The sequence below is a fragment of the Apostichopus japonicus genome, chromosome 12, assembly GCF_037975245.1.
Source record: "Apostichopus japonicus isolate 1M-3 chromosome 12, ASM3797524v1, whole genome shotgun sequence".
NCBI classification, from domain to species: domain Eukaryota; kingdom Metazoa; phylum Echinodermata; class Holothuroidea; order Aspidochirotida; family Stichopodidae; genus Apostichopus; species Apostichopus japonicus.
In genome coordinates, this window is record NC_092572.1 from 13,542,450 (window position 1) to 13,614,067 (window position 71,618).

The 71,618-nt window shown below is 34.2% G+C and overlaps 4 protein-coding genes and 1 long non-coding RNA gene across 8 annotated transcripts; 2 read left to right on the forward strand and 3 right to left on the reverse strand.

Moving 5' to 3' along the window:
• Nucleotides 1-426: 426 nt before the first annotated feature.
• On the reverse strand, nt 427-5,129 carry LOC139976854 (fucolectin-1-like). Its single transcript, XM_071985687.1, has 6 exons — nt 5,086-5,129; nt 3,340-3,428; nt 2,619-2,672; nt 1,735-1,851; nt 1,081-1,173; nt 427-764 (listed from the first exon to the last, which is right to left on the reverse strand). The coding sequence occupies exons 2-6, from the start codon at nt 3,407-3,409 to the stop codon at nt 553-555; spliced, it is 546 nt and encodes a 181-aa protein (XP_071841788.1). The 5' UTR covers nt 3,410-3,428; nt 5,086-5,129; the 3' UTR covers nt 427-552.
• A 14,889-nt stretch (nt 5,130-20,018) lies between these two features.
• On the reverse strand, nt 20,019-29,273 carry LOC139976847 (uncharacterized). 2 transcript variants are annotated; one of them, XM_071985678.1, is made up of 10 exons: nt 29,198-29,273; nt 27,367-27,456; nt 25,785-26,090; nt 25,099-25,410; nt 24,423-24,590; nt 23,943-23,992; nt 23,500-23,545; nt 22,426-22,481; nt 21,995-22,040; nt 20,019-21,698 (listed from the first exon to the last, which is right to left on the reverse strand). In XM_071985678.1, the coding sequence occupies exons 2-10, from the start codon at nt 27,422-27,424 to the stop codon at nt 20,287-20,289; spliced, it is 2,454 nt and encodes an 817-aa protein (XP_071841779.1). In that variant the 5' UTR covers nt 27,425-27,456; nt 29,198-29,273; the 3' UTR covers nt 20,019-20,286. The 2 variants fall into 2 exon arrangements, with proteins under 2 accessions (XP_071841779.1, XP_071841776.1); XM_071985675.1 differs by having other exon boundaries at nt 23,500-23,554.
• A 687-nt stretch (nt 29,274-29,960) lies between these two features.
• LOC139976857 (uncharacterized) lies at nt 29,961-32,925 on the forward strand. The gene is made up of 5 exons (XR_011796296.1): nt 29,961-30,511; nt 30,611-30,949; nt 31,447-31,731; nt 32,520-32,622; nt 32,758-32,925. It is a non-coding gene; the product is annotated as an uncharacterized lncRNA (long non-coding RNA).
• An 18,673-nt stretch (nt 32,926-51,598) lies between these two features.
• LOC139977904 (uncharacterized) lies at nt 51,599-55,718 on the reverse strand. The gene is made up of 4 exons (XM_071987632.1): nt 55,191-55,718; nt 53,144-53,437; nt 52,452-52,763; nt 51,599-51,950 (listed from the first exon to the last, which is right to left on the reverse strand). The coding sequence occupies exons 1-4, from the start codon at nt 55,246-55,248 to the stop codon at nt 51,748-51,750; spliced, it is 867 nt and encodes a 288-aa protein (XP_071843733.1). The 5' UTR covers nt 55,249-55,718; the 3' UTR covers nt 51,599-51,747.
• Nucleotides 55,719-65,383: 9,665 nt separating this feature from the next.
• On the forward strand, nt 65,384-71,436 carry LOC139976852 (tyrosine-protein kinase STK-like). 3 transcript variants are annotated; one of them, XM_071985682.1, is made up of 11 exons: nt 65,384-65,571; nt 65,811-65,850; nt 66,106-66,143; nt 66,582-66,749; nt 66,854-66,964; nt 67,363-67,562; nt 67,748-67,867; nt 68,285-68,395; nt 68,528-68,624; nt 68,968-69,070; nt 69,212-71,436. In XM_071985682.1, the coding sequence occupies exons 1-8, from the start codon at nt 65,469-65,471 to the stop codon at nt 68,327-68,329; spliced, it is 825 nt and encodes a 274-aa protein (XP_071841783.1). In that variant the 5' UTR covers nt 65,384-65,468; the 3' UTR covers nt 68,330-68,395; nt 68,528-68,624; nt 68,968-69,070; nt 69,212-71,436. The 3 variants fall into 3 exon arrangements, with proteins under 3 accessions (XP_071841783.1, XP_071841784.1, XP_071841786.1); XM_071985683.1 differs by having other exon boundaries at nt 68,974-69,070; XM_071985685.1 differs by having other exon boundaries at nt 66,588-66,749.
• Nucleotides 71,437-71,618: the final 182 nt, after the last annotated feature.

The following is a 71,618-nucleotide window of genomic DNA, read 5'->3' on the forward strand; positions in this document are numbered from 1 at the left end:
GTCTCCTTTAACTTTGTCGTTCGTATAATAATTGATTCATTTGGGTATAAATTGTCCATTGATACTGGAGTGGTGATGGGTGAAATCTGCTCCAGTATCATGTACATTCAAATATAACTATCGCTAGTTTTTAGGAGGGCACACACTCCTTCTTTGACACAGACAAATCATTTACAATACGGATTAATTGGTTTTACATTGATTCAACAATTGATCGACCGCAGAAGTACACTGTTGACCATTCGCATCAACCAACAACATAAAAGAAACACTTGCAAAAACATATTCCATATCATATCGAGAGAGTAAACATATACCATTGGCATCTTGTTTCATAGCGTGCTATCAATAAATATTGTTTTATTTCCTTTACACAAGAACACCATATACTATGACACAGACAAAATCAATGACAACACGACTAAATTGGTTTAAACTCAGCAATTCCTCGACAACAGAGGTACATTTGTGACCATTCCCTTCACCAATAACAGAAAAGAAACACTTGGAAAATATTCATCGCATGCTTTTAATCAATTTCGTTTAATTCGTTTAGAGAGGAACACCATATACTTCCACTCCACACAGGGTAAGGAGTTGCCTGTTTCCTGGCAGACGCACTGATACATGCGTCACAGTCTTGTCCAATGTAAACACAATGGGATTGTTAAGTAGTTCCTCGCGACCTATGGTACCTATGATTTCGTTCCTTAGCGGATCAGCTTCAGTGCCAGCTAAGACTTGAGCCCCAAGAAGTCTCTTACCTACAGATTCCGAAAATTAAATGACATCGATATTGATTCCAAATATGAGCATGATAGAAATTGCGAAACGTTTTCAAAATTCCTCTGCTTTGAGGGCAATTAAATGTTTAAAAGAGGCGGGAAAATGCATGTTTGTTGATAAAAACCGATGAACATTAGGAAGAATTGTGACATGCGCCATATACTGCAATGACGTATATTTATGTTACAAGTCAACATTTATAATAATGCGGCATTTATTGCGAACGATATTAATTGGTCATGTATCAATTAACTTTCTGTGCAACGCACCCGTTTCTGCTATTTGTGAACTTACCCAAATTTCCTTCAACACGGTTATATATGTGGATACTTCCCACTTGATAAGATGCACCAAGATCAACAGTCCACCATGGATTAGGTGCCCACACTGTCGTTTGAAAGAAAAGTGGTTATTATTGAAACCGTTCCATCAAAAATCAGACAATTTAGTGACGTAACAATGCACTAAACTTAAAATCGACAAAAAACAAAACATTTTAATAATTTGTGTTAAATTCAGTATCAAATTTGGCAGGTTATAATATTTGTTAACAAACTTAATACACATAACAAATATATTTTGTTTGCGAATACAGAGAAGCACACTCATAACAGTCACATATACCTTAACTCACCTTCCCCATGCCAACCCGTCCCTAACGTATCGCTTCTTATCAATGGGGCAAAATTAGTATTCTCCATTAACAGAGAAATGATTTATATGCCAACTGGTGCAACATTGTTGACATATTTACGGATTAGCATAAGTTCGACACACAGGAAAGGTGACATAAATCGTAAGGTACAGACAGCTCGGTATGTAATGACGACTAGAGTATATATGGAACTAGTTCGTTGATATGTAACTGGATTGACAAACATATTAGAATACTCTTAATAGGACCGACAACCGACTCCAAACTCTGCGGTGGTATATGTAACTACTAACATGTTCCTGTACAGCTTCGAGTTCTCCAATATCCGCTGGTGTTTCCGTTGACAGCATTTTCTGATTTCCCGTCTTGGTTGTATGTAGAGTGTTGTTTTGTTTTTTTTCCTTCGGCAACTGACAGATATAGTCAACAAATATAACAACGTTATTATTAAAGAGATCCTTGATATTATTCCTAACAAAATATGTTACTTTATATCTAACAAGATATGCTTCTCCTTACAAACAGTCTAACCACCCCACACAATGTGTTGTGGACTGACAAGAGGAGGTTCAGTGGTGAGGGGACGGGGTGAAACCCCCGGAGCTCGAGTTCAATCATTGAGCCCACTTAAATATGGCAGCTGTAATAATATATAATCATTTTCATAACGTATAGTACTTAACTTATTCACGAAAAGATATATGTGATATACCCGTGCCTGGGAACGACCCCATTGACCTCGACAATACATGCAGTTGGTGTATCAGTATTTCAATTGTAACATTAGTGAAAAGGTGTTGAGCTAGAAATTGGCTCTGAACGTGTCCTTGAGAACGTCTAGTTAATGTTAACCTAGTAGTCAAGTTATTTTATAGTGTCATACAATAAGAAACGGATATTTGGAAGTGAATAAAAGAGAATACACAAAACTGTTTGCCCATCAAACGGAATGTCGGATATCTTTGATGACTGTGTTAGCAGGCGTAGTAACATGAAAGACATTTCAGAGTGAAATATTTTAACGTTAGCAGCATATTCATACACATTGCGTTTGAACTTTTAAAAGTGGCCCAACAAAGAAAAAAAAAACAGAAGCAGTGGAGGAGTTAAACTATATCTTATGTACATGTTGCTTGATGACTAAAGAAACGTGAAATAGAAAATTGGTGCTACTTACCATCATGTGTACATAATGTCATTCTAGTCAATTGGCCATTGTCACACGTTTGTGCTGTAGAACCCGAACAAACAAAATATAGTGTTATATATATATATATATTTATATATTACATATATATATATATATATATATATATTACATATATATATAGCATATATATATAAAGTTTCATTAATCAAATGTCACACTTTTCGGGTGATATATTTTATACTTTCCATTCCACTGTCTATTCTTGCTGAAGAATGTCACAAGGGGATCAAAAATTCCAGCACATTTTATTTTACTGTACTCCTTATTTGTCAACTATGAATCACACCTTTTTCTCTACTGATGCTTTTTTTAGTAGGCTACACTTGGGTTTTCTTTACCATAAATATAATATGTTTTGATATTAGCATCCAAAATATACCTACAATTATCTCAATCTGTTTGAACAAAGGTCACTAATAATTTTACGACCAATATTCAACAGAAAAGTTTGCCAATATTTACCATTCAACCCAAAGCGATGGATACAGTATGTATGATTTTCTAGTTATCTATCACTACACACAATGTGTCGCTTATATATCCAACTTAACTAAATGAGACTTCATGACAATGACTTTCTTTTTCATATATTTAAACAAGCTAACCACAATAAAACTATTTATTCAACATATTCTATATATAACATCCTAATTGGACTCTTCTTTGTTACATAACATTAACAGCTTACCGGGTGTTCCGACAACCAGACAAAATAATATCACTGCCAACTTTCCGGTATTGATAAGATCCATCATCATCAGCTGCTTTTCCAAATTTCTAGGGACATAATATGTTGGTTAGAAGCAGTAATGTTGTTGCATTACTAATGCATGTCAAGAACCTCATTTTTCTAAGGAATACATAACATGATTCTAAGCAATTCTTTATACACTACACTACTACATCAAATATCTATAAAGAACAAACTATGAACCAGAAAAAAAAAATTGATACAAAAGTCTACACTATATAAACAGTAGTCTGGCAAAATTGGTTCCGATCGCCCGTGATTCCAAAGTTAGAAACGTCATTTTGGAAACTTTCCTAAGTGATACAATTTTGCTCCCATAATATTATTATAAAGGGATTTGTTTCAAAGTTGAATAACTCCAAAATGACGTGCATAGGAAGATTGCAATTTTCACGAGAAATAAAATAAAGAAAGGAATAGTGGATAACTAGGTTTAATAATGAGCAGTGTGAGATACTTAGTCGTACAAGGCTACATGTTGGAAATCAAGGAATAAGACTAACCACTAATCAACTCGAAATGCCATTGGAGTGACATGGAAGCACATGATAACGAGGAAACATGATCGAGACCAACAATACTAACATTCATGTTACGGTAATGATGATATTTCCTTATTCAAGCCTAGGTTATGGAACATTGATGACCGTGAGTTTGAAGTGAACCAAATTAAAGAGACCTTCACCGCTGTCGAAGTTGATGGAACGGGTTGACTATCGTTGTGTCAGTAGCATCATTTTCTCTCATAAATATATCATATAATATAGTGGATATAAATTAAAACATTTTTCCTAATCTTCCACTGTTACAGAATTACAGCAAATACTGGATTCTTTTTTTATGTAAACAGTGAAATAGTTGCAATGATGGGACTTGATTTTAGTATGAGGACACAAATTGGTTTGTCCTACCACCGCATGCCTCTCATAGCTCTTTGTAGTTTAAAATATGTATGATGGAGAGTAACTCAAGAATCTTCCCATGCATAATTTGTTACCAAGATGTTATATTCATAACCTACATCCCCACTCGAATAATGAATTGCAATTAACAAAGACTTGTCTGAGCTATGTCTTTGCAGTAGAATACGCGGTACTATGGCTTTGAAAGCTGTCTGGTGGGGAGTCAAATTTCTTGCCCGGGGGTCACATTCTTCCCGCATTTGCTCAAAACCATCCTTGTAAGGACTACCTTTAATTAGAATACATGTCACCCCACCCCTACCCTCGCTTCCATCCCCGAACTTGAGTAGCAAATCAACAACAAGTGTTTCAATTCAAATGACAAGCTAAACTCTCAAGATTTTCGATTACAATCGATCCTAAAGGTAGTTCTACTTTTTATTAACAATAACAAATCAAACTTAAATATACCTCAAAGTATACTTGCCCCTAATTTCAATTTTTGTTTAAACCGTTAACATAGAAAACGGGTTTCGTGTTTTAAGGTTAAGTTATAGATCCTGGAAACATAATCAATGACTATAGACAAAAAGAAAAGCAAGAATCAGTAGGAATGACGGAATGAGACATGATTATAAGGAGCAGGAAAGTCAGGGTCGTAACAAACTTAAGTCACTTAATAAATTAAAATAATACTGAGGCATATCTTACGGTGTGTGAATGTTACATAGCGTGTGCAGAATGACATACAATGCACAGAAAATAGTTGTAGATGACTTACCTTAATATGGTCAACAGGTATCTTCAAAAGCGACTGTCTGTCTGAAAAGTAACGGATGAGTGTCATTTTTATATGGTTTACGGCATCCCCTTCTTAGTCGTCTTGTCGCCACTTGTAAGAATAACACTGGTACCTTTCCTACTTGATAACAGAATTGTAGATAGTGAGGCATAAGATTATAACTTTTAATTAAATTGCCTGCGGAGGTGAAAACTAAGTTTCCACCTCCGCAGGCAATTTTCCTTGCGGTAAAACTCGATGCCAAATATGTCCCCATATTACCCCAGGCTCCGTGGTCAAGATTTCCAAAGGTGACTATAGTCTAAGACGCTATTCCCTCTCTGGTGATTCTTTTAATGTTATTTACATTTTCTAATGAGTACTTTGCAAAGAGGACAATTATGTAAGGGAAACAGGCTTCCGGTTCCGCTTACGTTTTAATAATCACAAAAAAAAATCTATTCGTGATAATTTGCAGGATTCTCAGTATTCGAACATTTCAATCTTCATAGTCAATCTCTCAAAAACCTAAAATGTATTTTAATTGCCTCGAACGTCAAATCAGCTTCTGAACGTAAACGTAAAGAAATCGATTGGATCTTTCGTATTAAGTCTCACATCACCGGCATCAGCAAAGACTTGGGACCCCTTAACAACTATCAGTTCTGCAAACATATGAAATCCGTTCTTTGCTCCTTAATCCGCTTCCTGTATATTTAGACATGGTTTATTTGGTTTTAATTCCATCAATCAACTTACACTTATCTAGCGTCATACTTTCATTGTGCTACATTTTGTACTTTTCATTCGGCTGCCAAGTATTGCTGACGAAGGTCCCAGGGGAACCGAAAGTTCCAATATATTTTCTAAACCTTTACTCCATATTTGTCAATTATGAGTCATATCTTATTTCTCTGTTTTTCTATAATAATAATAATAATAATAATGATACACACACACACACATATATATATATATTTAGAGGAAAGTCGGTTTACAGGACAGTGTGAATATTTTTATGTGGACGGTCCCAATAGCAACGTTATATACATTATACATAGAATGTTAATACGATTGTATATGCAAGGTACGAACAATGTGAACAGTTTAATACTGAAAGAAAATCCAGACCAAAAGTGTTAAAAAAAGGGCAATCCGCGGAGTTGCATAACTCATTTCCAGCACACTGAATACAGACATATACTACTGACAATACCCATGCAATTTACCCAATGTGACAAAAAAATATATGATATAAGCCTTTATAATGCACTTACTGTTTGCCCTAACAGTGTATATGTATGATACGCCAAATGGCACAATTGCACCCATGTTAGGTGTAAGAACCGGGTTTTTCACTATATCCTCATATTTTATTCAACTTGTTATGTTAGCCAAATATTAATCTCTCTTCCAGCAGTTTTCAACAAAGTTGTTCTTGTAAAAGTAATATCTTTTATTGTTTTGTTCACTTGCTTCATCTTCAGCTTAAGTAACTAATTAGTCTGATACTGGGGATACTCTATTTGAATACAGGAAAACTATTTTCGAATAGGTCAAAGAGGATTTGATGTCTATCACAAAACTTGCCACACTGTTAAGCCAGGAAACGGGGGATATGTGACATATTTGTTATCTCACATATAGTTCAAACCCTCTGTCTCACATTTTATAGATTGTGTGAATATAAGATGTACTTATTCATTGAACTTGCGTGGTATTAAGTTTTTTAGTTAAATGATATATTGGATACTTTACAAGGTCATCTTGCTTAATGTTCCAGGTTGATACTAGAAACAGTACTAGAAAAGTAAAATTATATTGAGATAAAATGAATCCACCCTAAATTAGTTGAATATCAAATAACAATACTCGATTAAGTTTTAAGCTGCTAAAATAACGTGTGATATTGCAATACACATTTTGTCTCAGTTCAAGTTGAAATAAAAAATAACGTCGCAAAGAAAATGAAATATGAAGAAAATTTTTTACTCTTGAGTGATTTTCTTTGTCATATTTACATGCATTTTTTAATTGGAGTGGTAATTAAAAAGTGCTCGTCATGTTTAACTTCCTACTTTCGAGTCATTTACGTTGTTATGGGGCTCAAAAAGTGTTTTTGTTAAGGTGCACTTGAGTTCAAATTGAAATGGACTGGGCCTTTAATGACGGGGAGTAGTAGAAGGACCGGTCACATACACGACCAATACTGATACTCGCAGGCAATCAATTTGGAGAAGAATGGTGGTATTTCCACGTATGCTACGATGCATATTACTCCTTTAGCAACTCATCTTTTGAATCGAAAATATTTTAGGGTCACTTATTATCACTGCCATACTGTTCAGTTTGGTTTATAGTGTGTCCGTCATTCATTCACTAATCCAATCGTGCAATACTAAAAGGAGACAAAGAACGTGCTTTGGACGCACTTTGTATGAAACTGTGAGGAATTGGTGATCAGCTGTACCCGCCAAGCACCATGTTAGTTTTTAATACACGCGTTTTTTAATTGGAGTGGCAATTAAGAAGTGATCTTGATGTCTAACTTGCTACTTTCGAATCATTTTCGTTGTTACGGGGCTCGAAAAAGGTTTTTATTTTAAAGTGCACTTGAGTTCAAACAATACAACAATAAAACAATAAAAGAACAGCCCCTGTAACGGAGAGCATACAAATATAGAAACAGTAAAATAGAATGTCAATAGGGAATGATAGCTTTATCTCTATACACATATAATGATGGCAACTTCTGAACATATATCACATATATGCATCGCGTTAATCCATGCAAATTTCAACTATAAATAAGAATAATGATATTACGAAACACCATCAGTTCTTAACATGCAATGTTAGATATACAGTACACTTGGAGTATCAGAATAATGTCCTTACGTAGAGCATTTGACACAAGACAGCTGAAACACTAGATCATTTAATTGATCACATCAAGAAGACTTAGAATATAATTAACATCAGAGCAATACTATTGCAGATAAGAATACGCGACCCAGGGGAAGAGCAGTTCGCCACAACCCTCAGATAACCGCATTAACAATGTCCTTAGTAATAACTCTCCTTAACGTAAATTCAAACTGACGGTGCCCACATGGTTCTACGAACCAGCCACTTAGCATTACACTAATAACTCGAATTCATTCACATGACCTACAATTGTAGTGAATAGTACATAAATACATTTTTAAGAGTGAACCACTTCAGTATAACCACTTCAGTTTTAATCAGGTTCCAGAAAAGACATTTGGCAGCCTCCAAATTAAATAAATACGTGTCGCAATGCTCAGGCGAATGCACACTATCACGCAATAAGTCTGCTTTCCGTGATGTTTGTTTTAGTAGTGAACACAGAAAGTACGCATGCTTTGCTAACTTGTACAATTCACCAGGTGTACTAGCGTTCAAGGTAATTACATAAAGATAATACCGAGCCCAAAGCAGGCTAATTTCAACTTGAAGCATACATATTAAAGGTAAAACAACGATTTGAAAAACTCTTAAAATAAACTATATGAAGCCCTAAGAACTTATCTTACCTAGGAAAAACAATTATCATGGAAACAGAACCCTGGGCCTAAATGAGTTTCTCCCACCCTATGAGGATTACGTGGTTCATATCCAGTTTACCAAATAGAGGCAGAGGAGCTCTGGGAAAAAAACACCTTGGGATGCAAAAGTAGACAAGACCCAGTCTACTACTGAATTTATAGGACAAATTATCATTTTATTTGAGTTTGTATCGTAATTCTAATTGTCCAGCAAGTATGAATAATTTGCAAACTACATACTTTTTCTTTTCTTTTTGTTACAAATATTCAATACTCGCACAGACTTTAATTAAGGTAAAATGTTTTTTTCCTCCATATATTATACATTATTATATTATTTAAGATTTGGCTTTCCCATTGGCGAGAAGTACTTGCAAATTGAAAACGGTGGCACAGTACTCAAGTGAATCTTTGAGAACATGTATATCGTAAAAAAGAAAGTGTTTTGATGCAATATATTAAACCACAGCCGATATACACAGAGCACACAGTAACTTTTATAAAGCTCTAAGTTTTGTACCAGATTTAACATGAATCGTGCCATAATTCGGTATGTTCTATTAGGATAAAAGCAAGAACTGACTCTATGTGTAATCCCAACAAATCCAGTTTGATGCATTTGTTGGGATTACACACATCCTCAGTTGTTAATGTAAACCTAATAGCACATGCTACCGATTTATCATATTTATCAGTACGATCCAGATTTACTGAGGTACAAAACTTTAAGATTTACAGTAGTTACTGTAATCTCTGGGTAATTCGGTTGAAAACCACTTTCTGCGAGGCTATTTGATGGGAAAGTTAACGTTACATGTTGCAGTTAAGTTTTCTGAGATGAACAACAATTGAATTGAATCGTTATATCAATTTATTGGGTAGGTTTCAATAATGACGTATGGCAATGGTATAGGCTTGCTGGAATGACAAAAGGTTACCAATCAATGATTTTACTGGCTTACATACTTGACTTTACTGACTTTACTTCGTGTGCCCGTTTTCTTTTATCTTAAAACGAACACTCGTAGGAGAGGGAAAGGGAAATGCAATAGAGGATAGATGATATTTGGGTAAAGTGTTTAGCATACGCTATTTCGTTTAAAATGTCAAAGTAATATTTGTTACCATCACTAGACGTATGGTGACATGCAAACTTTTGTGGCGTGGAGTGTTAATTTTGCAGTTTTCTTTGTTATTTTACACTCAACATGAACTGGACAGGTATACATTACTATACCCGCATGATGTAAGTATACGGTTTACTTTGGTTTCATTTTGCTGAATTTCCAGGTGGCGCCTGTCTTTCTTTCAAAGGGTTTATTTTAATTTTGTTTCATGAGCGTAAGTGTAATATTTCGTTTATCGTGATATATTGTCTTGCGAACCACATGTCTATACATATTTAATTATTTACCTGGCAATCGATATTAAACGAATGGATAAATAGGACGATGTGAGAGGAAATGAGCATCCAGCGAAGGAAGTAGTTGTATGTAGTGTGTGTTAGATGAAACTCTACACATATAGAAATAACATCCACCTACTAATTTTAACAATATTTGCAAAATACATTGCAAAGTGAGATTTAATTGATCGGTTCCATAATTGTTGAACCACCTGCCGTAAATTGTTTTGAGGTTACAGCTGGATACATATATATTAGATATATATATATATATATATATATATATATATATATATATATATATATATATATATATATATATATATATATATATATAAATAGTAGTGGTCCATACTGATAATATAAAAGATAAACAAGCGAATATTTTTAACAACGACATACTGCTATACTTCGGAGTGGTCACCACTCCATCGTCAGGCAATTGTACAAGATCAATTGAATACAAGGGCTAATATACATCCGAAGACGACAAAATTGATAAGCATGAGTGAATTTTTAAACTAGGAATGTTTAGGACAACCAGCAAATTTTTAGTGAATTTTTAAACTAGGAATGATTAGAACAACCAGCAATGAAAAGTAAATAGGGATTAGAATAGCTCCAACCCGTAGCTCGCTACGTTTCTATTTAAGTCAGCATTTAAGTCTTTTATTAGGAGACTCTCTTTAATCTTCCTCCTGAACCACTGGGATTCATTACCAATAGCGGCACAATGGTCAACAAAAGAAGGCAGATAATGTTTGTGCGCAGTACAATGAAGGTTAATAGCGCCTTTCTGACCACCAAAAGAGCTCATCATATGTTCTTTGAATCTATCCTTAAGCCATCTATTGGTTTCTCCGACATAACAGGAATCACAGTCTGGACAGTTTATCCTATATACAACATTGTTGGCATATATATATATATATATTAGAGAAAAGCAGAGAAATAAGATGTGACTCACAATTGACAAATAAGTAGTAGTGTTTTAGGGAATATATTGGAATTTCCCTCTGGAACCTTCGTTAGCAATACATGACAGTCGAATGAAAAGTACAACATGTAACACAATGAAAGTATGACGCTGTATAAGTGTAAGTTGCATTGAAAGAATGACAACCAAATAAACCACGACTCTACAGGAGGCGGATCAAGGAGCAAAGGACGAATTACATATGTTTTTAGAACCGAGAGTTATAAAGGGGTCCCAAGTCTTTGTTGAGGCTGATGATGTAAGACTCAATACAAAAGATCGAATCGTTTTTTTTACGTTTACAAAACTATCACGAATAGGGTAAAAAGGTGGGGGTGGTAAAATGCTAGCATGAGGGTGGGGGGGGGGGGATTGTAATTGGTAACCAACGGTATTCGTATTTTCTACTTACTTCCTCCATACTCCCTTACTCAGTTTTCACATCCGCAGGAAATTTCTGTTGCGGTAAACCTGGATGCCAAACATGCCCCCACACTACCCCACGCGCCGATGTCAAAACTCTGAATGGTGAATATGGTCTAAGGCCAACTTTCCCTCTCTTGTGATTTTGATGATGTTATTTACATATTCTACTGTGCACTTTGTATAGAGGGCAATTATTAAGGTGAGCAAGTACTCGGTTCCGCTTAAGTTTAATAATAACAACAAATCTAGTGTTGATAATTTTGCAGGATTCCCCGTGCCGAACATTTCAATCTTCTTTGCCAATATTTTCAAAAACTTAAAATGTATTTTAATTGCCTCGAACTTTAAATACGCTACTGAAGGGTAACGTAAATAAATCGATGGAAGTTTCGTATTAAGTCCCACATCAAACTCACATCTCACATCAAACTTTTAAGTTTTAAGGTAATGTTGTTAGTCTGTCTATGTCTTGCATGCAGCAGTCGCAACAAGAGAGATGTTCGCTTAGTGACACATTACGGTTTTGTTTCATTTTCTCCTTAGATTGAGCAAGAATTTGCATTTTGTATCCTTCAAAATTGAGCCAACTCTATCAACAAGTGGGAACAAAAATTAGTTCATACAGCCATAAGCTAACTTAGAGAGAGGTCCTGGGAATGCACAACACAAAACTGGAGGACTTGAAAGAGGGTTAGTCTAAAAACACAAAACATGCAGATATGCTGCAGTTTCATGGCAAATGTTGTTTAATGGTCGATCAATTTATGTTCTCATGACCTTTATAGTTGAGTGTAAATGTATTGTAATATTGACTATAACATATTTACAACTACATAGTGAAATATAGTTCATACACTTGAATAGTAGCAGTCACTCATTAGTGGTCACAAATATAAAGGTGGAGAGGCTTTTATTTGTTCGTTTATTTATTTTTTGTCACAACATATACACATCAATTGTAGCGAATACAGAGAGTTATGGAATTTGAAAGGAAGTGTATCAACAACAAAAAACCCATATGGGTTATCTAGAGAAACACACCCTGTATATAGCCTACACAAATAGCTAACAAAAAATAATTAAGGAAAGAACTAAGAAAAAGAGAAGAAAAGAAGAGAAAGAAGTAGAAAAAAAAGAGGAACCTCAATATCATTATAAGTTGAGGTTAAATCTCTATATTTTGCATTAAAACGAATTTGGGGAAGATTGTGACTTAATATTAAGCAGTAAGAATTCCATGTGATGCTTGTACGATGATGAAGGCTGTATTTTCCTACATTGTTGCAAATGCGATTAGGGCGTAGACATTATATGTGCCGTGAGTTATATTTGCGAATGGCACGGTTGTGAACAAGGATATTGTCGACTGCAGGTGGGACCTGTCCATGAATAGTTCTATATGCAATTGTGGCTAAATGTATTTTTATTAAATCCGGAAGCTTGTTGATTGTCTAGAAAAAAGCTTTTAAACATATTATAAATGGTTAATGCATGTATTCCACGGTGGTTATACGTTTCAGGGCACTCTCAGTCTGTATCACGCTCGCTCCAGGGCAATGCTTCTATCATTACCCGGGAAGTGCAAATACCAAGACGGTGGAAACCTTTAATCAGTCTGTTTCTCTGTACACCTGTCTATGGACACCATTGTGTGATGAAATTGTATCACGTCTCTTACATCGATATCAAAATGGTTTAAAAATGGTAGAGATGATCAATAAACATTTTACATGAATATGACAAGGTTAATTTTAAAAAGATATTTAAATATGATTTAAACTTATTTTTTGCAGTCTGTAAGACACGTAACTGGCAATTTTGAAAATGGGGAAAATGAAAAGTTTGAATTGTTTTGAACTTCACAGGAGAAACAGAGAATATGGTGTTTTCCCTGATACCAACATCTTCAGAAGTGGAAAAAAATGATAGAAAGGGTTACAACTCAGCTAATGAAACAGTAAATCAGCTTGGTGTCATCTTGAATTTATCATCTGTAATATCTTATATCTGCTTGGAAATATTCCCTTTGGCTATGTTTTACACCTCACTATTCCATATTTCAAATTAATAAAAAAAAACTCATTGGTTACATTATCAAAACTAAAATGCACTCTGCATTCTGTGTACCCTCATTTTGATCACTGGTATTTCATCTATTTAGGCAAAATCTTCTTTGTTAATGTTTTTTAAAGTTACAATGAATTCAGTACCTCAGTAGCAGAATAACTTGATTTTGGACTAAGAATATTGTTTAACAGTTGGGGGTACTTCTGCAGCAGATCTTTTGAAAACTCATTGGGTGATTTCTCACAAAAAAAGAAACAGCTTATATTTTAATAGTGATCTTGCTTAACCCTCTTTGACAGGAGACTTCAGTTTGTCTCACAGTTAGAAAACGACTGATACTGCATGATGAATGATAAAAAAACATTGTTTTAAGGTGGAATTGAAATTGAAAGTATTGCCTCCAAAATGATATTGAGATTGGCTAAATACAATCCTATGTCTCTACAACCTGCGTGATGACGTCTTAAAGTAAGGAATGTTTGAAAAATAAACACATGCAATATATTTCATTGTAAGTCAATTAAATTAAGCAGTTGTGATAAAGTGTAATTGTTTAGCTGGCAAAGGTACATTGCAGTAACATAAACACTCTGATCTATCATCCATCTATATATGTAGTTATGGATACTTTAATATTACTTTTATACAGTTAACATATCAGCTTATGCGCATTTGTGGTATTCCCTTCTAACAGGAACGGTTTACATTGCATACTTCTTCTTTTACTTAGGAGGTGTCTGACTTTTATGAATATATGAAGACTAACAACAACAAAAACACCAAAGCAATTACTTGTGTGCAGGGGAAGTCGGCTGACTCCATTTGAAACCTATATTATAATAAAACGCAATGCACTCCACAAGCCATCACTCGCGAAAGCAATTGATTTTTTCTTTAATTAAGGCCATGTATATTTTTGACATTGAGTACTAACCAATGTGTAAGACTACATGTCAGCTATTGCAGGTTGTTGTATATGACTTCACTGAGGAAATCATCCTATGTTCCATTTGAAATCTTCGGGCATTCATCGCATCAGACTCAAAGTAATATTCATGTTAATAAGCAAGCCTGTTATATTCACTATTATAGTGATATGGGCTTTATTTACCATACTTGTTGCCAAAAAACTATATATATAGACAATTATATATTTTAGTCATAATTAATATAAAATTGGTGATGCTACAGAGTGTCTAAAATTGAGACTACCACTCTGTTTCACATTAAATGTTGAGTAAAGCATAAACATTACTTGGAACGTGCTTGAATTGATATATTGTAAAATACTTTTGGTATAAAATTAGTGCATTAAAACATGTTCAATGTGTTAATTTGCGACTGTTGGCCAACGCTGCATATGTGATCTCCCTGTCTCAGTAGATGACGAGCCCACTGTCCCAAATCGTTTTCAAAATTGGAGCAAAATTCAGCAAGGTAACCCATAAAAATAATACAATAAAGAATAAGGAAGCACGATCTTCTCTCTGACACTCCGTAACGCCATTTCCCACATTTAAATAATATAAGGCCAGGTAAACGCTAAGCTTCATATGGGCTTTGAAATACATTTCGATGAACGAGTAATTCAACTTCGAAATTTTACGTGCATTAAATTTACTTCAAGAGAAGCAACCTTTTAAGCTGAAATTCTCGTGATCCGCAGCAGCGCTTGAAATACATTCCAGAGAACTAGAATTTGTGTTTCATAATAATGTGCTTTCATGCTGTAACGTTGATACCAGAAATCAGAAAAATGTATGTTATATTATGTTGTGTTATCTTGTGTTGTGCAATGTTGTGTTGTGCAATGTTGTGTTGTGCTGTGTTATGTTATGTCATGCAATGTCATGTCATGTCATGTTATGCTATGTTAAATAATAATGCTTCAGAGAGCTTGGCTTCTGGACCCTTACTGGCGCCCTCAGATACATTCCACAGAATGGATAAATTAAATTTCTTTAGCATTAGATATTATCATAGAATTTCGATAAAATATATTCTAAATCATCTCTTATTGTGGGTGAGTTTTCAATTTTGATTGTACAGTTAGAAAATGAACTTGGTGAGGTTATGAGGAAATTGCTTGTTATTAGTGGACTTCAGTAATTAAAGATGCAGTTCAAGAGATGTTTTGTTATCATAATAACGCGATAAGTTTATGGGAACCTTGCGAAGTTAACATCAACTTTAAATCTGTGTTTTTTTATTTCAAATCGAATGCTGCATAAGTGTAATGAGCTAGATTACCTGAAACTATATTGTCTACCGTATACTAATATACAAAGTGGACGTCTGAGTATGATAAAAATGCAAAAAGTAATGGTAGATTAATATCATATGGTCGTCCGATAACATCACCGTTACTCCACCTGTCTCTGCACTATCTTTTCCGGCCAATTTATGTATGTATTATACATTTGTTATAACTTAGACTTGTATTGTTCTGCGCTCTTGATGAGATTTGCGACTTCTGATTGATTCATTTTCCCGTAATGAAGGCAACGATGTGAGTACGAGACCATAGCTTATACAAACTGTCGGTGCGGTTGCAGCCCCATTGGGGGCGACCAAAGTCATATTTTGTTTAAGATTCCGGACCGTTTGATCTTCAGGCCGAATTTACATGTACATCGGTTGGGCTGCCAGGATAATTCCTTCAACATGATCCTACGAGTGAATTGAAGTAATTTGAAACATAAGCCGACTGGGTCTAGATTTTCGGTAGGACAGAATGAGAGCCCATTCTTCAAAGAAGAACGTTGGTGTTTACTCAGGGTCACAGTGGCAAGGTTTTCGATGTTGTTGTCTTTCTGTAGTATACTTTAGACGAACGTCGTCTAGAAAATGTCAGAAGATAACCGGATGACCGATTCTGTTTAAATGTTCAGTGTAAGATCCTCGTCAGTCAGTTTTCTAAGCTTAAAAATATTTTACTGTAAACATTCTATCAGTGTAGAATTTCGAATATATTACTAACAAAGGAAGACCGAGTAGATGCCGAATTTTTCACAGGGTGTATCTTTACAAGTATTCACTTGGACATATACATTAATTTCTTAAGGTACAGCTGTTTGGCTTAAGCAACATTTCAAGCAGCATGGCGTAGTGTATACAGGGCAAACAACAACTTATCCGTTTTGCGTGTGAAATAGGTAAAGAATAATGGGTTGACGGTATCCTTTCGGAATGTCAATTTGTTTACACTACGTAAGGAAGACAACTTGTGCTAGTGTGTTGTGTAGCTCTTCAAATACTCTTTTTTTCATGCAGTGTATGAGAATCCAATCGGTGACATCAAACCACTGGCTTGTTACTTTGTTCTCTATTGCACTACCTCATAAGGTGTAAAGTTGAATACACGTCAACTCGTTGAGTGGCGGTGCTTTTCGGCAGCTTTCCTTGAACCGGTTTATGTTGAATAGTCTGGTGTTGGCCTGAAAAATAAATTAATTGCTTTATAATAGTAAATGTAATAGTAACAGTATACTTTCAGTGAATGAGCATGCTTAAACTGTTTTCTCGCAGTTATGTGTAATAAATAAAGATACACACATTGCAGTCGCTGCTGACGTAGGTTGGAAAATATTAGAAACTTGTGGATGCTTGTGATACATTCGCTGTTTCCATTATCACGTACACCACTTAACACAAACTGTATTACCATCAAGGGTACTTTCCAGTTTTGTAGAACAAATGGATCCGGTGCCATTGTTATATTTCATTCGGACTTGAACTGGAAATGTTTTCTACAAGGTCAGTTAAAACTTAGACATTTATACTTACGCTATATTAAAATATATAGGCTCCTTCCAAGTTCCACTTTTGAGCTCCAAGAATTTTTCGTCCCTCACTCCATCCCCAGAAAGAATTCTTGAAACTGCAAAATAAATGCATCGAGATCAATCTGAGATTTTATTCTACATGGCTGCTTTCAATAACTCAGAAAGTTAAAATCACTTGTGTGAAAATTGGGATCATATCACTTATACATTACATAAGAGAGCAATACCAATGCTTGAAGAAAAGGATGAAAAGCCAGGCAAATAAGCAATCATTATTCCTGTCGCAAATGATAAAACTCGCTGCAGATCTGCAGCTTTGGTTTCCTTTGAGTTTGAAAATGAGTTGTATTAGCACTTAGAGTTAAGATATATCAACACCTACAGCAGGAGAAAAGTTTATGCTTAAATACAGCAAATTCCGGGAGTAAATTTGGGATGACTTTGTAAAGTGTATGTAACAACCTAATGATGAAACGGTTTCAGCTTTCCCAAGTAAACGTCTAGATTGTATATATTGTTACATATTTCAAACAATATAGGATACACACGTGTTCCAGCCATTTACCTTTAGACATACAAAAAATGATTGCATCATTGTCGTATGAGGTGATGGCAAAGGCAGTACAATTGTTTACAAATTATATTATTTTGCTCTTCAAAACTAAGCCGCAATGTTATTGAATACTTCGCCCACTCTCGGCATTCACTACTCTCGGATCACAAGAATTAATAGTTTGCAATGTGCTCTTTTGCCTTTATTGTAATAGCAAACACATTGTAGCACAAGAAAACATACAATTAACGTCTGATAATTGTAAAAATGTACTTACTCTTTATATGTTTCAAATGTTCTGCGTCTTGGTATTTGGAACCAACCATTTCAGGAACATTGCATCTTACAAATATAATAATGAATGAGAATAACAATCTCTGTAAATGGGATCGTGTTTACCGGATATTCAAAATACCAATAAAGTCATGATACATCATCTGGCTACTGTGTACATGTGGTTGTAATGGGACTGCAATTACAATAATCATTACTTTAATCGGTTGTTGTGTTATTCCAGTGGCAGCTGATATTGCTAATATTTGAAATATGTAAATGTTCTACTCTGTAAGCTAAAAATCCCATATCCAGATTTCGTTCTAAACGCTAGTTTGAGTTGTTTGAATGTCGGCCTTTTTTCGGAGAAACCAAGGCTTCCTTCCTCTATTAAGTCAATCATAGGAGGTGGTCTGCTCAAGTGTAATCAAGGCAATACAATCCAAAAACTTCACCTTTTTAGTTATTTGGTTAATGTTTTTAATGTTTCCTTGAAATGTATGCATTTAGAAATGTTTGCTTAGTGGCAGATGTTATTATCATTTATAATTCCAACACTATGCAACTGCTTTGTAAGAATATATGTTTCTCATTGTGAAAAGGTTTTATATTACAGGGAGTAACACAAAATTATATCAATATCACTGATGACATTGCTATATTTGATGTAGCTAAATACATTAATCAAAGAGCTTCAAGTTTTACTTCAACGATACAAACACTAATAGAATGTTCTTTTAATCCAGGCTGGTTGAAATTTAAATTGAACGATTAACACGCATAAGGAGTGTCCCTTTTAGCAATAATGATTATTAAGTAAGTACTAAGTCCTCAAATAAATACCGAATCTGAGCTTTGACATTTGTTTTCGCCCACAGTACGATAATCATTAGTAAGTCCTCTTTTTGTTCCAGATTGATGTCATATAACTCGATGATGTCAATCTCAGGCAACTTCAGCTGAAGCAGAAAATTCAATGGGCAGTCTGCACCGAATGACATAGCTTCAAATTTTACCTGCGAAATAGATGAGATAAGACATGAGTTCAGCCGTCTTTCTTTCTTATGTTCGTGAATCTCGAAACTGCTATCAATAAAATGATTGAAATAAGTGTTTTTCCACGTGTCATTATCGTGGTATAGCTTAGTGCATTTTATGTTATGGAATAGGCCATTTGAAGGAAAAAAAAGAGTTTAGAACGCATGTGACTAAGTATGATCAATTTTAAGAGAAAAACATTTTTCACTATGTCTTTTAAGTATGAAATAAATTTCCACTTTGAAACTGTCTGAAAAACTGCATAAGTAATAATTCATATTAAGGCGTATGTATTGGTACGAACGAGTTTTACGACGTGTGTCAAAGAGCGGTAATCGTACAAATGAATGATTAATTGGTAAGACCACGTTAGTTTGTACGGAAACATTAATACAATTTAAGAGCTAATATCGAATTTCCAGTCGCATGATGTGTAATATATTGCATAAAGTACTGTAAATATTAAGTAAATCAATGACACTGCTTTTTATAATGACAATTGTTACTATGATTATGCCACTGAGGTATTTTCCTAGTAAAATATTTGTAAGTGTGTTTGCTTGATGATTATTCTGACAACAAATTGATCTATGTTTGTTATTTCTGAGTTTTTATCGGAAAGTTTTACAAACTTGCTTTATTATTCTTAAACTGATGATACATTGAATTGCGTTCATAAATCTCCCAGATTTATATTTGAATAATTGTGAAACGTATTGCGTTTTGCATATATTTCGTTTGAGTGTTCAGAATCAATCGACAGATTACAGACAGATTAAAAAATTACCTATGTCTTATACAGTTTGCTCCAAATTAGGAATGCTATGGGCGTTTGGAGACTCGTGTTTGTGACTGGTAAAAACACGGGTTATGAAGATAGCAAAGCCGTTACTTACATTTGAGCCTAAACACTTAACAATAAAGAGTTTGAACGAATTTTGATGATATCGCTCATCTAAGCGCACGACTTTCATGTTTGGAAGCAACGAGCACTTCTGCTGAAGAGTAAACGGTTTGACAGATTCTTCATTATTTTCCATATCAAGAGTATCCTCATCGTTTTCCGATTCGAAGATGCAATCTGCTAACGTATTCCAGCATTCATATTTTCATAAGTATTCCAATGTTTTGTCTCTCATCTTCTTAGAAATGCCGCATACGAACCGCAATATTCGGGAGATTCTTATATTTTCGTCTGGCTGGTTGGCTTTTAATGCGCGTAAGATCTTGTCTAAAATATCTAAATCCTCTGAAACAATGTATTCCGCAATACAAACCTCTTGAATATAATCATGAGAGAACACATTGTAGTCAGATTTTGACACGCCAACTTTCTTCAACCCTTTGATAGGTTTTATGTATCCAATTGATTGAGCCATTTCTATTTCATGGGCTTCAAGACTTGCTTCGTTAAGATCAAAGTTCACAATCGATTGACTTATATCATAATTTAAAGATGCTTTCGCGAGTTTCATTCGTAACGGTTGTATCTCACTTAACATAGCTTCGTTACCCGGCTTCTCCAGGAACCTTCTGTCGAGGCAACTAATGACTGAAGTAACTAATGAAGACATCTTGTTGATGTTCAACTCATTGATTGCCCCATTAATTTTGAGTAACTTTGATACTACGATATGTATAAACATGACAATAAACAACGGTGTGTCTTTAAAGTCTTTCACTAAATCATTTTGATTTAAAGTATGAATTGTTTTTTCTTTTAAGTCTGCATATATTTCATCAATTCCTTGCTTTTTTGGTTTACTTCTTGATGCATCAGTTAAATCATCGTTATGTAGTGTTTTCGTTGGTGTGATGCGTTTGTAATACTCCAGTGTTTTACCGACGTATGTTTTAATCTCGTTTGTATTGAATCCTAAAATCTCTACTTTAACGTATGGTTGTTTGTAAATGCACTTTGACTGATCTATCTTATGTGATGTAACCCATAACCTTAAATGTGGGTATTGATTCAACATGGACTCGTTCAATAAACGTTTAATTGGAATATCACCAGGTGAGACAACATGTGTACTGCTAGTATTTTCTTGTTGGCTAATTTCGTCTAATCCATCCAGCAGTAGATGACATTTACCTTTCAGTATAATGTCACACAGTTGTTCACGTGAGATATTCATATCTTCTGGGAAAGTTTTATGTAATTGTTCTCCAATACCGGCAGTAATGTCGACTCCTGTCAGTGGCAGGATAAAAAGTGTGTCTTTTTTCTTTTCCTTTAGTTTCTTCTTTGACCACTGACAGGCTAGATACTGACGAAGTGATGTCTTTCCATGACCAATGTCTGCAATAAACAGCGCCCTCTTTATTTGTTTAGAGACCTTTGGATCCAGCAATGATTTGCTTGTCTTGGTTTTTGTGGGGCTACTGTCATAAGTAACATTACAAATAGTTTCAGTGTAGAGTTCATCGATGAGAACCTTCTCTCCCCATGGCAGTGGTTTTATGTAGCTCATCGACTGATATCGATCTCGAAGATGATTCATCAACTTGTCCATTTGTACTTAAAACAAGAAGAGTCACAAAAGTAAAGTTTATTCTTAAGTTTCATCAAAATTATTGGGCAAAAAATAAGTGTTAAGACATTAACTTTGGTTAATAAAAATATGATAAATTTGTTTATAAGTTAATTCGTTTTTTAAAAGAGTATTTGAATTAGTCATGTAATTTCATTTACATATTACACGATTTTTGTAGCATTTTCTTAAAGGGACGATTCCCTAGTGTTGCTTGGTTTGTCTTTACATGTCAGGAGAAAATATATAGTTGTCAAGACTGAATAATACACTACATCATTACCTTCTGATAAAGGCGAAGACTGTGTAACAAGAGGTTCTGTATCACGCTGTGGAAGATCATAACATGACAGTTAAATGTTAATGATTAAAAATTGAGCTGTTGCATAAGAAATGGCGATTCGTGTACTTGAATATTTAGCAACGATTCTATTGGACAAGACGCAATTACCATTTTTGGGGGATTATAATGAAAACACATATGTGATCAACACGTATATACTCTAAAAGAACTAAAATCCATCTCAATTATGCATCTGCAACAAGTTACATCGTACATTATTTGTATTGTTTAATTTTTCAAAATTAATTATGTTTTGTGTATAGTATAATTCAACATTGTAATAAAGAATTATTCCTTAAACTCAAGGAACGCTTACGGAAGGTCTGAAATATCATAATATGAATAGTAAGCACTATTAATACTGAACATACCAATTGAATGTCACTCTCTTGACGTTCCTTTTTGGAGTTGTCATTCCTTACTAAAACAGAAAAGTGTTTACAAAATATTTTTTAAATTGAAAGAAAACATCATATCACGAGATTCTATTTCAGAAGGTATTGATACCGTTGAGTTACGTTCGGACAATGTGCAATATATGTCATCAGTAATGCGTTGGGTCTGCTGATATTTGAATTCACTCACTATTCTAGAATGTCAAATTAGCTTTATAATAATCAGGGTACAAGTGTATGGAAATTAATGTTCGCCCAAAATTAAGATAATATGAAAACTATACGATATAACATATGCACAACTATTAACATAACAGCAGAACAAGGATATAATTTCATTGTCTGACATGCGAATATGTTAACCTGCTGATTAAAGCTGGTTAAAATAGAGAATTGACAGCTATGGGAAATCACTATCTCGAGGCCTTTTAACATGTAAAGGTAGCTAAAATTTCCCCCAAAATGGTCAAACCACTAATAATCATCCGTATGGGAGTACGCAGTCAGAAAATCTAGAGAAAGCAAGCGCACTGAGTAAGTGGCAAAGCTATGAGCAGTTCTAATGAGCACCCAAAATGAAGTATTTACATACCCCATTCATAGTTTTGGCTTGAACAATATTTTTTTTTTTTTTTCATCTTGCTAATCTTGTTGGCCGGGTATCACAATTTTCAGGTTTTTCTGTTGAGGACAGTAGTTTTTCAATTGTTATATTTGGAGTGGGTACAATTTATTTGAACGTTTCCTTGTCGGTATTTGTCATGCTGCTGTCTTGAGCCACTCTCCAGATTACTATCAGTATCGTACTTCAGTGGCTGGCCGTGCAACGATTTAAAACTTAGAACAATGAACTTTTTTTTTTAATTTCATGGTTTTAATGACGATGAAAGTATATCCAGTTGTGTACACTGATATTGAATATGCGTATACAGGAAAGCTAGATTTTCAAATAGCTATTGACTTCTGCTAGATAGTTTGGAGCACATCAATAGATGTCAGAAATAGGAATTACAATTTTTTATTTATGATTTGCAAATAATACATCATTACCTTCCGATAATTCCGATGGATGTGCAAGAAGGGGTTTTGTTACATCCTGTGGACGCTAATAATATTAAAATTTTAAAATTTTAACGATTACAATTGACATGTCGCATGAAAAACGACGATTCGTGTACTTTAATATATAGCAATACAAGTCAGATTCATGCGACGAGACGAAATTACCATCGGGGAATATAAATGAAACAATTATGTAATCAACACGTTGCTACGCTGGAAGAGCCAAGAACTATCTCAATATAAATTTGTAACAAGTTAAATCTGGCATCATTTGTATTGTTAAATTTATCCACAATTGTTCCGTAACTATGTTTGTGAATATTATATATAATTCAAACATTGTAAGAAAGCAATATTTGCATAACCCAAGGAACCCTTATAGAAAATCTGATATTAATATGAATATTCGGTACTATTTATACTAAACATACCAATTCGGTGCCACTCTCTTGGTGTTCCTTTGTGGAGTTGTCATTCCTTACTAAAACAGAAAAGTGTTTCCAAAATACATTTCTTTTAAATTGAAAGAAAACATCAATTCATGATATTCCCCTCAGAAGGTATTAATACTGTTATTGGATATGCGTATACAGGGAAGCAAGATTTTCAAATAGCTATTGACTTCTGCTTGAGATTTTGGAGCCCATCAATATATGTCAGAAATTGGAATTACTCTTTTTTATTTATGATGTGCAAATAATAAACTTCAGAAAGGAACTGAATATGGACATTGAGTATTAATGACAACATATTCACATGTTGCATAAAAAAAAAAACATTACGCGGCATTTCCATTCCATAAAATGTGTCTCACCGTGGAATTAACATTAACAATAACTAACATTCGCGCTCAAAAGACCTAAATTATTAAACAAATAAATCGCATGTACATATATTGACGTCTTTCTTACCTTTTTTACATACAGTAAAACAAACAGTAACCACCAAACATATCATTACCGCTATTCCGACGGAGACTGCAACAATTATTACCAATCTAAAACCATCGAGAAATACAGGTACTTCTTCATCCTTTACTGTGGAATCAGTGTGTGTGTCGGTGGTTTGAATGCAAGGCGCTACGAATAAATACATAAAAAAGTTTGAGTTTTCAGCGTCTCCTTATTAATATCTCATTGTATACATTCATGCTTTGCCACTGAAGTGAAAAAAATTATAATGCATTTCAATTTGTTAATAAACCTACTGCAAAATGAACAACACACTGTCTTAAAGCCCTGTTAGTTTCGGTGGCACTTGATATGCAAACTTAGATTATCTTTTTCCAACCATTTCCAACCAGTTCTCCGCCTGGCTATACTTTATGATTGTATTATCGATCTCTTATATGCAGTACGTTGATAGCACATCCCTCCATCCTTGCTATTTGTAAATTGTTTTACTTTAATGTGTATACAAAAATGTATATTAAAAGTGCTTAATATAATAACAAGTCTGCCATGGTATTATGCATAAACATAGTAAACATATTTTACAATTATGAAACAATGGTGTGAACAAAACTATAACCTAAAAGACTATAAGATTTTGGATGGTTTTGTTAAATTATGATATAATGAAGGTTACCTGAATTTAGATCCATAGAACTGTCTTTGATGCCGAATATGTTACTTCCAATAACAGTGCATCTCACTGTCAGTTTTGAACCACAAGTATCCATAGAAACTTCCTTGTAAGCAATAGTATCAAACGTATCCGTATCTGTATTATGCCTGACGGTAACATTGAAGAGGTCTTCGTTTTCAGTGATTAAGCTGACGTTTACTTGAGGACGAGCACCAAGGACACTGCAGGAAACATTGTGGTTGATCTTTGCGTAAGAGCTACAGTAGCAGGAATCACTAAGGGAAACGACCAGACATTCTTGTTGAGGCTTAACTACGAATAAAAGTTAAGTAGCAATTTAACGCTAAACAAATCTTGTCAGCAAGTATTTGCAAACTTTTGAAATATAAGGTAAAAGAAACGGCATGTATTTTATGTTGCATTTAAAAATGCCGGCACGGGGAGACTTGAAAGCATTGTTTAAAAAAAACTTAATCGGTTTATATCAAACTAACGTTACATTTGAAACATATTTTAATTTTCAAGACTCATATCAGTAATAATTTGCTCTTGTTTATTATAAGCTTATACATTGTTAACTTGGCACGAAATGTATACTTGCTACACATTAAACTACATGGTGAGTTGTATTGTTTAGCATAATGTGTATTTTTTAGACTACTTTCTTTACATGGTATTATACTTACTTGCAAGTTCTAAACGAACAAAAGCTTCTTCATACGATGCATCTTTAACACTGACGATCTTGTACAAACCGCATCGCTCTTCTATTACGCCTTTGATCAACAAAGCTCCTGTTCCTGTAATGTCATAATTCCCTTCCGCGGGTTTAAGGACTACTTTTTCTCCGTTTTCAAGTTTTACCAGGGGACTGCCAAACATATTCTTCTCGTTGTACCAGTATACGTTACTACCATTTTCAACATGACAATCAATGGCGAAATTCTGGCCGAGTGTAGCATACTCGTTCTTGTTGCAATGGAGTCCGTAAACTTATAAAAAATATATATGCAAATGATTGTAACTATATTGTATACTATATTAGATATAATATATAATACATATATCATACGTAATACGATTTTTTACAAGTGATTAATCATAGTGGTTCAAACTTTCCATGTGTTTCATATATTTTATTTGCAAGGGTTCACCGCATGTGTCGAACTTAACGAAGTGTATGCATATGAACGCTTTGTATTCCATACGTGTGCTTATCGTAGAGCAAAGACAGCCAGGGAAACTTGATGTGTTGTACAATTATTACAACGAATCAATATCATGTTTCTTAGTTCCGTAAAATGTTCAGATAAAGTTCCGTGTTACACTAAACGTATTGATCATAAGCTGTGTAAAACGATGCTGATTTCGGCTCCAAATGTTGAGGCTTGGTATCAGTTTGTATGTGACAACACCCCGCCCAACTACACTCCATGAATGTGTGCTCAAGCACATTACTTCGATAACGCATCATATGTAATCGTTGGGCATCTGCTTATTAACTAAAATGTATGGGAGCTACCCTATCAGTATCCGTTTGCAATTTCACGCGCACTCCCACTTCCCCAGGAATCGATCCTTTTAATTTCTTGAACAATATGCCTGGGATATTTGTAAGCAGAGTACCTGGCTGAAAATTATTTCTTAAAATAGTTTATCATGCTAACTTCTGTATGTGTGTATGTGGTTAACAAGAGGCAACATTGTTATGGTTTTCTTTGACCTGGGCGTGTTCTCTTCCTGCTGTGTGTGATTTACATTTTACTCAGGTGCGCTTCTCACTTCCAAATTTGCTTCCACCCAAACTGCTGGCTGCCAGATCGACCAGCCTCACCCTTATCACCCCATATCTGAAAGGACTGGTGCAGCTGACGTACATTGCTGCCTTAAATATAGAAAGGTAACAGTCTGAAAATTACCTGAGACAAACTTGATATCATCGATACAAAATACACAATTGCTATTTTTAAAAATAGAGTTACTGTGAGAGAGCGTGCAAAGCAGTACTTTTCAGATTTTGAACACGAAACAATGCGTTTAAGTCGTCAATATGTTTTCTCTTCTACGTTTTCGTAATTGTTCAATACCAACGTAAATTTTGCATGTAGCGAAAAGCACCAGTATTGTGCCTAATTATCACAAGTGAAAAAAATTCGACTAGCATGAAAAAAATATTTGTGGTATGCATCGAGGTAACATATGCTGACATTGTTGTCAGGCATAATGGGTTGTTAGTGTAACATATCAATAATAATATAATAAACTTACCTAAACCGTAAGACATCAATACCGCTAGACTCAAAACAACTTCCGCTTTTTTCAACATTGTTTCTTTCTTCGATTGTTTTCAGTTAAAGACTGCAGAAGAAAAACAAGCATTGCTAATCACATATGTAAGCCAAAAAACATTGCTTAATTCTTTATTAACGGGTGAACATATGTTTATTGTATCACTTTACTTTAAAGAATATCCGTAAAGGATCGAAAACATTTGGGAACTTTAAACAAATTCGCCTGTAAGAAGAGTCCAACAAAATCTCACAAAATTAATGTTCAGTATTAAATTAATATTGTTATATATTAATATTGTTATAGTACAAAATAGTACAAAATTAATGTTCAGTATTAGGCGGAGTGTATAGCCTAGTGGTTAACGCCGGCGTCTCCCAGTCATGAGATCCCCGGTTCGATTCCCCGCCGACAGCAATATGTGTCGTCTGGCAAGGGTGTTGTTCAATAACAACTTCCCGACATGGACGTTAAATGGATGTGTGCCGAGAGATTGGCTTCGGTCAGCTTGCGAGTCTATAAGCCTCCATGGCTTCTTTCGCGAGTTCCTGCTTGCGGGAAGATCACATATACATACATACATACATACATAGTATTGTTTTATTATTCAATTATGAGGATATTAAGCGATGACGAGGTGTGCGATGGAGGAAGGAGTACGGTTAAAGGGAGATACAGGTGTGTAAAGTCTGGCAATGGCATGGACACGGATCTGTCTCAGACAGGGCCCGGTTTGGACTTAGACTTGGACTTGTCTCGGACTCGGAAATGTTGGATTTGCTTGCAACCTGACCTGCTGCTCTTCGAGCTAGATGTTGAGTTTAAGTTTCAAACTTTTACTTATTACTCAATATCGATTTGATTGATAAAACCAACACAACGACCTTTTACGAATAGTCCATTTGTTTAAACAAATCGCACCGGTACCGAATTAGGCAAACCGTGTTACATGTTTGTTTAAAAGCAGATTGTATGCCATGTATTTCATGTCAATATCTACCGAACTTAACTAACTGATAACTTTTGTATATTATTTCAAATGGCCTGCCAATTTAAAGTGACTTAAATTACTGTCAAAATCATTTATATTCCATGATCACATAAGCTAAGTCTCTGTAGCAGTGAAAAGTATGACTCAACTTCTTTCCTTCAAACAGTCCTTACAGTAGGTCAATAGATATAAAATGATTTGGGTACGCTATGACTGAGAGATTGTGTACGCAACACATACCCTCTGAGATAATATTATGGCACTTTTATAGGTCAAAATACATTATATACGGAGTATCTTTATAAATGATCCAGCAATTCCGATTCATACCAAAGAACCCAGTGTAAGTCATACATACTCAAACAATTCTTTAAAATGAAAAATGCATGCCCCCTTACAATATAGCAAAGATATAACATTTATTGAACTTGTTCAGTGCGACCGTGTCCGTGACAGGTGCAAGTCCAAGATTGGAACTACCTAAACTGGACGCGATTTCAAGTCCAGACTTGAGTACTTCAGCCATGTCACATACTGTAATATGCTCTTATATGTGAACTGTCCCAGTTATGTGGGACACTCATAATGTATGCTGTGACGCAGTGACGAATATTTAGTAGTCGGCCATTTTACATGGGTAGTCATAAAAGCTCAATCGATAGCTATATTGCGTACCTGATGTTGTAATATTTTGGAAACAAGAACTACCAAAACTTGATCATGTCACTTCCGCCGATTATATTATTATATCAAATCTAATGAAATATGACATGCGTTACACGTTACAGGAACATATTATAATTTAAGAATTATACATACCTAAAAATATAAGCTGCGTTACTGACACGTATACAGGACTTACCTTATGTCATTACAAGCGCGTACAACGACCTACTCGTATCACTTAACCTTAAAGCAACGCAGCGTTTACAGTGGTTGTTCGACTTTAACCCTTGTAAAACCTTATAATGAGCAAACGCTTATTGCTAATTATAACGTATAGACATAAAAGGAGCAATGCTTATATGTTTGTTTTGGTATTCCATGTTCATGGTAAGAATGTGTACGATAAATTATCTTTGTAGACCGCTTGTCAAAATAAAATGGTTGGAATCTTCAACTCTCGACACAAACGTGCCTGTTTGTATCATCGGGAATTACGATGTTTATAGTTTTAACGAATCCAACCGACTCTCCATTGTAATTTAGGTATGCGTGTAAGCCTTTGTACTGCCATGGAACATTCCCGATTACGTGTCATGACGAAACGTTAAAAAATAGTTTATGTTGCTTTACGCAATTGTTTAGTATTAAGGGTTGAAGTGAAACTCAGAGGATAATTATTCCAAAGTGAATAAAAGAGGCAGAATTAATATGTTAATCAATATTAATTTTTCAATTAATTACCTTGTCTGTTGGATGTACAATCGTTTTCACAGTAGCGGTACCGCTTGTCAAAATAAAATGGTTGGAATCTTCAACTCTCGACACATTTCTTCAAAACTAAGTCCAACCACAATAAATAAAGTGTAAATACCTTCAAGAAAATGAAACAGGGTAGTATTCGTTTATACAGGGAATTGGTAGCAACATCACTATAGTTTTCAGCCCCGATTATGAGTTCACTGCAAGGTGTTAACAATGCATGGTGCGTTAGTTACAACAGTTTTCTCCATGTATTTTGTCATGCCATAAAGCGTTATCGATTTACGATTGCGACCGATTTAATCATGCATTTGGACACCACGCGGTAGAGAAATAGACAAAATTACACCCGTTTATTTTGTGGAATATTATACACCCAATAAGCAGTATAATTTCTCAGACACTACAACATTGAGAGTATAATATTTGATGAAGGCAATCTTAGTCAGTATGACCTTATTTCCTCCACGACTTATCAACCGGCAGACAATGCGTGTAGTATAACGGATAGAAACGTGTATAAATAAATGGCCATTATGACGCAGACTAGCTACTTTCATATTAGATTCGATTAAAACATGTTAGTGATTCATTATTAAATCATAACTCATTGGCAGAACTAGTGAGGAAGACAAACACAACCACAATATAACAGTATGGATACTGCTTCTATTCCTTTTATTCTCTTCGTTTGTCTTGTATCTAGAGGTATGTATTCAGTCGCAAATATTTTATCTCCATTTATCTGAATAAGTGTAATAACATATATTTAAGCCACATGATATTGACTTTTTGTTTGTTTCATAGGTTATGTCTCAACAACTAATTCGGCTTTATGTTTCAAAAGCGATAACGCTTCTGATATTTTGAATTCATGCGTTGTTGAAATCGGAGATGATTTGTGTCTGATATGTCCTGTGCATATATCAAACACGCCAACTATCATGTGGTGGAGAAACGAAAACTTAATTTACGCCGGTGTAAATAAACTTAGCGAAGACGAAACAATACTTCAAAACACTTGTCAACACGTGCTTTCATCGATTCAGTTAAAGAATGTTTCATTTGCTAAATTCAACGATGTGTATGAATGTCGCAGAAGTGATCAAGACTTAGTGTTAATTATGTACAAGGTATCAGTAATAGGTAAGATAACATTTTCATAGCATATATTTATATCTTCAGTTGCAGTGTTTGTGAACTATAGCTTGATAAATCTATGTTTTAAATGTTGAACCTCAGTAGTATAATTTCATCGATAGGTATTTCTCGTAAATTGAACAATTAACTAAACACCTTTACCGTCTTATTTTATGCAGTTTTTGCAAAGCGATTACCTAATGGACAGCAGCACATTAGGAGCTCCAGAATTGGTAATATTTAAAAGTAATTTGCAATGGTAATTTGTTTCTTACGAAAACTGATATTATATTTACATGACAAATTCTTACAACGAAGAAAACATTCAGAAATAAATGGAAACAAAATATATGTAAAAGGATGAATAAGAAATGTATGCCACTGCATACATAGTAAACATGCAATGTTTATTTTCAACTCTTAAATAATAGTTCCAGGTTATCTATCTTTGACAAACTTAGATATTTTGCATCTAATATTCTGTTCAACCTTCCCATGTTAAGCTAAGCCACTTTTGGCCATTGTGAAATATGAAAATAATCCGTTGTACGAAGAAACTGAATCACTGGAATGCAGAGCAGATGGAATTTTGCCGCCTTTGACTTTAACTTGGTTAGTAAATGAAAATATACAAAGGAAGGAGCTATTTAATGAAACTGTTGACCATAGAGTGGTGTCTACATACAGCTTCAACCAGGATGGAAATTCAAAAACAATTGCATGTCAAGTTAATGGTTCTCATATCAAACCCGCCAGTGTGACTTACAACTACCAAATATCAACTTTGGGTAAGATTTTTTCTAGAAACATATTTAAAAAGGCAGCGAATATGTTTTTTTGTAAAGCAAATACGATATTGGTGATTTCTCGTGACTAAAAACTTAACGTCAAAAAACATGTTCCGTAGTGGTTCTAAAATAAATATGTACTAGAATATGTTATTGTGTGAAAAAATAAGGAGTACATCGTTTGAGTTTGAATACTGTGACAAAACACGTGGTGAATATTTTCTTTGGGTAATGACAAAATTGCTTCAATTTTGCTTTATCATTTAATACTTATCAATACGCTTTAAAAATATGCTTTACTTTTTATTTTTTATAATAAAGAAAGAAATTTTTACTTAATAAAAATATAACATTTAAACTTGAAGGAGAAGTACGTTATGTCGGACCCAGTAAACTTCAGTTAGAAGAAAAAAAAGACAGACAATTGTGCTTACTTAACCAATTTGCTGTCCAGGCGCTTTGTAAGTTTGCCAACTTCAGTCTTTCCTTTTATGATAATGTATACTTTCCGTTACTAATACCTGTTAAAGTGTATAGCACCTTTCAATATTCAATGATAAATGTGGGAGTATTGCAGTGAGGTAAGTCCTTACTCTTACCAATATTTTACCTTTACGGCCTCTTAGCAACAAAACACAGGCTGTGAAAGATGTTTTAAACTAGTTTCATTATTTATGTATATATCAAATTGATGCATAACATTCCATCTGAGGTTAGTGATCAATGAGCGAAGAACAAACGTCCATGTATGTTTCATCTCTGAAAACATTGATCTGATTCTTCCGAAGGTATAGCATAATGACATTGTGTTGGAATACCTCAATAAATCACCGACCACCATTCCAAACAATTTTTGGGAAAATATCAACGCTCTTAGAAAATGTTAGCCAGGTAAGTCAATTCAGATTTGTATCATGCATGTAATCACTTAATGTCATGATTTTCTGAGACACGCTCTTGAAACATCCAGAGTTCTCAACAAAACTGTCAACTAATGTTAGATCTCATTTCTTTTTAATTATGCAGGAAGAACAAGTTCTAAGATGTAAAGCATCGGACTACTACTCGACTTTGGAAATATCGTAATTAAGCTATGGTTGTATATGTTTCATTAATAGGTGACGGATATTCAAGAAACATTTAGAAATAAAAAATGCTCCGTAATGTTATGAAGCTCAAATTGCAGTTTAATCGAAGAATCGTTTTGAATAAATCATAGAAGTTTAAATTCATATTATAATTCTCTGACTCTGTTGCTTTTGGTGACAAGTTTGTTAGTGATAATTAACCACCAACAGACATGTTGCCAATGCAAGATTGGTCAATGTAGATCATTTGATCAGACGGTAACATTTGTTCACTTGCATTACTTCAATTAAAGTTAAGATGTGATGTTTGTGCTTAACAGTCTCAAAACTTGATGAAATCTAGTCGTTTAAAGAACTATCGGATTTAGTGGCAATGTAGATAAACTGTTAGAGCAAAATACTTGCTTACTTCTTGTAAATACATATTGTGAATAAAACGTGGTTCGTGATTACCTTATCTTTCAATTTCTACCTCCCTACTATACAAAATTAAGATTTAACAAAGAATCTAATTTCACAAACTCAATAACAATTAAAGGTCAAATCACTATAAATACATTTGTTTGTTCTTCATTAACGAGGCATGAGGCTAATAAAATTTACCTCAGAGTTTCAGTTATATATAACTATTTTATTGATCCAATCATCAAGTCTAAGAACTAACAATGAAGCAGACTTTACAACAATTTGCAATTTACCCTAAATTTGAGCTATTTGTGATTACAATTTACCATTAATCTTGATTAACCCTGGTAGGTCTATCATCTCAGGTAAAGGGACCCCCTCTGAGAAGATATTCATTGTATGTGGACCATTTCATCAAAACTTCTACTTCCTCAGGTTAGCTCTTACATCCATGACAGTCCAGATTTCCTCAGGAAACATGAAGATATCAAGAACCAAATCCCCAGCACAGCCATCATCGGTACTTTCGACGTCACTTCTCTTTACACTAACATCCCTCATGCTGAAGGTAGTGCAGCCCTTTTCAAGAAGGTCCACCCTTGTCCACCCATCTCTGACATTAAAGTTCTCATGCAACAGGTTCTCACCAAAAAAAAAACTTCACGTTCATAGACAAGCATTACCTTCAAAGACACGGGACTGCCATAGGTACCAGGATGGCTCCTTGCTTTGCTTGCCTGTTTATGAAGAACGCATGCTCAGTACAGCTCCCTGCCGTCCACTAATCTGGTGGCGCTACATCGATTACTTCTTCTTCGTTTGGACCAGTGATGAGGATAGCCTGCTCACCTTCATCAATCACATCAATTCTTTCCACAGCACCATCAAATTCACCTCTGAGTACTCTCATCAACAGGTTAACTTTTTCGATGTGATTCTTTGCAAGGAACACGGTTCTCTCTCTAAAGACTTATACAACAAGCCCGAAGACACACACCAGTATCTCCATTCTTAAAGCTGCCATCCCCATCACTGCAAGTCTGGAATTGCCTACAGTCGAGCACTTCGTCTTCGTCGCATTTGCTTTAACAATTCCTCTTTCATTCGCCATACAGATGCTTTGGAAAAACACCTTACTGCCAGGGGCCATAGTGCCAGAAGGGTGCGTGAAGCCATTCAGAGAGTCCGCTCCGTTTCCAGATCATCCACTTTGGCAGTGAAGGGCAAAAATAGACAAGATTGCAACAACAAGCTCCCCCTGGTTGTTACTTTCCACCCAAATCTTCCTCCTCTTCAGTAAATTACCTCTAACAACCACAACTTTCTCCTCACTTCAGATAGACTCCAACGAGCTGTCCCTGAAAACCCACCATCGCCTACGAGATGCATCATCTGCAGCCACCAAATTGTTGAAGCCAATTCCATCACCAACCACAGCATGCAACACACACACAAGACTAAGGGTCTCATCACTTGCACAACCACTAATGTCATATATCTGATCTCTAGTAGAGTTTGCGGCATCCAGTATGTTGGCGAAACCAAAACCACCCTCAAAAAGCGATTCTATGGTCACAGATCTACAGTCTACACCATGAAAACTGAGACCCCAGTTGGAGAACACTTTGACCTTCCCAACCATACCATTAACGACATGTCCCTATATAGGATTGAATCCTTAAGTAGCTGCCCTGACCTAGTACGAATCAGCAGAGAGAGGCTGTGGATGCAACGCCTTCGCACCATTCAACCTCATGGGCTCAACATTCAGGAAGTACATGACTAACTTTTTCTTCTGTCCCCCTCCTTTTCCCCTTGTCAACTCCCCCTCCATCATTCTTCTTCTCATAGCTCTCTTCTACTCTTTTTTTCTTCACACTTTTCTGTCTTTGTCCTTTTCCAGTTTATTCCCTACCCCCTTCCCTTAATCCTCTCTTTGTCCCTCCACTGTTTATCTCCTATCTCTCCTCTTCCCTATTTGTTTCTTTCTTTCTTCACTCCATCCCTTGTCTACTAATCCCCTTACATTTATCTCTTTGTGTTCACCATGCTCATTCACCTGTCTGTATTTTGTGCGTTTTTTGTCCCTTCTGTTACTGTTACTTGTTATTTAGCCTTTGAAGAAGATCCTACTAGGATCGAAACGTCAGGCCAACTTACTTTTACACATGAATCTTGATTTAATAAAGTTTCTCAATTGACTAACGCAATAACAATTAAGGTCAAACCACACAGAATACATCTATTCTCTTCCTCAGGTAGATCAATCACGAAGCTATTAGTTCGCCTCAGTTATTAAGTAATATATAACCATTGAATCTATTTTTCCATTATTCATTCATTTTCATTGATTCAATCATCTATTGTAAGAACTTTCAATGAAACAGATTTTACAAATCCCCTAAATTTGAGCTGTTTGTAATTACAATGTTATCATTAATCTTGATTTAATAAAGTTTCATTTGACTAACTCAATAATAAGTAAAGGTCAAACCACACTGAATACGTCTGTTCTCTTCCTCAAGTAGATCATTGACTATACTATTAAGTTGCCTCAGTATTAAGTTATATATAATCATTGTATCCATGTTATTCCATTATTCATTAGTTTTCATTGAACTCATTATCTATTGTAAGAGCTTACATGAAACAGACTTTACAACATTTTGCAATTTACCCTAAGTTTGAGCTATTTGTGATTACGATTTTATCATTAATCTTGAACAAATGTCTCGTCTAATTCAATGCTTAATGGAATAATATACTTCCAACATTTAATTTCATTATTTGAAATGAAATCCAGCTATTTGCAAACTTGTTATCAATACGAAACCGTCTCATATATGTCAACTTATTAGACTAACAGCAGAGAATGGTCTAACGACTGTGTACACAAAACTAATATGTCTTATTATTCTTACTTTTACAAAACAAGACAGCATCATACGCATATCATTCACGCAGAAATGAGTACATATATTTTCAATGCTCCAAAGGACTCGTACTTTCAACATACCATTGATCTATGTTTCCGTTATTGCTTTGATCAGGTTTGTCAGATTTATTGCATATATGAGGCGGCTATAGCTACATATCTAAGTTCTGTTTTAGAAAAAATCACCCCTCTCCCCGTCACATATGCAGGCATAAATAGCATGTCATAAAGTCTCAAATACACCTTACTTAGTCTCCACGACAAGGGTACAAAGGCTATGCATTTCTTAACAGAATGCGGAAACTGATGTAAAATGTCCTCATTGTTCACAGAGGTCAATGACAATAAGTGCACACACTACTCTCACTCTCTGTAGTGCTTCTACCAATGAATACTTACAGACGTTTATTTTTCACAAGATACTTTCGATGCAAGAAAGACTAGCTGCATAAATAGCTAAAGCAACCATTTTAATGGAGACGTATTAGTATAGGTAAATACATCAGTTGCATTTCTACATCAATAACATAATTGCATATTTAACTTTGGTAAGTTTACTTTTTCACTCAAGCTGGAGTCTCTGAAAAACAACTAAATAGTGCTTACCTCACCTCGAGGCACTTTCTAAAAACAGATCATTTTTTAATTAAGTTATACAATGCTCCTGCCGTAATACCTTTAAAATAAACATCCATTTCTTCTGTTGGTGTTTCAAATACAGAGTTAATTAGTGCTGAATCTTTTCCACCAATGGGTGTCAAAATGTGTACATGTAGGTCTCTGCTCTTAGATAAGAATTCCAAGAATTATCAATGAAAACAATGTACTCCTTTGTTGGTTCTATTGGGCCTAAAGATAAGACCGCATTCAAAATATATGACTAAAATAATAAATGTTACTATTTCTTGCATTTTAAGCCAACCTCTTCCTTTTCAGGCTTGCCCAAATCAAAGTAGCAATTAAAAGTTTCTATATGAACTCTACAATAAGTGGATAATGCTGACGTATTCCAGTATTTAGTGGAGGAAAACAATACTACTACTGCCGGTGCAAAATCTTTAAAGATTATCTATCATAAAATTGTCCATCGATATTGATGCAACGCCTACACCAAACCAATGATCGCAATATTCTGCTATTCATGTTCATTTCAGTGTCTTAAGGTCCTGGACACAAAATATAAAATTGTTAGTGGTTCTGGAGTAAATTTGTATGAAAAGGACAACCTTACAAGATTTGAACAAGGGCACAGTAATGTATATACTCTTCTAGAGGGACATTGTCTGCCCCTCCCAGAATGATTTCAACATGACTGGGTCATCAACAGATAATACATTTGAAAATGTCAGTGTTGAAAAATTGCAGGCATAACATTACTCGTTCTTTGCCTTCTTTAGACCAAAATTGTCTCAAAATTATATTAAAATTTCAAAACATGTAACATCCAGTGTCAAATAAATATGATAATCGATCGAAAATCACAGAAAAATCACTGTATTATATGATGGACATTTTCTGCGTCTTTGAAAGCAACCCACACTTCTTTGGTCTTACAATCGCAGCCAGGATTTGTGTATTCCTGATACTTACCAAGCAAGTTTGAAATCAATCGATCTTACCATTTGGAACTCCTTTACAACAAACATTTTCGCACAAATTTGAACAAGTTTGACCTTTGACCCGCTTTCATGGTATGTCGTTTGATGCTGTTTGTTAATGAATGTGCTTCAAACTTGCAGAATTTGATATCTTACACGTTGTCATTTTGGCATGCGTGTAATGATAAATATGTTGCTTTATGTTATTAAAACCTATGACCAAAACCCACTGAAATAATAAGTCACGGAGGCATTACATCTTATGCTGAGCTATAAATCCAACAAGTTCGAAGTCCATTAGCCTCATGGTGGAAGAGGAGTTCGTGACACACTTTTTTTCTAAGAAATTCGGTCAAGTTTAACGTTTGATTACGTAATCTTTGAATTTTTGCATTACTGTATGCACTATTAACATGCAAAGTTGGTTACCACACATAATGTTGAGGGTTTGGACCAATCTGTCACTTTTGCATGAGCATAATGGTCACACTGCAGGTTTTGGTTATTTTAATTTGGCCGTTTTGGTCACAGAGACACCACTTTCCGGACACTTTTAGTCAGAGTAATCTATTATATGATTCATATGTCGTAAATTAAACACCAATATTCTGCAAAAACAATCTACAAGAAAACAGTTTGGATGGCTATGCTTACCTAATTAAATATAATAAAACAACATAGCCTCAGTGCGTTCTTTGTGTTTTGTTGCAATCTTTAAGATAACGTTCGGTTGTTTTGTTTCACTTTTGAGTGGATTAGCTATAAAAAAAACAGGCATTATTGTTCATATTGTTCATGGTCTTATAGAAAGTTTCCCTTCCATTTCTAATTGATTAATGAATGATGCACAACACTTAAACTAGAAGTATGCAATCTATTCAGAAGACAGATGTTTTGTAGCTGATACGTTATAGACATGAAAGAAACAATAATATTAAAATTTAAATTTGTTATGTTTACTGCTTGGTATTGTAATACCGTTTCTTCCTTGTATGGATATGATTGAGTATATACGTTAAAATGTTTGTGGAATGCAGTTATTTGTCAATATGAGCGTTGGATTAAAAACAATCCACAAACTTTCAGTGTGGCCGTTCCACAAACAGACATTATTTTTTGACATGTATGTATGTATGTATGAATTTGTTATCCTCCTGCAAACAGGAACTCGCGAACAACCCTTATTGGCTTTATCAAAGCTGCAAGCTGACCGAAGTCAGTCTCTTACATTCATATTTAACATCCATGATTATGAATTGTCAACAACTCTGTAACTGGACGACATCCATTAATCTTGGAGTGACTCGGACCGGTGACCTTATGTTTAGAAGGCACCGGCGTTAATCACTGAGCTAACACTCGGCGCTAACACTCCACGCTAACACTGCACTTATATATAATATCTTCAAAAACTGTCTAGATTCTTTGAATTAAACTTCTTTTCTCGATGACACTGTTGTTTTCAGATGAGACAGTCGTTACAACCTTTTTGCCATTCTAACCAAAGTACAAGTTTATCTTGGTAAGGAATTGTGTCATCATTTAAAGGAATTTATAGTGGAACATACTGTTAACCAAACCATATAATTTGGAACATTCAGTGTTGTTACTCGAGTTGTTTTCTTAAGCAAAATTGATTAAGTTTGACCAATTGAATAAATATTATACGTAAAACACCTCTATTATGCCTTAGCACTCTAACTTAAAAGCAGATAACATAACACGTATGCTATTCACTGATAGTTGGGTGTAAATAAATAAATCAAATCAAATATCCTTTCTTTACAATGCAAAACACAGCCAGCGATCGAGAAATTGTCTAGTGCATGTTACATATAGCCGTTTTTAATGTGTACAAAGGAAGTTATTTGACTCTATAACAAAGTGCTGTATATTAGCAGACATGCCACTGCCTGTTTTATCACTATTTTATATCAACGTAAATAAATACTTCAATGGTTGCACTCTGTCCCTAAGTATGTATTGTTGGATTTTGAAGTACATATAAGTTTCAGTTTAAAGTTTATATTTATGTGATAAATTTGTTATCGCGATTTTAAGGTCTATTGCAAAGGTCGGTTCTTCCTGTACCTCTCTGTATGATATGAACACTAAGGCTTAATTATGCTTTGAAAATGGAGAATCACGAGTATGGTCGTAATTGTGTATTTGACAAATCTGTACCGTAGTTTTCTTACATACGACCGGTAGGAACCAACCCGTTACGTTTAAATATAATCAGAAGTTGATAGGTTAATATGTGAAAGTACATTCTAGACAGGATTTGGCACCAAATTATTGTATTGAAATGATATATATCAAGATGATCTATACAAAGAAATAACTAACGAATAACACTATGTACGTTGCCGTCAAGTAGTTCCTTTTTTGAAAACAACATTTTGTATATGACGATATTTGTTGGGGATATCTAACTTCCTTGTTGTGAATTAACCAACTAAGGAAAATCTTGTTCAGGGTCTCGCAACCCCATCCCACCCTACTCTCATGGATGTGTTGTACGTGAGTTTAATTGTAAAAATACAAACAAAATAGCAGGATTGTGCCTCATATCTTTGGTACTTCCTTGACCGTCTTTAAGTTGCTGAATTCCATTGACTTGTGTACACCGCAGATATGGAAAACATGTAGCACTAATTATGTGTACTACAGTACTGGAACCGATCATAAATAAATGGATTAAATCTGATTTGGTATGTCTTCAGTAGCTTTATACCAGGGAACTGCTTACACTTTATTTCGTGTTGTTACGTAATGGTATGCATGTTAGCTCTTGTAAGAGCCACTTCGATGTTTCACAATTCGGCACCCGATAATTAGATAAATTTCTGACTTTCGAAGATTCATTAACTTTAGTTTACAGGTATAGCACATTTCAACGGAAGTCCCATTATTTTTAGTGAAAACTTATTTTTCTTTATGTTAGCAATATCCATATTCCAGTTCTGTGGTAAATCCATAACTATTTAAGTTATGTTTTTTTTTGTATAAGCTAAAGTGTCCTTTTTATAAATGTTATTGGTGTTTATTAACTTCCAGTGCAAATGCTTACATCTGCGGTGAATGTTTTTAACTACTCTTTCCTTATATATGAAACATAGAGCTGAGTCAGGGTAAAGTCATTAAGGTTTATTGGTTAACCTGTACTCCAGCCTCTTTAAACATGTAAATGAAACATAAAATTATTCCTATCAGAAAATAGTGTATTTCTGTGATTTACGTCACTTCAAGAGAAAAAAATATATACAAACTCTAATAAAAGCTGAAGTCCAGGATCCCCACTAGCGCTTGGAATACATTCCAGAGAACTATAATACCTGTTTCTGACAAATATGTGTTTGTCCTTTACGTCACTACAAGAGTTAAAACAAAATCATCAATTGGTAATTTAGGCAACGATGGAAGGTATTGTAGAAAATTAATTATAAATAACTAGTGAAATCAGATTAAAAATGTTACTGCACATTAGGGTTCTTTTCACACAGCGATGAGGGAGTGGGCCAAAGATATTTTTAGTTACATTAATAATTCCGATTTACATTTAAAACTAGGTCAGCTATCAAATTATAAAGGTTGCAAAACCAGTTGGGATTAGGGAAATTTCTCATATGAATTGTGTGCGTTATTAAAAGTTGAACGTGTACATATTTTTCAACTTTTTTCTCTAAGTTTGTCATTTCAAAACAAAATGTGACCTTTTTTTACCTTTTCGGCTTTATAATTTCAACGTCTTACGATTTCAACAATTTTCACTACGAATAAGTGAATAATAATTGCGACACGTCTTTGGAAATATCGTGAATTACCTCTGGTAATATCTGTTTCATTGATAGGTGACGGTTATTTTTCGAACGTATAGGACTAAAAACAAATGCACAGTCATGTTTTATACTTAAATTTTAGACTTCACTTTATATAATATCAACAACTACTTATAGAATTTAATTATGGAAGTCAATCCAAATCCATTTTGAGTTATTTACCTTAGTAAAGTAACCACCAAACAGTTGATGTGTGTGTGTGCGCATGAGTGTGTGTGCATATATTGATGGTACCCTACCTTGCTTACATGATGATTCAAGTCGATAGATTTGACACTTCTTGTGTCTTTGCATTCTATTCAAGAAAATTACAACTGTCGTAAGTAGTTTATTGATTGTGTATATATATATATATATATATATATATATATATATATATATATATATATATGTATATATAATAACGGCCAATACGTAATCGCTCTGCCAGGAACCAAGCAAATTCTCCTTTCTCGTCTCATCTTTTGTGTTCGAGACTGCTGGTTCAGCTCCAGTGATTGAATTCCTCTTATGGATAGCTAGCAGTCACGTAACACCATATACAAAACAAACAGTGACAATATAAATACAACTTGCAAATGATTTTGCGACAGTTCTTGCCAGATAACATTTACGTACCATTAGTATCATGACATAGCCTGACTTGCAAATTGTAGAATTCGAGAATTTCAAAAGAACTAGGTCTACAACTTCACAGCTTTCAAATTATAGTTTAGCGTAGATCTTACTGCACAGCTGTGTAAAGAAATTAAGATTCATGCGTGACAATATTCCAATAATTTTACTGGTACTTTCTAAGAGTTGAAGCCCGCATACAGATATCAACGAAATTCTGACAATTTTAGGGAACACAGGTTTCAAGTGCCCATATACTATACTAGCCAATTTAATTGTCAGTTACATTGAGACTCTTCTTCTGTTCATGTTCATGTCAATGGTATATCATGTCATGTTATTTAAATGATAATGCTTCAGAGAGCTTTGCTTATGGACCTTTACTGGCGCTCTCAGATACATTCCACAGAAAGGAAAGATTGGATTTCTTTAGTATTTTCCAATATAATTGAATTTCGATAACATATATTTGCAATTATCTCTTATCGTGGGTTAAACTTCAATTTTAATTGTACAGGTAGAAAATGAACGTGGTAAGATTATGGGGAAACTGAAAATTAGTGGACTTGCATTTATTAATTAAAGATGCAATTCAAGAGACGGTTTGTTACTACTGTCATTATAACGTGATCGTTTAATGGGAACCTTGCGAATTTAACATCAACTCTAATTCTTTTTGTTTTCAAATTCAATGCTCCATAAGCGTAAAAACTATATTGTCTACGAGTATTCATATACAAAGTGGACATCTGAGTATAATAAAAATGATCATCATGACTAAGAATTTTAAGGTATAATTTTTGGATAATGAGCTCATGGGGGAATGTGCGAAACAAGCAACAAATAATGGTACATTAATATCATATGGTTCGTATAAGTCCAGATAAAATCACTGTTACTCCACCCCGTGACATAATCCGAGGAATTAACCTTTGTCTCTGGCTATCTTTTATCGGCCAATTGAATTATGCATAATACATTTGTTATAATTTACACTTGCATTGCTCTGCGTTCTTGATAAGGTTTGCAAATTCTTATTGATGCATATTCCGGTGATGAAGGCAACGATGTGAATACGACATCATAGTTTATATTAATCGTCAGTGCGGTTGCTAGCCCCATTGGTAGGCGACCAAATCATCTTCTGTTATAATTCCGGATCGTTTTTACTCTCTGAATAATTCCTTCAACATGATCCTATGAGTGAGCTGATATCAGTTAAAACATAAGCCGACTGAGTCTAGGTTTTCGGTAGGACAGATAAAAGCCCTTTCTTCAAAGACGAGCGTTGGTGGTTATACAGGGCCACACTAGAAAGGTCCAGATATGTTGTCAGTCTGTGTATTACTTTTGGCGGACGTTGTCTGGAAAATGTCAGAAGATAACCAGATTACCGATTCTGTTAAAATGTTCAGTGTAAGATCTTCGTCCGTCAGTTTCCTTAGCTTAGAAATATTTTACTGTAAACATTCTTTCAGTATGGAAATTGAAATAAAGTATTGACAAAGGAAGACCGAGTAGATGCCGAATTTCACATGGTGCATGTTTGCAAGTCTTCACTTTGACAAAGGGATTACATACTTAAGGTACAGCTGTTTGGCTTAAGCAACAGTTGAAACAGTATAGCGTAGTGTACAGGGCAAACTACCACAAATCACAAATACGTAAAGAATGATAGGTTGCCCTGACAGAATCCTTCATAATGATGTTAAGTTTGTTTACACTGCGTAAAACAGACAACGTGTTCTAGTGTGTTGTTTAGCTCTTCTAATACTCTTCTTTCACGCAGTGCATGAGAATCCATTCGGTCGTCACACCATTGGTTTGCGGCTTTGTTCTCTATTGCACTACCTCATAAGGTGCAAAGTTAAATACATGTCAACTCGTTGTGTGATGGTGTTTTCGCCAGCTTTTCTTGAACTGGTTTATGTTGAATAGCCTGGTATTGGCCTGAAAAATAAAGACCATTACTTTATAGTGATACATGTTATAGTAACCTTCAGTGAGTGAACATGCTTAAACTGTTTACTTTCGTTTGTGTAACGTGCTAAATGAGTATGTCACCCCATGTGTATTCAAACTGCTCTCGCTTAGTAGAGTAACTAATGCTACGTCGAGAAACCTAAAAGTAAGAGGTTAAATGGGTACATTGCTCACACGGTAAATTTAAAGACTAGTATTAATGAAGATACACACCGTGTTGTCGCTGCTGAAGTAGGTTGGAAAAGAATGAAACTTGTGGATGCTTGTGATAGTGTCGCTGCTTCCACTACCGTTACCACGCTATCACGTACACAGCTTAACACAAACTGTATTAACATTAAGGGGACTTTCCAGTTTTGTAGAATATATGATTCCGGTTCCACCGTTATCTTTTAATCGGACTTGTGTTGGAAATGCTTTCTACATGGATAGTTAAAACTTAGACATTTATACTTACGCTAGTTTAGAATATGTAGGCTCCTGCCAGGTTCCACTTTTGAGATCCAAGAATTTTTCGTTCCTCACTTCATCCCCAGGAAGACTACTAGAAACTGCGAAATAAATGCATCGAAATCAATCTGAGATTTTATTTCTTTCAATAACTCACAAACTTAAAATCACTTGAATTAAAATTGAGATCTTATCACTTAGAAATTACATGAGAGAGCAATGCCGATGCTCGAAGAAAATGTTGAAAAGCAAGGGGAATAAACTTCATTTGTATTGAATTGTATTAGCAATAATTATTTCTGTCGAAAATGATAAAACTCGCTGCAGCTTTGGTTCCCTTTGCGTTTGGAAATGAGTTTTATTAGCACTTAGAGTTAAGATATAGCAACATCTACAATGGAAGAAAAGTTGATGCTTATATACAGCAAATTCGGGGAATAAACTTGGGATTACTTTGTAAAGTTTATGTTACAAGCTAAGGAGGTAACGGTTTCAACTCTCCGAAGTAAACGTGTAGATTATATATATATATATATATATATATATATATATATATATATATATATATATATATATATATATATATATATATATATATATATATATATATATATATATATATATATACTGTAACATATTTCAAAGAATACATAGGACATACACGTGTATCAGCCATTTACAATGAATGCATAATTGTCTTATGAGGTGGTGATGGCGACGGCAGTACAATTGGTTACAAATAATATTATTTTGCTCTTCAAACTAAACCGCAAGGTTATTGAATTCCTTGCCCACTCTCGGCATTCACTACTCTCGGTTTACAAGAATTGATAGTTTTCAATGTTCTCTTCTGCCTTTATCGTAATAGCAAACACATTCTTGAACAAGAAAACACAATTAACGTCTGATAATTGTAATTATTTACTTACTTGTTATATTTTTGAAAGTTTCTTCGTCTCGGTGTTGGGCACCAACCTTGATAGGAACATTGCATTCTACAAATCTACCAAAAAAGATAATGAATGGCAATGACAATCTCTTTAAATGTTTACCGGATACTCAAAGTAGCAATACAGTTTTAATTCGGCATCTGGTTACTGTTACCTGTGGTTGTAATGGGACTGTAATAACAAGACTCATTGCTTCAATCTGATTTGAGAGATGTTAATGTTCTTATCTGTAAGCTGAATATCTCATATCCAGATTTCGTACTTAACGCTAGATGTGGTTGTTTGAATGTTTGCTATTTTCTCTCAATGCTTCCTTTCTCTATTAAGTCAATCATAGTGAGTGGTATGCTCAGGTGTCATTATGTCAAAAAATTCAAAGGCTTCATATTCCTGAGTTACTTTGATAATATTTTAACATTTCTTTGGAATGCAATACATTTAGAAATGTTTGGTTAGTGGCAGATGTTATTATCATTAAGAATTTCATCACTATGCAAATGCTTTGGAAGAATAAAAGGTTTCTCATTGTGAAAAGATTTTACATTAGAAAGGAAGTAAAAAATAATTCATATCAATATCAATGATGACATTGCTATATTTGGTGTGACTATATACATAAATCAAATAGCTTCATGTTTTACTTCAACGATACAAAACACTAATAGAATGTGGTTTTAATCCAGGCTAGTGGAAAATTCACTTGACCGATGAACACGCATAGGGAGTTTCCCTTTAAGCAATAATGATTATTAAGTTAGTACTAAGTCCTCAAATAAGTACCGAATCTTTGCTGTGACATTTCGTTTCGCCCACAGTACGATCTCCACTAGTAAATCATCTCTTTGTTCCAGATTGATGTCATTTAACTCGATGATTTCAATCGCAGGCAACTTCAGTAGAAGCAGAAAATCCAATGGGCAGTCTGCACCGAATGACATAGATGCAAATTTTACCTGCGAAATAGATGAGAGAGACATAAGTTAAGCTGTCCTCCTTTCTTGTGTTTGTGAATCTCGAAAGTGATTGCCATAAAATAATTGAAATAATTGTTTACCCACTGTGCTATCATCGTGGTATCGCTGAGTTCATTTTATTTTATGGAAATGGCCATTTGCAAAACAGTTTACAACGCATGTGACTTAGTAAGGTCAATTTAAGAGAACAAACATTGCTTGCTATGTCTTTGTTTATGAAATAAATTTCCACTTCGAATCTGTCTGAAATACTGCATTAGTAACAATTCATATGAAGGAGTATCTATTGGTAAGTAGGAACTGTCGGCGTGTGGCAAAGAGTGCTAAATTGTACGGATGAATGATTACTTGGTAAAACCCCGTTAGTTTGTACGAAGACTGTACTAAAATCTAAGAGTTATGTTCGAATTTCTAGTCGCATGATGTGTAATGTGTGCCATAAATATTTAGTAAACTGCCAGAAAATGCTTGTTATACTTGTTATGCTTGTTATACTGCAATCCTTTACTATGGTTGTGCTACCAACGTAGTTTCCTAATAAAACATTTGTTAGTTGATTTGCTTGATTATTATAATGGCAACAAATTAATGTATTTATTTTTTCTGAGAACCTTATCGGAAAGTTTTACAAACTTGCATTATTTTTCTTAAACTGATGATAAATTGTATAACGCTGATAAATCCCCCAGACTGATATTTTGTTTCATAATAATTGTGAAACATATATTTCGCTTGAGTGTTCAGAATCAATCGACTTATTACAGACGATTACAACAATTACCAATGTATTATACATTTTACTCCAAATAAGAAAACGCTATGGGCGTTTGGAGACTCGTTTGTGACTGGTAAAACACGGGTTAAGAAGATAGCAAAGCCGTTACTCACATTCGAGCGTAAACACTTTCCAATGAAGAGTTTGAATGAATTTTGATGATATCGCTCATCTAATCGCACAACTTTCATGTTTACAAGCGACGAGTACTTCTGCTGAAGAGTAAACGGTTTGACAGACTCTTCATTAGTTTCCATATCAAGAGTGTCCTCGTCGTTTTCCGATTCATAGATGCAATCTGCTAACGTATTCCAACATCTATTTGTTAATAGGTATTGCAATGTTTCGACTCTCATGTTCTTAGAAATGCCGCATATGAACCGCAATATTCGGGAGATTCTTATATTTTCTTTTTTGTTGTTGGCTTTTAAAGCTCGTAAGATCATCTGTAAAGCGAATGAATCCTCGGAAACAATATATTCCGCAATACAAAACTCTTGAATATAATCATGAGAGAACACATTGTAGTCAGGTTTTGACACGCCAACATTCTCCAACGATTTGATAGGTTTTAGATATCCAATTGTTTGAGCCATTTCTATTTCATGACCTTGAAGACGTGCTTCGTTAAGATCAAAGTTTTTAATCGATTTACTTATATCATAATTTAAAGATGCTTTTGCGAGTTTCATACGTAACGGTGGTAGCGCACTTAAAATAGCTTCTTTACCGTGTTTCTCTTGGAACCTTCTGTCGAGGCAAGTTATGACTGAACTAACTAATGAAGACATCTTGTTGATGTCCAACTCATTGATTGCCTTATTGATTTTGAGTAGCTTTGATACTATGATATGAATAAACATAACAATAAACAACGGTGTGTCTTTAAAGTCTTTCACTAAATCATTTTGATTTAGAGTATAAATTGTTTTTTCTTTTAAGTCTGCATACATTTCATCATTTTCTTGCTGTTTTGGTTTACTTTTTGATACATCAATTAAACCATCGTTATGAAGTGTTCTAGTTACACATGGTTGGATGCGTTTGAAATAATCCAGTGTTTTACCGACGTATGTTTCGATCTCTTCTGTATTGAATCCTAAAATCTCGACTTTAACGTATGGTTGTTCGTAAATGCAGTTTGACTGATCTATCTTTCGTGACGTTACCCATAACCTCAGATGTGGGTAATGACTCAACATGGACTCGTTCAATAAACGTTTAATTGAAATATCACCAGGTGAGACAACATGTGTACTGCTAGTATTTTCTTGTTGGCTTATTTCGTGTAATCCATCCAGCAGTAGATGACATTTTCTTTTCAGTATAATATCACACAGTTGTTCACGTGAGATATTCATATCTCCTGGCAAAGTTTTATGCAATTGTTCTCCAATACCGGCAGTAATGTCGACTCCTGTCAGTGGCAGGATAAAAAGTATGTCTTTTTTCTTTTCCTTTAGTTTCCTCTTTGACCACTGACAGGCTATATACTGACGAAGTGATGTCTTTCCATGACCAATGTCTGCAATAAACAGCGCCCTCTTTATTTGTTTAGAGACCTTTGGATCCAGCAATGATTTGCTTGTCTTGGTTTCTGTGGGGCTATTGTCATAAGTAAGATTACATATAGTTTCAGTGTAGAGTTCATCGATGAGAACCTTCTCTCCCCATGGCAGTGGTTTTATGTAGCTCATCGACTGATATCGGTCTTGAAGATGATTCATCAACTTGTCCATTTGTACTTAAAACAAGAAGAGTCACAAAAGCAAAACAATTTCTTAAGTTTCATCAACATTCTTGGGCAAATAATAAGTGTTAACAGATTAACATTGGTTATTAAAAAAATTATAAGTTTGTTTATAAGTTTATTCGGTATTTAAAAGAGGATTTGAGTTAGTCATGTGACATCATTTACATATTACACCATTTTTGTAGCATTTTCTTAAAAGGAAGATTCCCTAGTGTTGCTTGTTTGTCTTTACATGTCAGGAGAAATAATAAAATTGTCCAGACTGAATAATACACTACATCATTACCTTCCGATAAAGGCGATGAATGTGTAAGAAGGGGCTCTGTTGCACTCTGTGGAAGATAATAACATGACAGTTGAATGTTAATGATTAAAATTTGACATTTGCGATTCGTGTACTTGAATAGTTAGCAATACAAAGTTCCATTCGACGAGACGCAATTACTATTTTCGGGGGAAATAATGACACCAAATATGTGATCAACACGTAGATATTCTAAAAGAGTTAAAAACAATCTCAATTATGCATTTGCAAAAAGTTAAATCGGACATTATTTGTATTGCTAAATTTATCAACAATCATTATCGTAATTATATTTTGTGTAGTGTATCATTCAAACATTGCAATAAAGTAATATTCCTAAATCTCAAGGAACGCTTAAAGAAGATCTGAAATATCATAATATAAATAGTTAGTACTATCTATACTGAACATACCAATTCGGTGTCACTCTCTTGATATTCCTTTTTGGAGTTGTCATTCCTTACTAAAACTGAAAAGTATTTACAAATATGTTTTTTAAAATTAAAAAAAAAACATCAATTCATGAGATTCTATTTCAGAAGGTATTGATACCGTTGTGCGATATATGTCATCAGTAATGCGTTGGGTCTGCTGATATTTGAATTTACTCACTATTCTAGAATGTCAAATTAGCTTTATAATAATCGGGGTTCAAGTCTATGAAAATTAATTATAACCCAAACTTAAGATAATATGAAAACTATACGATATAACATATACACAATTGTTAAAATCATAGCAGAACATCCAAGGATATGATTTCATTGTCTGACATGCGAAAATGTTAACCTGCTGATTAAAGCTGATTAAAATAGAGAATTAACAGCTATGGAAAATCTCTATCTCAAGGCCCTTTATACATGTAGAGGTAGCAAAAAAATACAAAAAAAAGGATCAACCATCAATAAGTATCCGTATGGGAGTACGCAGTCAGAAAATCAAGAGAAAGCAAGCGCACTGGGTAAGTGGCGAAGCTAGGAGCAGTTCTAATGGACACCCAAAATGAAGTATTTACATACCCCAATCATTGTTTTGGATTAATAATAATTGATGGAACTATGATTTATTTTTTTATTTTTTATCTTGCTCATCTAGTTTGCCGGGTTTTACAATTTTCAGCTTTCTCTGTTGAGGACAGGAGTTTTTCAATTGTTATATTTGGAGTGGGTACAATTCATTTGAACGTTTCCTTGTCGTTATTTGTCATGCTGCTGTCTTGGGCCACTCTCCAGATTACTATCAGTATCGCACTTAAAACTTAAAACAATGAACATTTTTTTTTAATTTCATGGTTTTAAGGACGATGAAAGTATATCCAGTTGTGTACACTGTTATTTGATATGCGTATACAGGGTATCTAGATTTTCAAATAGCTATTGACTTCTGCTAGATATTTTGAAGCACATCAATAGATGTCAAAAATAGGAATTACTATTTTGTATTTATGATTTGCAAATAATACATCATTACCTTCCCATAATTCCGATGGATGTGCAAGAAGAGGTTTTGATGCATCCTGTGGACGCTAGTAATATTAAAATATTAAAATGTTAACGATTACAATTGACATGTCGCATAAAAAACGACGATTCGTGTACTTTAATATATAACAATAACAGTCAGATTCGACGAGACGAAAATACCACCGGGACATATAAATGAAACAATTATGTAATCAACACGTTGCTACGCTGGAAGAGCCAAGAACTATCTCAATATAAATTTGTAACAAGTTAAATCTGGCATCATTTGTATTGTTTAATTTATCCACAATTGTTCCGTTACTATGTTTGTGAATATTATATATAATTCAAACATTGTAAGAAAGCAATATTTGCAAAACTCAAGGAACCCTTATAGAAAATCTTAAATTAATATGAATATTCAGTACTATTTATACTAAACATACCAATTCGGTGGCACTCTCTTGGTGTTCCTTTGTGGAGTTGTCATTCCTTACTAAAACAGAAAAGTGTTTCCACATGTTGAAAGAAAACATCAATTCATGAAATATCCTTCAGAAGGTATTAATACTGTTATTGGATATGCGTATACAGGGTATCTAGATTTTCAAATAGCTATTGACTTCTGCTAGATATTTTGAAGCACATCAATAGATGTCAAAAATAGGAATTACTATTTCTTATTTATGATTTGCAAATAAGAAACTTCAGAAAGGAACTGAATATGGACATTGAGTATTAATGACAACATATTTACATGTTGCATTAACAAACAAAAAAACATTACGTGGCATTTCCATCCCATAAAATGTGTCTCACCGTGGAATTAACATTAGCAATAACTAATATACGAGCTCAAAAGTCCTAAACGATTAAAAAAATTAATTGCATGTACATATATTGACGTCTTTCTTACCTTTTTTACATACAGTAAGACAAACGATAACAACCATACATGTCACTATCACTATCACGGCGGAGACTTCAACAATTATTACTAATCTAAAACCATCAAGAAAGACAGGTACTTCTTCATCCTTCGCTGTGGAGTCAGTTTGTGTGTCGGTGGTTTGAATGCAAGGCGCTACAAATAAATACGTAAAAAGGTATGAGTTTTCAGTGTCTCCTTGTTAATATCTCATTTTATATATACATTCATGCTTGGCCACTAAAGTCAAAATATTTGATAATGCATTTCAATTTTTTACTGAACCAACTGCATAATGGACAACACACTGTCTTAAAGCCCTGATAGTTTTGGTGGCACTTGAAATACAAACTTAGATAATCTTTTTCCACCAATTTCAACCAGTTCTTTGTCTGTCTATTCTTTATAATTGTTGTATCGATCTCTTTTATGCAGTACTTTGATAGCATAACCCCTCTCTCCTTGCTATTTGTAAATTGTTATGCTTTAATGTGTATACAAAAATGTATATAAAAATGATTAATATACTAACAAGTCTGCCATGGTATTATGCTTACACATAGTGAACATATTTACAATTATTTAATTATGTGAACAAAACTCTAACCTAAAAGACTAAAAGATGGTCTGGTTAAATTATGATATAAAGAAGATTACCTGAATTTAGATCCATTGAACTATCTTTGATGCCAAACATGTTACTTCCAACGACAGTGCATCTCACTGACAGTTTTGAACCACAAGTATCCATAGAAACCTCCATGTGAGCAATAGTGTCAAACGTATCCGTATCTGTATTATGCCTGACGGTAACATTGAAGAGGTCTTCGTTTCCAGTGATTAAACTGACGTTTACTTGAGGACGAGCACCAAGGACACTGCAAGAAACATTGTGGTTGGTCTTACCGTCAGAGCTGCAGTAGCAGGAATCACAGAGGGAAACCACCAGACATTCTTGTTGAGGATTAACTACGAATAAAAGTTATTAAATAAGACTTTAACGCTAGAAAAGATATCATGTCAGCACGTTGATACAAACTTTAGAAACTGAAAGTAAAAAAAACATAGAATGCAATATGTTTTTATGTTGCATTTAGAAATGCCAGCAGGGGAGACCCGAAATCATTGTTTTAAAACAAATCGGCTTATAATAAACTAACATGACGTTTGAAAAATAATTTAACTTTAATGTTCAAGAGAGTATTAAATTTCTATATTGTATTTTAAGCTTAGGTTCATTTGTTTGTGTTATGTTGACATTATATTTGTATTAGCTACATATTAAACTACAGTGAGTTGTATTGTTTAGAATAGATGAGAGTAGTTTTTTTATATTGTATAATACTTACTTGCAAGTTCTACACGAACAAAAGCTTCTTCATACGTTACATCTTTCACACTGACGATCTTGTACAAACCGCATTGATCTTTTATTACGTTTTTGATCAACAAAGTTCCTGTTCCTGAAATATCATAAGTACCTTCCGCGGTTTTTTCTCCGTTTTCAAGTGTTACCAGAGGATTGTCAAACATAGTCTTCTCACTGTACCAGTATACGTTACTACCGTTTTCCACATGACAATCAATGGCGATATTCTGGCCGATTGTAGCATACTCAATCTCGTTGCAAAGGAGGTCGTTAGCTAACAAAAAAACATTAAGGCAATAGCTGTAACTATATTGTATACTTTATAATAATAAAATAATGTATACTTACATATACTTACTTGTTTTTTGTGACATATTTTGCCTTACTCTAGATATCAAGCATGATGCTAACCAACTCGAAATCCTTTGTGATTCCTAAAGCCGGATCTCAAAAGAGATACTTTGAAACAAACTTTATGTTAATGAAATGGAGGTAAACGACAAAGGCAAATGAATATATTATATATAATTGAAATCGCAAGAAGTTGGAAAATCAAGAACAGTGATAAAACTCATTACGATTTGTATTATATATTTATTCATTATATATACATTAAACGTATTGATCATGCGTTGTGTAAAACCACGGTGATATTGGATCCACAAAAGGACTTGGTATCGCTTTGTTTGGGACTGAGTTCGAATTTCGCTGGGAATGTGTCAACACCACTCCACTCCACTCCACGAAACTCCACTCCACGAAACTCCACTCCACGAAACTCCACTCCACGAAACTCCACATAACTGCACAAAATTTGAGTAACGCAATATATTTCATCACTGGGCCTCTGTTAATGTACTAAAATGGTATCTGGGAGTTACCCCTATAAGTATCCGTTTGCAGTTTCTCGCGCTCTCCTACTTCCCAGGATTGGATCCTTTTCTTGCACAATATACTTGGGATATTTGTAAGCATATTATCTGGCTGAAAGACATTTTTTCAAATGTGTATCATGCAAACTTCTATGTGTGTATGTAGTAAACGAGCGGCACCAATGTTTTTAGTTGTTTTTGACCTAGAAAGCGGACTAGGACGTGTTCCGTAACTGTTGTGTGTGATTTAAATTTTACTCAGGTGCATTTTTTCACTTAATAATTGCTTTCCCCAAACTGCTTGAGGCCCCATCGGCCAGCCCCTACTACCGCCCCCCCCACCCCTATATGTGAAAAGTCTGATGCTGCCAATATCATTGATGATCGACGTACACACAGAACGGTAACATTCTGAAAATTACCTGAGACAAAGTTGATATCATCTTAGTACAATAGTTTTCAAATTCTGAAAATTAACGCTATGACGAGATGTACTAATCGTGGAAAAAGTAAAACTGCACAATTGCTACTATTTTTCGATTGTCTTTCCCGTTTTTCACACTAACTACTCTGAGAGAGCGTGCAAAGAGCGTGCAAGTTTCAGATTTTGACAGCGTTGCAATGTTTATAAGCCGTCAAACATGATGTCCCTTCTACGTTTCCGTTATTGTTCTATACTAAGGCATAGTTTGCGTGTAATGATAAGCACTAGTCTTGTGCTATATTATTACAAGTGAAAAAGGATTCGACTACCATGGTCATTTATTCGTGGTTTGCTAACATATCAATGTAAATGATAAAATGTTGATAAGAATGACACAGCTTATAGGGTTAAAGCAAAATCAAAACGTGTCTAGGATTGAACAAACAAATGTCGATATTATCCTTTACATACTCTCATGTAGTTGTAACATGTTGATATTAGGCTACTTCTGATATTAAAACCTAACATTTTGATTTTAATATCAGTATGCTGATGTTACATTGTAGCATGCTCATAGTTTTCCTAACATACTGCTATGTTCTCCTAACAAGCTGAAACAGATGGCGTTCCGTAGAATATGGATCGATTGACTTGATGCATCAGTCAGGTGATAACTATTAAACATGTGTTTAAGACATCTGGTTAATTTGCTAATGAAATAATAAACTTACCTTTACCAAACGACATGAATACAGCTAGAGACAAAACAACTTCCACGATGTCCATCATTGTTTCAATCCTCGATTGTTATCAATCACAGACTGAAGAAGAAATTCAAGAACTGAGAATCATGAATGTCTTCAAATATGCATGTTTAACGATAGTGTCAAAATATTGTTTCATGCTTTATTAGTTGGTTAACGTAATTTGATTTTATCATTTTACTTTAAAGAATATCCTGGAAGAATCGAAAACTTTCGAGAACTGTCAAGTAATTCGTTTGTAAGATGAGTTCAACATTTTGTCATTTTTATCAAACCATATGACATATATTGCCTTCTACTAATTCCTTAATTCAGTAAGGTGATATATGCGGTAACATTTTTTGTGTGGACTTTTAACTATTGATGTTTAACAAATTTAACGTCCAGTGATGTATTAGTATTCAATTATGAGGATATATAGCAATATCGAGGGTGTGCAGGTGTGGGATGGAGGGAGGAGTACGATGAGAGGCAGATACAGGTGTTTAAAGCATGTCCCTTTATTGTCTAGACTCGGATTCGTCTCGCAGACGGCCTAGCTTGAAGTTGTCTTGGACTCGGATCTGTTGGATTCGCTTTCAACCTTTCCTGCTGCTCTTCAGGCGAAATGTTGAGTTTCAGTTTCGTACTTTGACTTAATACTCAATATCGACTCGACTGATAAAACAAACACAACAAACGAACAAACGTTTACGAATAATATATTTGTTTAAACAAATCGCACCGGTATCAAATAAGGCAAACAGTGTTTAATGTTTGCTTTAAAGTAGATTGTTTGCCATATATGTAATGTCTTTATCTACCGAGCTTAACTGACTGATAACCTTTTATTTATTATTATTATTCGGCCTGCCAATTGTAAAAACTTTATATACTGTAAAAAATCCTTCCTATTCTCTGATCACATCAACTGAGTCTTACATCAGACTTTGTAGCAGTGAAAAATATGACTCAACTTTGTGTCCTTAAACAGTTCTTACGGTAGGTCAATAGATATGAAATAGTTTGGAATACGATATAACCGAGAGATTGCGTACGCAACACATATACCATTTGTAGTAAGTTTTATGGTACTTTGATAGGTCAACATACATAATATACGGAGTGTCTTTATCAATGATTCAGCCACTCTGATTCATACCAATGATACATACTGTAGGTCATACAGAAGCAAGCAAAACAACCATTTTTCTTGAATATTAAATATGCATGCCAACTGACAATTTAAATAAGAGTTTAATTTTGAAACTACGTACACTGGACGCAATTTCTAGTCCAGACTTGAGTAAATGCCTTTATATTACACGTCCAGTCCCAATCACGTGAAAAACGCATAATTTAAAGGATTAGTGTAGGTGTTTGACATGTCTATTTTGTATGAAACAGCACAAAAAAAGAAAGAAAAACAGTGAAGAAACTACCATGATAGCATGCTCTGTTAGGGAGATATAACACTTTAAAGATATCAAAATTTCTTTGAAAACGACTGGTGTAGAAAGACTTACTGTGGGGGTGTGATGTCACATCCTCACTTCCTTAACATTTGTGAATATATTTCTTTAAAAATTATTTACATTTAATAACACATTTGAAAATAATATAATCAAAAATTCTTCAGATGTTTAACTTCAAATACTTCCTTTGACAAATATGAAATCTCCTGACATATCTTTGGTTGAAAGTCATGAAATCTCACAAAATATTAAAGAGAAAAAAACAAAGACTTTTCATGAATGTGAGGATGTGACATCACAGCTAGTCAGATTTCAGCAGTTTCTACACAATCTGATAAAACTTTACTCTTGAATATCTCTTTAACCGAAAAAAAGATATTTGAACAGTTTTCACAATTGTGTTTCTTTTATTGTCCTCTTTCATATAACATAAACATGTATGACAACTGAACCAATCCTTTAAGTCTCCATAGGTGTTAATTCATATATAGTGCGTACCAACGGAGACTGACAGGAATGTATGAAGCACTTTATGCCTTATGAGATCTACATTCGATAGTGTTGAGGATTTAAATGTTTTAGCTAACATAGCGGAAAAGGTGGTTTACATTACTCTTACCAATATTTGTATATATATACAGTACTTACATATCTCCACACATCACGTTTAATTATTTAAAGGCCTTCAACACCATACGGCAGTCATGTTTTATACTCTACGTTAGCTCTAAATCTCTTATTACAAATGAAGAAAGTTCAAGCGTAGGGTAAATTCCTTCATATTTGCCGTAGTTTATACTTCAACTCTCCCTCAGGAAAAAAACAATTCTCATCACCGTACTCGAGACATGATTGCTGGAAGATTGCAAGGTAATTTTCTTGTAGATTTATTAGATGGTGAAACGCTGTGGTGCAGTGACGAACACTTAGTAGTCGGTCATTTTTGTTATTGTTAGCCATAACATCAGACAAATCGGTAGCTATATTCCGTACATGATCTTGTATTAGTTTGGAAACAAAGAACTACCAATGGTTCCGAGAACTTGACCAATGTATCTTTCACCTATTACATTATTATATCAAATCTAACGAAAAATGACATGCGTTACACGTTACAGAAACATATTATAATTCATGAATTATACTTACCTAAAATTACGAGCTGCGTTACTGACACGTATACAGGACTTACCTTGTATGTCATTGCAAACACGTACAACGGCCTACTCGTATCATTGAACCTTGAACCAACGCAGCGTTTACAGTGGTTGTTCGACTTTAACCCCTGTAAAACCTTATAATGAGCAAACGCTTATTGATAAGCATAACGTATAGACATAAAAGGAGCGATGCTTATATGTTTGTTAAGTATTCCATGTTCATGGTAAGAATGTAGAAGGTAACTTATCTTTACCGACATAACGTAGGTGTTTAATAACCTACTCCCAATCAAAGGTCTTATAAACGTGCCTGTTTGTATCCCCGGGAATTACGATTATTGGTTAAACGAATCCAACACACTCTCCATTGTAATTTAAGTATGCGTTTAACCTTTGTACTGCCATGGAACTTTTCCGATTACGTGTCGTGACGAAACGTCAAAAAAAAGTTAATGTTGCTTTACACAATTGTTTAGTACTTGGAGTGGAAATTAAACCCAGAGAATAAATATTTGAGAGTGAATAATAGAGGCAGATTGTTTAATATTAATCAATATTAATGATTCAATTAATTCAACCTTGTCTGTTAGATTTACAATCGTTTTCACAATAGCGGTACCGTATATTACAAATAAAATGATTGGAATCTTCAGTATAAGCTGAATTCCTACATTGGATTAGCCTCTAGCACAACCCTATATGTTAACCACATGGCACCTCTCGACGAATTTCTTGTCTGTTTCAAAATACTTCCAACCCCAATGAATAAAGTGTCAATACCTTCAAGAAAATGGAACAGGATAGTATTTGTTTACACCGGGAATCGTTAGCAACATCACTATAGTGTTCAGCCCCGATTATGACTTAACTGCAAGGTTTTAATAATGCATGTTGCGTTAGTTACAGTGGTTTTTTTCTTGCACGTTGTCATGCTATAAGGCGTTATCGATTTACGTTTGATACCGAATAAATGATGCCTTTGGACACCACGCGGTGGAGAAGTAGGAAACATTACATCCGTTTATTTACTTATGGAATATAATAGACAATAAGCAGTCTAAAAAGTCTAGGACACTACAACAGTGAAAGTATATATTTGATGAAGGCATTGTTAGTCAATATGACCTTATTTACTCCACGACTAACAGCTAGCCAACCAATGCGTATAGTCTAACGGATAGAAACGTGTATTACTTAATGGCCATTATCACGCAGACTAGCTACTTTCACATAAGATTCGATTAAAGCATGTTAGCGACTCATCAAATCATAAGTTATTGGCAGAACAAGTGAGGAAGAAAAACACAACCACAATATTACAGTATGGATAGTGTTTCTAGACCATTTATTCTCTTCGTTTGTCTTGTATCTAGAGGTATGTATTCAGTTGCTATATAGTTTATCTCTGTTTATCTGAATATGTGTAATTAATTATATTTTAGCCATCTGTTTCACATACTATGGATATTTTGTTTGTTTCATAGGGTATGTCTCAACAACTATTTTTGCACAATGTTTCAAGGGCGAGAACGTTTCCGATGATTTGACTTCATGCAATGTTGAGATCGGTGATGATTTGTGTTTGATATGTCCTGTCAATATATCAAACACGTCAGCTATCATGTGGACGAGAAACCATGACCTAATTTACGCCGGTGTAAATAAACTTCAAAAAGACGCAACGATATTTCAAAACAATTGTCATCCCGTGCTGTCCTCGATTCAGTTAAAGAATATTTCTTTTGCTAAATACAACGATGTGTATGAATGTCTCAGAAGAAATCAAGACTTAGTACTAATTACGTACAAGGTATCAGTAATAGGTAAGATTAAATGTTTTCATCGCATTTATTTGTATCTTCAATTCCAGTGTTTTGTAGAACTATGGCATGTCATATGTTAAAAGTATTGTTTGAGTAAATTTCAATCAGTAGACATTTCTCGTAAATTGAGCAATCAACCTAAAACCTTCTACTGTCTTGTATGCAGTTATCGCTTAGTTATTGCAGTTCATTAGGAGCTTCAAAATGGTAGATTTTAATGTAATTTGCAATGGTAAAAGAACATGTTCCGTGGCTGTTTCTGAAATAACTATGTACTAGAATATGTAAATGTGAAAAAATATAGTACATCGTTTGAGTTTGAACACTGCTACAAAACCTTGCTTTATGCTATTTATGCAAGTTAACTACCCTTGGCTAATACTCTTTTACGCTCTGCTTAGCCAACAACCAAATAAAAGAATACCAAACTAAGAAATGAGAAACATTTACTGTAGCGTTTTTACATCGTTTTCCAGTGTAAACAGAGTGACGATTGTTCGTGACTAAAAATGTAACGTCAAAGAACATGTTCCGTAGCTGTTTATAAAATAACTTGTACTAGAATAAGTAAATGTGAAATAAATAGTACATAGTTTGAGTTTGAACACTGTTACAAAACCTTGCTTTATGATATTTCTGCAAGTTTACTACCCTGGGCTTATACTTTTTGTACGCTCTGCTTAGCCAACAACCAAATAAAAGAGTACCAAACTTAGAAATGAGAAAAAAATATACTGTAGCGTTTTTCATCAATTTCCAGTGTAAACAGAGTGACGACTGTCCTTGACTAAAAACGTTACGTCAAAGAACATGTTCCGTATAGCTGTTTCTAAAATAACTATGTACTAGAATATGTAAATGTGAAATAAATAGTACATAGTTTGAGTTTGAACACTGTTACAAAACCTTGCTTTATGATATTTCTGCAAGTTAACTACGCTGGGCTAATAATCTTTTAACGCTCTGCTTAGCCAACGACCAAATGAAAGGGTACCAAACTTACAAATTAGAAATATATACTGTAGCGTTTTTACATCAATATCCAGTGTAAACAGAGTCACGTTATACAAAACTCATATGTGGATATGAACATATCGGTACATGTCTACATGTGTTATCATGTTTCAGGAATTAATCTGCCGCTAACAGTAATCGGGGTTTTTTCTCTTAATATCGAATACGCAAGTAGCAGGGGTTTTTTTTATGATACGAGCACTTTAGCAGTTATAGTTTGACTATTTCGCTTATGTTTTCAGTAGTCTTAATATGTGCAAATTATCACATAGTCAATGAATCGATTGTTTTTAAAAATAAACTTTAGTCAAAGTAAATAATATTAAAGAGTGAAATAACGCATACTACATTTAATCATTTCATACAACAAAATCACATAAAATGACCCCGTAAGTACATAATATTACCACAAAAAAAGTAAACGCAAACTTAAGGTGGCCGTCATTATCGTCACAGTCAATGTCATCATCATGAAAAGTCGATAGCATGCCGCTGATGTTTAATCAATAAGCTTACATTCAATGAATAGTTATACTTAATTTTATTGAAATTTTAAAGATATATTTTTGGGTTTGTTTTGTAAATGCCACTTTCCGCTGCACATAAAAAAGTAATTAATCAAAAAGTACCCGAAAATGAAAAATCAACCGTTGCTTTACCTGTTTTTAAGTAGGAAAGAAATTTGAATACTAGACTTACACCTTTGGAGATGACGAAAGCGAAGTCTTTTTTTTAAACTCTGTCTAGTAAGTAAATTGGTCAATACATTTTGGGGAATGAATTATACTTCATTTGCCCATATTGTTTTGCTGAAACTATACACGCAGATATCAATTAACGTTCCATTGCAAATACCCTTGCAGATGCAAATGAATTTTGCAAACAATATTGAGCTTAAAGAAGCTCATAATACATCAACTTTTAGTGGATCGTGTCGGTGGAAACTGGTATGCATACAACAATTCAGAATGTTATAAAGACTAAACCAATGATTTATTATAATATCGATGTCCTTCTACAATCAATATATCTTGTAAATGTATAAACTCTTGTACCGCAACTTGCCCTATAGATACGTTTAATATGTTTAAGGTTTTGTAGTTAAAATTCCAAACTAACGTAAGTTTAACTAAATGTCGTTTCAACATATCTCGTACTCAAAGTTTAGTTCATTCACATTCGCTTAAGAAGTATAATCCTACGTGCTAGTTGGAAAGACCTCGAATTATCCCATTTTTTTCTCGAGTTTAACATTTTAATTGGGAGGGATACAGAATACCATTTGCTATGTTTTCTGTTGAGTGCGTCTGCTTTTCACAACCGTTTGCAGTTTATTTTCACATTTGATATGCTTTGATACAGTTCCTTCAGTATACTATGGATACATAACTAATAGAACCCTGCGTGACATGTTGATGTCTCATTACTATTCAATGATAAAGGTATCACATGGGGTATTGCAGACAGGTATGTTCCTTTTCTTAACTAGATTTCACCCTTACGGCATCTTAGCTAGGTATTAAGACAGGCTTTGTAAGATTTGTTAAACTAGTTTTTTTTATTTATGTATATATATCAATGATGCCTAACATTACGTCTGGGGTTATCGATCAATCAGTGAAAACAAGCTTCCGTGTAAGTTTTATCTCTGAATTTATTGATCTGATTCTACCGAAGGTATAGCAAATGACATTGTGTTGGAATACATCAATAGATCGCCGACCACAATTCCAAACAATTCTTGGCAAAATATCAACGCTTTTAAAAAATGTTAGCCGGGAAGCTAATTCAGAGTTTTATCCTGCATGTAAGCACTTTATGTCATGGTTCTCTGAGATATGTTTTACTTATTGAAACGTCCAGAGTTTCTCAACAAACTGTCAACTAATGTTAGATCTCCTTTCTTGTTCATTTTGTAGGAAGAACACGTTCTAGATGTAAACCATCAGACTACTACTCGACCTTGGAAATATCGAAATTAAGCTGTGGTGAAATATGTTTCAATAATAGGTGATGGATATTAAAGAACATTTAGAAATAAAAACCAAATGCACAGTCGTGTTATTAGCTCAAATTGCAGTTTGCAAAAATAATTAGCCATCATGAAAGTAATTTAAGCTTTTTTCGTGAACATGAAAGTTTTCAATAACACATATGTATTTCATTTGCCCCAAATTCTGTGGCCCTTTTTGTATTACCTGTTGCCAATACAAGATTGGTAAATGTAGATATTTTTATTTGCCGGCATCCCTTTACATTACTTCAGTTAATGTTAACATGTAATTTTTGTAATTTACAGTCTTAAAAACAGTAAAATCTAGTCGTTAAAAGAACGATACAGATTGATTACAATGTAGATAAACCATTCTAGCAAAATATTGCTTTACTTCTTATAAATACATATTGTACAAAACCGTGGTTCATGATTACCTTATCTTTCAATTTCCACCTACCTGCAAACTATAAATTTAATAAAGTTTCTAATGTTACTAACCAAATAATATTTAAAGGTCAAACCACACTGTATACAGTATTATGTTCCTTATGTAAGTCATTCATTCAGTTATATATAACCATTTGGTATATTTAATACTATCATTCATTATTATCAATTATTCATTACCTTCCATTCATCCCATCATATATTGTTACAACGTATAATAATCATAATAATAATAATAATAATCAGCAGTTATTTGTACGACTCTTAAGAGACCACAAATGTGGGAGAAAACAGCAAGGGCTTATGGATTACAATATATACGTCGGGTGGCTTTCAATTCAATATTTTAACTCAAATTTGGAATCTGTGCAATTTAGAAAGTCATTTCAAATGCGAAAACCGTACATTGCTCTTGGTTTAAAAACCCACCTTACTATGACCCGGCCGGGTATCGAACCCGGAACCTCCCGACTGATTAGCCCTATTGCCGCCTTTATCCACTCAGCCATGGCATCGGTATCAAAATGAAAATGAAACATACGATACAACATTTTGTAATTTACCATAAATTTGAGCTATATATTCTTGATTACTGTTTTACCATTATTTTGAGATAGTAATGTCATATTAAAGGTCAAACCACACTCAATACAGTTGTTCTCTTCCTCATGTAGATCATTGACGAGTCATATATAACCATTGTATCCATGTTATTCCATTATTCATTAGTTTCCATTGATCCATTCATCTATTGTAAGAGCTTGTAAGAAATGAAACAGACGTTGCAACAGTTTGCAAGTTACCCTAAATTTGAGCTATTCTTGATTAAGATTTTATCGTTAATCGTGAACAACTTTCCATTTAAACACAATGTTTGCAACCTTCTGCCATCAACTATATTATGTCTTACGATGCGAAACATGCAAAGGGAACAAGGGGTTGTGATTGCAGGTTTTGACAGATAATGTGAACACTTGAAGTATTATAAGGTACTTCACTTCATCACAAAGTTGTTTATAAACTCAGCCATACTAGTTCTGTTTTATCTCCGTTATATTACAAGTGAGCGTGTGAAATATATCGTTCATAAAACGTAAAATTCGTATGAATATAGTTTAAGGGTTGCACTTTGTCCTTTAGTAGGAACTGTGTTTGATACTGAAGTACATGATAGTTTCAGTTTATAGCTGGAAATATGATTAAGCACGCCGTTTATCCATAGAAAGCATCGACAGAAATATTTATTTACAAAAATCCTTCATATTCAGGTGTGATTTAATGATTTCCAGCCAGCTGGAGGTGCAATTGGAGGTGACGGGATGAGAAGTGACGTCACGTTTAGCCTCTCAGTCACAAACTAAAGTTACAATGTTTACCTCTATGTATATATGATGTAGCCATGGATTCACACCAAAATATAAAATACGATGTATTCAAATACTCGTTTCGATTTATTCGTGATTAAATGGCCTGCTGTCATCATCCTAAGGCAGTGGATGAATTATTCCTCCGTTTAATATATATACTATATAATTTGTAAATTGTTTATGTCATCTGATGAGAGAAAACAGTGTGTCTTTGGGTTATAGAATCACAATCATCACCACAGACAGTATGGCCACTAGGTAACACGACAAGATTTAATTTAACTAAAATACAGTCCGTTTCGGTTGCTGAACCTGTTTTTAATTTATCAGACATGAAAGAAATTTCAGTGCAGTTGCTTAAAGAAATAGACATGGATTTTGACTTGGTTAATAAATGAAAATATACAAAGAAAGGAGCTATTCAATGAAACTGTTGACCATAGAGTGGTGTCTACATACAGCTTCAACCAGGATGGAAATTCGAAAACAATTGCATGTCAAGTTACCTGGTTCCCATATCAAACCCGCCAGTGTGACTTACAACTACCAAAAAGCAACTTCGGGTAAGGAAATTTTCCCTTCAACACGTAAATCCTTCTACGAAACAAAAGGCACACTGAATATTTTTGTTCAGCAAATGGGTAAGTTGATTTTCATTGACTTCAAACTGTACGTCAAAGAACATGTTCAGTAGTTTATTGTGAAATATAGTACTATGATACATGAATTGCAAGCATTATAAAGTAAATCTTTTAAGTTTGAATACTGTGATAAAACCTTGCTTAATTTTATTTCTGAAAAATAACTACTTTAAGCTGATTATCGTTGTACGCTCGTCTCAACCAACAACCAAATGAAAGAGGAACAACTAATAAATAAAAATATACAATGGATGATTACATCAGTTTTCCAATGTGAACAGAGTGATGTTGTATAAAGGTTGTGTTTTGGTTATTGACAAACTGGTGCCTTGGTAACGCCTACATGTGTTATCCTGTTTCAGGAAATAATCTGCAGCAAATAATAATTGGAGTTTTTGTCCTTATATCGGGAATGCTAGTAGCATGTTTCTTTATCTACAAGCACTGTGAGTATACAATTTTATTAATACTGTTTCATTACCTATTTCTTATCTTTGATTCAAAGAAAGAATGAGAAGACCAAATTCTGTCATCAGAATGCTGCTGTTGTTTAAATTTGCATGTTCATTTCGTTTACTGTTTGGAAATACGCAAACACTATCTATTTCAATTATACAGACAATCACACATGTTATGTGCATGTCAACTTAAATAAAGTTAAACTCTCTGCCACCTTTCATCATACATTTCAAAAACATAACTAGACGTGAGAGACGTTTCGAAGGGTAGGTAAGACATATAACAATAGTCCCTTCAGCTGGTGTATAATAATCGCCTTAGTTATAAATGTGTCTTACAGCTAAAAGTGTCAAGTTTACTATTTCGCGTGTTTTAATTAGTTTAGATATTTGTAAGTTATTAATGAGGGTTCATAACAACAATCATTGAATCGATTATTCTTTAGAAATAAAATCTGGTTAAATTAAATGATATGAAAGGGTGATATAACGCATACTACACTTAATTCTTTCACCCAACAGGGAAATCAGATTAAATGATCCCGTAGCCACACACGGTGGTAAGTGTTAACAATTACAAAAAAAAGTAAACGCAAAGTGACGGTGGCCATTACTATCGACACCGTTAACGTCATCTGCATGAAAAGTCGATTGTATGCCGCTGATGTTTAATCAATAAGCTTGCATTCAACGATTAGTTATATTTAATTGCAATGACATTTAAAAAGATATTTACTGATTTGTTTTGTAAATACCCCTTTAAGCTGTACAGCAGGGTAATTAGTTATCAGTTAACAGAAGTCAGAGTAGAAATACTGGAGAACCAAACAATTTGTGATGATAATGACGATAACATTTTAACAATTAAGCAAACATACAAAATCGCTAGAAACGCTTCTTGTATGATATTCTATTTTAAATATTACTGTATGACATGATCGTAACTGTGACGCTTGTAATTTTGAATATGATAACGATATAGAGATCATACCGCTCAGTTGCAGAGTTGGATGTTCAAACCGAACTTGTTCAAGTACCCAAGGATGAAAACAAACATGGATCAATCATCGCATTACACACCTGCTTAAAAGTAGGAAAGAAATTTGAATACTGGACTGGCACATTTGGAGATGACGAAAGCGAAGTCTTCGTTAAAACTCTCTCTAGTAAGTAACTTGGTCAATACATTTTGGGAAATAAATCATACTGCATTTGCACATATATGTTGACGAAACTATACACATAAATGCCAATTAACGTTCCCTTACAGATGGAAGCACCCTTGCAGATGCAAACGAATTCCGAAAACTAGCATTGAGCTTAAAGAAGTTGAGAAGACATCACCTTTTTGTGGATCGTCTCTTAGTGTCCGTGGAAAATGGTACGCATCAAAAATACAGACTGTTGTAAAGACTAAACCGATGATTCCTTTCATGATCAATGTCCCTCTACAATCAGTATATCTTGTGAAATGTATAAACTCCTTTTATTTGTCTGATGTTTTGGTAGTAAAATTTCCAAATTAACGTAAATTATACGAAATGTCGTTTTAGCACATCTCGTGCTACGTTCGAAGTTTAGTTCATGCACATTCGCTTCAGAAGTATAATCCTAAGTGTTATTTGGAAAGACCTCGAATTGTATGTAATGTCTAATTGGTACACCAAGTGGGAGAGATATAGGATATTATATATTTGTTATGTTTCCTGATGAGTGCGTCTGCTTTTCACAACCGTTTGCGGTTTTTTGTACATATTTGACAATAATGCTTCCATACAGTTCCTTCGGTATACTATGAATACATATCTAATGGAACTCTGCGTGATATGTTGATGTCTCAATACCAAGAAGCCCGGAAGTCACATGTGTTGACGAATAATAAAAAGCAACTTCCAGAAAGTATGAAAAGTCAAGTTGAGGTATTGCTGCATTTATCATGCGAGGTTGCTTCTGCCATGGTTTTCCTATCTTCTCAGAAGGTAATATGAAATAATTTCTCATATTTCGTTTTTTTTAACCGTCTTTGTAAATAACTGACATTGTGGAATTAATTCTATTATTCGAATACCAGTGCATTTTTCTTACATTGAATCTTATTACAGAGTATTATCATATTAATATGATATTTCTTGTTCAGTTTATCATTCTGCCTTGTCCCGTTTAGTTTTGTCATCCTATTCTGTCAACGAGGAAAGTCCTCCTAACAGAGACTGGTCATTGCAAACTTTATGATGTTTGCCCCGAGAGCATGGCTGTATCCATCGTCAATGAGAAATTGGATAAGGTAAATTGGCCGTGTAATACAAACACAAACCCACCCAAATACCCATACATGTAAATGTGTCGCAAGTGGTATGACAGATATATTAAACAAATGAAATCAACACACCCAAAAGGACCAAACCTGTCTTCTGGTGTGTTGGTATTTTTAATTTATAAATATATATATATATATATATATATATTGATACTACTATGTAGTTATTGAGATGTATATAGACCCAATCTTTCAAACAAAACAAAAAACAAGTAAAACCTAATACTGACAATGCAAACTGATATAATGTTTAATAGGTAAGTTTTTACGCCAAAGCAGGTTGACGTTTTCTTTTTGCTTTTGGTTCTATGCTTATTTATTGACAAATATGTATGAGCAATTGAATTACGATAAGACTCTAAATGTGTCCTATTCACTTTACAGGAATACCCACCAATCATGTGGATGTCACCGAGGCTGTATTTTTGAAACAATACTCAGTTGACAGCGATATCTGGAACTACGGCACCTTCTTGTGGGAAATATTTTCTTTGGGTAATAATTCAATTGCTTCAAATTTTGCTCTACCAGTTAATACTTATCAATACGCTTTAAAAGTTTTTTTTTTTTTTATGAATAACGAAACGCATTTTACCTCAATAAAAAATATCACATTTAAACTTGAAGGAGAAGTACCTTACGCTGGACTCAGTAAACTTCAGTTAGAAGAAAAAATAAGACAGACCATTGTGCTTGCTCAACCAATTTGCTGTCCAGGTGCTTTGTAAGTTTGCTAACTTTAATCTTTCCTTTCACGATTATGTATACTTTCCGTTACTAATCCTAGTGAAACTGTTCAAGTTTGCATAACACCGTTCAATATTCAATGATAAATGTTTGTCAGAGAGTGTTGCAGTAAGGTATATACTTACTCCACAATTTTACCGATACAGCCTTTTAGCTACAAAAAATAACAGGCTGTGGGAGATGTGTTTTAACATGTTTCATTACTTATGTATATATCAAAAAGATGCATAATAATACTTCTGAAGTTAGTGGCCAATGAGTGAAGTACAAACGTCCATGTATGTTTCATCTCTGAATGCATTGATCTGATTCTTCCGAAGGTATAGCATAATGACACTGTGTTGGAATACATCAATAGATCACCGACCACCATTCCAAACAATTTTTGGGAAAATATCAACGCTTTTAGAAAATGTTAGCCAGGTAAGTAAATTCAGAATTGCATCCTGCATGTAATCACTTCATGTCATGATTTTCTGAGAAATGCTCGACTTATTGAAACATCCAGAGTTTCTCAACAAACTGTCAACTAATGTTAGATCTCCTTTCTTTTTCATTATGCAGGAAGATCAAGTTCTAAGATGTAAAGCATCGGACTACTACTCGACCTTGGAAATATCGTAGTTAAGCTGTGGTGATACATGTTTCATTAATAGGTGACGGATATTCAAGAAACATTTAGAAAAAGAAAAAACGCACAGTCCTGTTATGAAGCTCAAATTGCAGTTTAATCAAAGAATTGGCCTCTATGAAAGTACCTTAAGCTCATGTCGTGAACATGAAAGTTTTCAATAACATCTGTAAACTTCATCCAATGCTTTATTCTAAGTATAAAGTCAGTCCATTCCGTTTTGAATAAATCAAAGAAAGGTTGAAATTCATATTATAATTCTCTATAACTCTGCTGCTTTTGGTGACAAGTTTTTTAGTGATAACTTACCACCAACATACCTGTTGCCAATACAAGATTGGTCAATGTAGATCATTTGATCACACGGTAACATTTACATTAACATTACTTCAATTAATATTAAGAAGGAATTGTTGTGCTTTACAATCTCAAAACTTATTAAAATTTAGTCTTCAAAAGAACGATTGGAGTGGTGACAATGTAGATAATAATTGGAACAAAATATTGCTTCAAAAACTTCTTATAAATGTATGTTATGAAAAAAAAGTGGTTCGTGATTACCTTATCTTTCAATTTCTACCTTCCTACTTTACAAAATTAAAATTTAACAAAGTATCTAAAAAGGCTAAATCACAATGAATACATCTGTTCTCTTCCTTAGGTAGATCATTGAAGGGACTATTAGTTTGCCTCAGTTATTAAGTTATATATAACCATTGTATCCATTTATTACCATTATTCATTAGTTTTCACTGATTCAATCATCTATTGTAAGAACTGACAATGAAACAAATTGTACAACAGTTTGCAATTCACCCTAAATTTGAGCTATTTTTTTATTACGATTCAATCATTAATCTTGATTTAATAAAGTTTCTAATTTTACTTACTCAATAATAATTAAAGGTCAAACCACACTGAATACGTCTGTTCTCTTCCTCAGTTAGATCATTGACTATATTATTAAGTTGCCTCAGTTATTCAGTTATATAAAATCATTGTATCCATGTTATAAAATTATTAATTAGTTTCATTGATCTCATCATATATTGTAAGGGCTTACAATGAAACAGACTTTACAGCATTTTGAAATGTACCCTAAATTCTATCTATTAGTGATATCTTTAATCTCGAATAATTTTCAATTCAACACAATACTTAATACAATAATATACTTCAAAAATTTCATTTCATTATTTTAAATGGAAAGCTATAGCTACAGCCTACATATCCTTTTAAAAGGTATCACCCCTTTTCCCGTCACAATTGAAGGAATAAATAGCATGTCTCTTACAAGGCAAGACAGGCAAAGGGAACACAGTATTTTAAACTGCAGGTTAGCTTTTGACATTTTTTAATGTGTACAATTTAAGTACTGTATGGTACTTCACGTTATAACACAGTTGTTCACAAAACCAGACATACTAGCTTTGTTTTATCACCGTTATATTACAAGTGCGCTTATGAAATTTATCGTTCATAAATACATAAATACGTATGAATATAGTTAAGGGTTGCACTTTGTCCTTTAGTAGGAATTGTGGTTGATATTGAAGTACATGTTAGTTTCAGTTTATAGTTTACATTTACGTGATAAAAGTCTGTTAGCGATATCAAAGCCAATACACTCGTCTGCATTTAATTGTCTATTGATAAATAGGCTTCACCAATAAATAGTTAGGTTTCTACTTGAACCAAGCACAGCTGCGAAACTGTGTATTTGGCACGCATATAACGTATTTAAATACGACGTGTATGGAATAAAACGATAATCGGACTAAAATAATTCATATGTGTCATATGTCATTTCTAAGACAGACAATTTACAAGTATCAAAAAAAAAAATAAACACGTGCAACACTAAATATATTCTATAACACTCAATAACACTACACAGGAAGGTTGGTAGGATATATATATATATATATATATAGCTGTACCTATCCAGGTCATAGGTTATGCTAACCTAAAGTAATACACGCATATCACAAGTATAAAAAATCAAGAAATTAATGATTAAAACTTTTATATTTTGTTGTCAAGCAATCCACTTGTGTCAAAAAGCCATGCATTTGACGTTATTCGTACTCTTTTAAGTGACCTCGATATATAACTTCCTTGTTTCGAATTGAAAGAAGTAAATGTCGTTAAAAGAAAATTGTAACACGTATATATACTAATTGCAACGCACGGTATCATGGTGGTGTCAATAATTGACTTGTTGCCAGTTTCTATTTTTTCTCTTTCCTGTTTCCATGCTCTCGTTTTTGCTTTCGCTAAGGAAAATTCATAATAAACGAATGAAACCTTCTTCTTCTTCTTGTCAAACGGCTACCGGGT

Excerpts from the sequence above, each read along its gene's own strand:
- LOC139977904 (XM_071987632.1), bottom strand. The coding sequence starts at position 55,248 with ATGATGGACATCGTGGAAGTTGTTTTGTCTCTAGCTGTATTCATGTCG. Across the intron at positions 53,438-55,190 it reads ATTCATGTCGTTTGGTAAAG|CTAACGACCTCCTTTGCAAC; the intron begins GTAAGTTTATTA and ends TTTTTTTGTTAG. Across the intron at positions 52,764-53,143 it reads TGTTCGTGTAGAACTTGCAA|TTAATCCTCAACAAGAATGT; the intron begins GTAAGTATTATA and ends TTTTATTCGTAG.
- LOC139976854 (XM_071985687.1), bottom strand. The coding sequence starts at position 3,409 with ATGATGATGGATCTTATCAATACCGGAAAGTTGGCAGTGATATTATTT. Across the intron at positions 2,673-3,339 it reads TCTGGTTGTCGGAACACCCG|CACAAACGTGTGACAATGGC; the intron begins GTAAGCTGTTAA and ends CGGGTTCTACAG. Across the intron at positions 1,852-2,618 it reads GACATTATGTACACATGATG|TTGCCGAAGGAAAAAAAACA; the intron begins GTAAGTAGCACC and ends TATATCTGTCAG.
- LOC139976852 (XM_071985682.1), top strand. The coding sequence starts at position 65,469 with ATGTGTTATCCTGTTTCAGGAAATAATCTGCAGCAAATAATAATTGGA. Across the intron at positions 65,851-66,105 it reads CGTGAGAGACGTTTCGAAGG|GGAAATCAGATTAAATGATC; the intron begins GTAGGTAAGACA and ends TTCACCCAACAG. Across the intron at positions 66,144-66,581 it reads TCCCGTAGCCACACACGGTG|TTGCAGAGTTGGATGTTCAA; the intron begins GTAAGTGTTAAC and ends CATACCGCTCAG.
- LOC139976847 (XM_071985675.1), bottom strand. The coding sequence starts at position 27,424 with ATGTTGAAAAAAGCGGAAGTTGTTTTGAGTCTAGCGGTATTGATGTCT. Across the intron at positions 26,091-27,366 it reads ATTGATGTCTTACGGTTTAG|TTTACGGACTCCATTGCAAC; the intron begins GTAAGTTTATTA and ends ATTTTTTATAAG. Across the intron at positions 23,993-24,422 it reads TTTTACTGTATGTAAAAAAG|TAAGGAATGACAACTCCACA; the intron begins GTAAGAAAGACG and ends TTTCTGTTTTAG.